Genomic DNA, 60,948 nt, shown 5'->3' on the forward strand with positions numbered 1-60,948 from the left:
ATGTTTTGCACTTGCAAATTTCTGCCATTGTTGCTACCATAGAACACTTAAAACGCTTCATAAACAGACATAATTGACACAAAACTGCTCCGATTAACATACTTTTAACAAATTCATGCTAAAGTCATTAAATTCAAACTGATACAACTTTCAGGTCCCTCCCCCAACCTCTACCAAGCTTCAAACCCCCCCCCCCCCCCCCCCTGGAGATGAGGTTGTGCACGTGAGCAGAGTAGCAGTGGCTCAGTAGCAGCGTGTGCACAAGCTGTGATTGACGGGTAGCGATTCCTCCCCCCTAACGTGATTGCTTAAACAAAATAGGGAACACTCGATTTTTGCAAGCACAATTACAGGCTTCAGAGGGAGCTAGAGAATTCAGGATTTTTCCTAAACAGCCTATTTAATATTCTACTTCCAGAATCAATTCAAGCTAATATGACTTAAAAACTGTTGCCGACAGCAGCTTTAAACTAGAAAATGTAATTCCATGGAAGGAATTACCATTGCATGTAAATGCAAAAAGGTTACTGACATCATTGTATTAGGCCTATAGTTAAAAAGACAACTAGGCTACACAGACGAATAGATAAATAACAATAAGCCAATTACAATTCCACTGAAATTACTTGGAAAGTCACATTTAAAAAGTGATTTATGAAAATGCATCAAAATTGTGGATACAGGCTATTTTGGAAAATAACTCTTCATTTATTAGAATTTGAAAAGACTGAAATGAAGTTGCCAACTTAAAACGAGTTGCAAGAGCTGACACTTTAGTAGTGAAACGACTGGTAGGATAGCTTATAGCCTTCATATCTACACTAATGCAGGTTAAAAGTAGGCATGATGGAATACGGAATACAATCTCATTCTCAAACAACGACAATCAGCGATGATGCAGCAACAGGTAGGATATCTAGCAAATGTAACGTTAGCTTACAGTAGGATATTTTATGTAGGCTAAACATTTTACAGGATGAGCTAGTATGTTCTTCGAAGTGTGTTCAGGTGCGTGATTGTCCTAATAGGAATGTACAATAAGCTTAGGTTTTTAATTTGTGAATGATACCGAAAGCTTTAAATGATTGCCTGGCTGGCAAGTCTAACGACTAGCTTGCTAAACCCTGTTCGCCTTGCAGCCTACCCCGACGTTAAACGTTAGCCTGGAGCAAGTTTGGTTGTCGTTAGCTAAATACAGTGTTTACATTGACGTTAGGTTAGATTGTCTTTAGGTTAGATTGTCTTTAGCTGTTGATAACGTTACCGAGAGCAAACCGGTTAGGCTACTGTAACGATATAAACAAATCAAGTAAGGAGTAGCCTAACAGGAGACAAGACGACAACGTCCTGGATTACAGTGGCAAGGTAGAATGTTTTCACAGCTGTAGACGTAACGTAACATTCACGTTTAGCCTGGTTTAGCGCAGCGGTGATGCCATGGCTTTGGACAGAGAGGGTTAAAGCGGAGCTTTGGATCAGACTCAGAGATCCTTGATTACTGACAGCTGAGCACTGACGTAACAATTAGTCTTTGCCGCCAAAGGGTCTCAATGTAAACTCAATGGGAATTTTAAACTTTTTTATCGTAAATATCTCAAAAAGTATAAAGTTCACAAATGTGAAAAATACATAGAACAAATCTCCGTTACAAGACCTGTGTATGAGTGCTTGAATGACGTCAAACGGTTCAGTGGTTCTAGAGCCTTTGATGTTTGATTTTGGTCGGAAGCAGAATAATAAAGATAAGAAGAACAGGGATAACAGTACATTGCATTTGACATGCAATGTAATTACAATGTTAAATTCGTTATCTTCCATAAATAGGTTGTTTTAACTCTCAATCATTCCTTTAATAAGGATTTTAATATAAAAAAGGTCAATTAAATGATCAAGACAATTATTTCGGACAAAGTGAGTCTACTTTATTTTCTGAGGGAGAGGCATTGAAACCTGTGTGGAGAGTCATTTGTATAGGCTATACACAAAGGCAGACATTAAAACAACTTCTTCTTCTCTGTACACTGTAGCCCAGAATATGGAGCACGGCAGCGACATGTGTCTGGAGAAATACACTTCCCTCCATTCAGACATGGTTCTCTGCATACAGCTGCCAAAGAGAAATGATTAGACTGTAAGCGTAGCAAGCACAGAGGAGCTACAGTGTTTGTTAACTCCCTGTGCCTTTTCTGAGAGCTGATCATGTTCCCACAGCCCATGATGTAAGAAGCCTCATATGTGATATGGGTCATTCCACGTCAAATCAACCAGAGCACACGCACAATGCGTCTCAAAAAAATCTGAAAAAAATACCATGCATACCTGTTACCCAGGAGACACTCTGTAAAATGTTTTTTGCGCTAAGATCAATACTTTTCAAGTAACAGCCAGTTTTACGGGGGGAGGGGGGTGTCAAATTTGTTCTGCCTCTTTTTTTGTCAAAGTTCACAAGCTCATTGCTCAAGAACTAGAATCTGTAGGAGGCTCAAATTTTGCAGGCTGGTGCATAAATAGGAAGAGTATGCTGTAAAATCACCACGAGTAGTCTGGATGATCCTGCATGGTCATAGTCCCTCAAAGTTGATCAAAAGTTTATTGGAGTTTTTGGCTAGGCTCTGTTTTTTACTCAACACAGGCTCTTGGGTTTTTTTTTCTTATAGAGATAAGTAGAAACACTCTCCGAAAAAGCAATGAAGAGAAAATAAATTCCATCAGGGACTGAACAGCAGACCTCACAAGTTTGAGAAATACATTTGGATCTCATATTCAGAGCACCCTTACACCTTGTGGGAATATACAAATATTTTTTTATATTTTTTTCTATAATCTGCATTACCTCTTCTTTTTAAAAACACCAATTTGACTTGTCTTATGCAAATCTTTATTTTTCATTTCCCACCCTGAACAAGGGCAAAATGCACCATTGAGATGTATTGAGAGATATGTTTTGTATACAGTAACCACTAGATGCCACTAAAATCACTGAAGAAAGATTTGCATAAGAGAAGTCAAATTAGTGTTTTTAAAAAGAAGAGGTGATGCAGATTAAAGAAAAAAATATACAACAAATCTTTGTATATTCCCACAAGGTGTTAGGGTGCTCTGAATATGAGATCCAAAATTATTTTTCAAACTTGTGAGGTCTGCTGTTCAGTCCCTGATGGATTTTCTTTTCTCTTCATTGCTTTTTCGGAGAGTGTTTTTACTGATCTCAATAAGGGGGGGAAAATCAAGAGCCTATGTTGAGTAAAAAGATGTCTTCTGTAAGCCTAAACAGAGCCCAGCCAAAATTTTGATCAACTTTGAGGGACTGCTATGACCATGCAGGATCATCCAGACTACTCGTGGTGATTTTACTGCATACTCTTCCTATTTATGCACCAGCCTGCAAAATTTGAGCCTCCTACTGTACAGATTCTAGTTCTTGAGCAATGAGCTTGTGAACTTTGACAATAAAAAGAGGCAGGACAAATTTGACACCCCCCTCCCCCCGTAAAACTGGCTGTTACTTGAAAAGTATTGATCTTAGCGCAAAAACATTTTACAGAGTGTCTCCTGGGTAACATAGGCACGCATGGTATTTTTTTCAGATTTTGAGACGCAAGTGCGTGTGCTCTGGTTGATTTGACGTGGAATGACCCATATACAGGATATCCTGAATTTATCCAACAAATTGAGCCACATTTACACCAGTGGGCGTGAATCAAAGGGGGCTTTCATCCTTTTTTTCAATTTACATGTTCAAAGTACATTTCACACACATCCATGACAACACCTTATGAAATTACAAGTACACTGCACATACCTGGAAAAAAGATTTTAGTTAAGATGCATTCATATGAAAATTAGAAATAGTATAATCATTTTAATTCCTAAATTAATTACAAGTTGTGTTTGATTTAGTCAAACAACAGCACTCACCCATGTGACAAGCACCCCCAACCCAGCCCACTGGACAGCTGCAGATTCCTGGAGCTACACAGCTGCCGCCATTCCTGCACCCTTGTGGACAGATTGCTGAGGGCAGGGGGAAACAGAGAAACATTTCCGGAATGCCAGTTGTCCAAACCACTGTCAATGTCTTTAATTGTAACCACTGCAATTTTGTGTTCAAGATATTGTTCAGGATGTCAACAAACCTTCATGGCATCTGGTTCCAGTCCAGCTTGAGGGGCACTGACATTTTGTAATGCCATTCACTGCAATGCACTCACCACCATTCCAGCAGCCCCCCTCACACAACACTGTGAAGTATACAGTTTAGCAGATGTTAACACTTCATAGATTACTGCTCACTGAGCATTTAATTTACTTTATTACAGGCATGAATACAGACAATTACAGTTTACCCTTGTGACAGTATTTTCCTCCAAAGCCTTGAGGACATCGACATTTTCCTGGACGAATACATTCTCCCCCATTTTTACACTTTGGATGACAACTTGCTACAACAGAATAATCCGTTTGTTAGTTTATCCATTAGAGACAGGAAAGTACGTCTTGATTTTGTATTGCATAATGCTCTTGTTGGAAAATAAAATATCTACATTACCATATTGACAGACACCTCCTTCATATCCTTTGGAGCAGAAGCATGTGTTGTTCCGAATACAGATGCCTGCATGCCTGCATTGTGGGTCACAGGTAGCTTTAGGGTCAAAAATGAAGGGAACAGAAACACCACGTGGAGTGTCAGACTTTCCTGAGCAGACCTTCATCAGCAGTGCCCCACAGATTAGGATTAGGGACAGCCTCATAAGGGTAGCTGTGGAGCATCTGAAAAACACCATCCTCTATAGAGCCAAGAAAGACTATGTCGGAGGTAAACTGTCACGAGACTTTTGCCAAATGCACCACTGCAGCAGTTGCTGTCCTAGTCCTGAATCCCCTCCCCTTGTGTTTCCCTCGAGAAACACCACATGTGCAGATTCAATATCATGTTGGATGTGGAATAAAAACTTCTGCTCAGCAATCATGTTCAAATGACATGAAGGACGAGGTTCCATTTTGAGCACGCACACAGCATTTTTTTTTATTTTGATTTGATTTGATGAGTTTGATTTTGTTTTTACAACAATGCTCGTATTAAGTGCATAGTCAAAATATGTGAAATAAGCTGATCATTGTGCATACTGATCACCAACCCCTTTTATTGATCACTCCTTATCATTTTTTGTAACTCAACCCATATGAGATTCATTTGTTTCTCTCTCTAACACTACTATTATTATTTTAGTATTTTTTGCACAGTTGTAGTCTCACATTTAACTGCAAGTCTTTTTATGTATGCAACAAATAAAAGCACTTGGATAGCATTGCTAGGGAGAGTGAATTCCCCTATCCTTATGGAATTGCTTTAATGCAAGCAAGTTTAAACTGTGGGAAAATCATCACATATTTATGATCATACTCCCCAAAGCATTTATCTATATACATATAAATACAAAGATACATAGATGAATATAAATCCTTTTGCTGAAGCTGTTTGAAGTGCAACCTGTGTATATGTTGCATACTTCACATACATGTCTGTACTTTTTACATTTTCTTATCAAACCTAAAGTTACAGTAAACAGCAGACCAGTTCATTTGAAATGCAGACTGTATACCTCCAGAGGGTTCGGCATAACATACTAAATACTTAAGCAGTCCTTCTTCATGCAGGGCCCCTTTTCCAGATGAGGGGAAATAGCTTTACCAGATGTGCACAGTATATCCTGTTTTTAACATCTGATTCACCTTGACCTAGTTTTCAAATAACTGCTGTAGGACTGTAGACACTGTCTTTGTTCTCTATCATTTGGCATGATTCAGGAGAAAGTGAATGACATCATGTGGCAGTTGTGAATACAAGTTCGCTAAGTGATCAAAAGAGAGGAAGAAGGATACTAATATGATTCCAATGTTGCATTTTTTTTTTCAGTATAGTCTAAAGGTGGTGAATCTGCAGCTCTTGTCTCCTCTTGTGCAGCCGGTAGCTACTCAGCTGATGTTCTCACTTTTCCCTGGATTCAAGAGTTGTCTTTTTTTTTTTAAAAATAGTAAAGCTACCAATGTTTTAATTCAAAAACAATTTTACTGTGGTGATAGATTTAGCCCAAAAAGAAACATTAACAAAAGCAGTTGTTTCTTCAGCCAGGTTTAATACTGTTGCAATCGCCATAGCAATCAGGAAAACATAGCCTGAAAGCACAAATAAAAGGAGAAACACAGGCTGTTCTACCAAATATTTGTTTCTTTTTGAAGCATAATCCTTCAGGTGAAACTGTCAAGGCGAGTGAGGTGTCCCTTGGGCTGGTCAGTAGGCTGGTGAAGTGTCCATTAGGATAGCCAGTCCAAGAAGCAGAAACATTTTCTTTTTGTTCATTTTTCTTCTGAAAATACTGAGCACTCAACGGTCACATTGCCATCATATTAGCTGCATATTACTTGAACATTGATCATGCTGATGAGCCATTCAGTGATGGGGAATTCGGGATGTGTCTGTGGCCCCGTACACACGTAGCCGGGTATCTGCTAAAATGAAGATATTTTTATACGTTTGGACCTGTCATCTACATGAAAACGCATCATAAACTATATCTAAAAAAACTCCGGGCAAAGTGAAGGTTTACGAATACTCTGTTTATGCATTTGCGTGTAGACAGAGATAACCTGAGTTCTGCGTTTTCGAAAGTCAGAATATGGGCCAAAACAACAACAAATCTGGGTAACACTTTATAATAACTACACACAATTCATAATTTATTAAGCATCTGTTAATTATTAGTTAATGGTTTGTTCATAATTAGTAATTTATTGTTCATGCATAATTCATCATCAGTATTTGTTCACAAAGTTATGAATGGTTTGTTCATAGTAAATAAAACAAATGTTTGTAAATACATGGTTTATGCATTATAAATAATGAAACAACCATTTATAAATGAAATCATCTCCCTATTATGAACCAGTTACAAACTATTAGTAAATGCTTTGATCATCATTTGTAAAGTATTACCAGAGAGGGTTAAAGCGGAGCGAGAGGCTCCAACGTTCGACCATTTCCGCGTTCTACTATTGCAAGGGGGTTGGGAGGGAATCCCCCTTTATAGCCCTCGTTGCATTAATGTCAATGGGAGACTTGTGGAATGTTGTCAATAAATTGGTCATTATGGCTTTCTGGATTTGTTGACGGTATTTTGGAATATTTTGTCATAATCTGTAAGTTTTCCCGATCATTTCAAGCCTAATAATGTAATTTTTAGTGTATGGATTTGTTAAGAAAATAACTTAATATCAGACCAAGCTGCTGCTGGTTACTGTCTGGTTGCTAGCTAGCTAGCTAGCCGCCTACCTAAGGTAACATTTTAAACGGAGCAGTGTCATTTCTTGAAATGACAACTACCTAAATAACATTAGTGACATTAGTTAAAGTGGGTAGTTTATGCTCAAGTGAACTTGCAACGGTATATACAGTTTAAGCGGAGTCTTTCAACTGTTAGTGACCTGGCAGCGCATAGCTGTATTGTCATGGTTACTGCCATTCACTTTCATTGTTTTTTAAGCTAGCATCCGCTAGCTAGTTAGCTCGGTTCACAGACTAATTAAATTATTCATTCCTTGTCCTATAGAATGATTAATTGGTATCATACATGATTTTAGATGGTAATACTGTAATCACAATTATGTTTGTATGTTGTTATTGCTTATTAAGAGTGAAAGTTTATTTAGTGACGTCGCACTTTATGCAGACCGGAACTGTTCTGTTTTGCTCCCATAGTAGCCTAATGTATTGCGTTGCAGTATCTTGATAGTAGCTAATGAAGGATCTTTGGTATTACTCCTATGTTAATTCTCATACTGTAATTCATGATTAACTCAGGAGTTACAAGTGGTTAGTTAATTATTTTTGTGAGCTCATCTAAAGTGAGGACTGTATATGCCTTGCTACATATTTACAAATGAGTTAAAGGTTAGGCTACAGTTGCATTTATTAAGACACTTTTATCCAAAGAGACTTTCAATGAAATTAAAGAGCAAGGTCACAATGGTGGCACCCAGGGATTGAACCCCCAATTCTTAGGCTTACAGTATGCTAGCCCAATGCCTTATCCACTACACTACCCCTACCCATGGTTATTATAGCTATAAATTCAGAAATATAAAACAGATGCGCGCGTTTGCTATGAACATTTATAATTGTGTATAGGCATGATTTACAGATGAGGGTTAATTTAGGAATTATGCTTCAAAATTAAGAACACAGCATTTAATAACATGCTTCACAGTGTGTAGTAGAACACTCTTGCATAGTTTTATGTGTTTTTAACTGAGCGGATGTTATGTTCTCCACTTCACAACAAACAATCAATAAACACCAGAGTAAAGTGACAATGTTTTTACTTGGTTAACTTCACTTCAGTATACATCAGTCAATTATTTACTTATATGCTTTAACTCTCTAACTATTGTATCAATGCGCTGCTTAGTGCTACATCAAATGTAGTCATACGCATAACAGGAAAGTAGTCCTCTGAAAACAACTAAAACTAGATCCCATCTGCTTCAAAATTCAAGCAGAGGTGGTGTAGTGGTTAAAGAGCAGGGCTATCATTCTGTCACCTGTTCAATCGGGGGTTCGAATCACAGCTGCTGCGGTTGTGTTTAATTTAATTGACATTATTGTGTATGTCGCTCTGGATAAATAGTCAGCTTAATGAATGAATGTGAATGTAGTATTTACAACTTATTTGCAAATGTGTAGCAAGGCATAAAAAGTCCTCACTTTAGATGAGCTCACAAAAATCATTAACGAACCACTTGTAACTCCTGAGTTAATCATGAATTATAGTATTAGGAAGTGGCTTATAAAACATGTATTCACATCCTTACTAATCATTAGTGCATATGTAACAACTGTTAAATAATGAATAGTGTTTCATTAACAAAAATGTTATTGCATGTTATATTAAGCATTAGAAACAATTTATACATATTTTAGAAATAGGCTTATTCACTATGAACAAACCAATCATAACTTTGTGAACAAATGCTTAAGTGATGATAAATTATGCATGAACAATTAATTACTAATGATGAACAAACCATTTACCAATAGTTAACAAATGCTTAATAGATGATGAATTGTGTGTAGTTATTATAAAGTGTTACCCAAATCTGCTCTGACGTCAAACGCGTGACCTTTGTTCACTGCAGAAGCATGGATCTGAGTGCCTTGAAAACGCAGATGTTCAGTTATGGTTGGAAGGGTTTTTTTCGAAAACGACGTAAAATGTATTTTATAAATGGAGGGGGGGAAATATTCGGTTTTAAAAATACCCGGCTACGCGTGTACATAGCCTTAGATATTGTTGTTGCTACACTTACTCCTAATCATTTGTAGCATCTGTCAAGTGTCCCACTTAATATGAAGAAGTGAATAGCTATTTACACTTTACGACACAACGTGTCATATATCTCATTTATATCGTAGCCTATATCCAGTCAGTGATGACATTTTCTCCATGCACTCCACTTTTATTAAACCTGGGGCCTCATTTATAAAACGTTGTTACGGACAGATTTGATCTAAGACCGTGCGTACGCTCAAATCCATGCCAACGCTCAGATTTATAAAGACCGTCTTTGACGTGGAAAAGTGCTTATCTCCACGTCAGGGGCCTCATTTATAAAAATGCTGTGTAGAAACCATCCTTCGTTTGATCTTAGATAATTTCTGAAATGATCGTACGTGTGATTCAGAGAAAACAAACGTACGCACAAAAAAACGTGCGTACGCCACTCTTGCAGTGGCCATTATAAATTGCAAATGAACGTGAACTTGTGCACAGCCGGGTGATTTTATGTCTCCGCCTTGTAAACACCCTCTCATCAATATAATTAGCATGGGCTTTAATGCAATCAATGGCTGAGTTGTACCTAAAATACATATTGGAAACTGTAAAGGCCTAGCCTATGCCATCTGATGTTAACCTATGTTTATGCGCTGTTAGTTCGAATAACTAATTATAATTTTCCAAGCAGCGCTTTCTGGAAAGAGATACACATCCATGTCCATTGTCCTCTGCTTGCTTTTAATCCTTCTGCTTGCAGTAATAGGCAATGTGTGGCAAATGTAGTAGGTTTACTTTGGTAATAGAAAATAGTAGGCTACCTTATGAAATGTAGTACATCATAACAATTTAGGCCTACGTTATGGTACAGTAGCTAGGCTACGTTTCCAATATGACCCAGGGTTAGATACGGCCCATGTAGCCTACGGCGGACTAAATTATAAGCGAGATATGTCATGTAGGCCGAACATTTATTTTAGGATAGGCTATGTTTTTGCTGTATAGCGAAGTGTAGTATAAGTAGTTCACCAGTCATTCATTATGCGTGTCGGGATTCAAGGTATTATGATGTGAGCGACTGTTTACTTTTGAGAATGTCCAGTGACCTTTAGGGCTACCTTTATTAGGGCCCGAGCACCGAGGTGCGGCCGCTGAAACACTAGCACCGTAATCTACCAGCTAACCCAAGGAGTCTTCTGTAAACCCACAAACAGAAAGGGCAGGAGTCAGGAATATAAATAGGCTTTCTTTATTAGAAGTTTATAAAAGAGGGGTCGAAGGCGAGAGTCAACAAGTCCAGTAGGGGGCTTCAACAAGAGGGGGCTGGATGGCAGCAGGGTGGCAGCTTACACGGTACGTCCAGCAGGTGGCTTTCACAAGGGGGACTGGATGGCAGCAGGGTGGCCGCTTACACGGTACGTCCAGCAGGGGGCCTCAACAGTGGTGGCTGGATGGCGGCGAGGTAGGAGCTTACACGGTACGTCCAGCAGGGGGCCTCAAACAAGGGGGAACTGGATGGCAGCAGGGTGGCAGCTTACACGGTACGTCTAGCAGGTGGCCTCAACAGTGGTGGCTGGATGGCGGCGAGGTAGAAGCTTACACGGTAAGCCCAGCAGGGGGCCTCAACAAGGGGGGACTGGATGGCAGCAGGGTGGCAGCTTACACGGTACGTCCAACAGGGGGCCTCAACAAGGGGGACTGGATGGCGGCCGGGTGGCAGCTTACACGGTACGTCCAACAGGGGGCCTCTACAGGAGGGACTAGATAGCAACAGGGTGCATCAAGATGAATCTTCTAAATTCAAACACTGGGGTTACCAGTATGCGCAGAGTAGTCGGGGTCACCTCGAGGTCCTACTCGGATGGGTATGGTAGCAGCCTACCTAGGACTGTAATTTGTGTGAGAAGACACAACACAGCAATCATTTCATGCGGTTTTGTGCCGTTCAGACTACCCAAAATTCAAGCTAGATACAATCCAGATAAGCAAAAAATTGGATTTCGACTGCCAGTGTGAACAAAGCCTCAGACAACCCTTTATGCTGTTAAATGCCTCGGTACAAGCAGGAGTCCACTGGTCTCCAAATGGCTCTGATTTGCTCAAATACTGGACTTAGGTGGGCGGCCTTTCCGGGGAGGTGCTTAACCTCTAGTCAAATCGGTCAAAGGCGAACAATAGAGGAGTAATTAGCAATAAACCGCCGATAATAGCCACAAAAACCTAAGAACGACTGTAAGGCTTTCAAGTTGGTCGGCGGTTTCCACTGAGCAACAGCCTTGATTTTGTCAGGATCAGTGAATACACCAGCTGCTGACACAATGTGTCCGACATATTTAACCTGGGTCTGGCAAAATTGGCATTTGTCAATGGACACCTTCAACCCAAACCCTAGCCTATCCAGAACCTTGAGCAGCCGCTCTTCATGTTCTTCTAGTGTACGGCTGAACACGATTATGTCGTCCAAATAAACCAAGCACTGTAATAAATTCATATCCCCCACCGCTCTCTCCATTAACCTTTGGAAAGTGGTGTGGGCTCCAATGATGCCCTGAGGCATTCTCTCAAACTGGTAGAACCCTAAAGGGCAAATGAATGCCATCTTTTCCTTATCTTCCTCCCACATAGGGATCTGATAATAGCCACTCCTCAAATCCAACACCGAAAACCACTGACTGCCTGTTAGACAATCCAGGGCATCATCTATGCGGGGGACCGTGTACTGATCTGGAATGGTTCGTGCATTGAGTGTACGATAATCGATGCACATACGAACCTTGCCATTTTTCTTCCTTGCCACCACAATGGGTGATGTATAAGGGCTTCGGGACTCTTTAATTATTCCCTCCGCTTGAATGAATGAATTTAATCGAGTCCGTACCTTTCCGGAAATGTTATTAAAATGTTGTTAAAGCGTTTCCAGCTGCAACAGCGACATTTCCGGAAAGGTACTGACTCGATTAAATTCATTCTGGACTCTCTATCCGACCACATAAAGACGTGGGGATACTTCGGTTTGGCTTTAGGGACCCTCTACTCACTACCACGTAAGTGTAGTGTTGTTTGGAACAGTAGAAGAGGTATAAAAATAGCGTTCCACTTCCAGGCTAACGAGTTTTGGCTAAAAACGGTGACCTCGACCTGTTTCTCAAAATACATCCGAATGACATGATTTTGGTGTCAACTCAACGTATGTACTCCCAATAGTCCGAAAAATTGATCTAAAGTGCATTTCACTCCGGATTATCCCTTTAAGACTTTTGCGGACATGTTTTGGTACAAGCTGTCACCCTATTTTTTTTTAGCTAGAAGACACCCATAGGTAAGATATTATGGTGGTTGTCAAGCTAAAACATCTTTTTTTGTGACTTGCCAACGATAAATGCTGAATATCTCCACAACCGCAAGGACTACATAGATAGAAATGGTATCGAATGAAAGCCAACACTCATGGGATGTCTGCTGAAGTGCGAATGAAAAAAAAAATCTACAGTGTACAATTGTACTAACAATTGTACTAACTGTCCTTCCATGCACACTGACTCATCAGATGGGCAAACACCTGTCACACAGTTTTACAATTAGCAATCAGAGCTTTAGTATTACAGTAGTAGTACAGGCAGAGGCAGAGCCAGAGGAGTGAGAGTAAGAGGAGGAGGACGGGGAGGCCAAGGACTGTAATCTCTGATGAGATCCGAGCCACTAGAACATTGCAGTGCTGCTTATCAATACAGTACAGTATTGTACAGTACAAGCTCAATGAGCACAGTAGTACGGTATTGCCTGTGGGCTGTTCTGTAGGACTGTAAAATAAAGTATGTTTCAAGTATCTGGGGAAAGTATTCCTACTTTGTATTCCTACACAGTTTACAGTATTTTAATTGTTTGGCAGCTGAAAGATTACCAACACAAGGGCCTCTGTCTCCTGAACAGGAAACTGACACGATGAGCATTGTCCTAGAAACAAACGCCATAACATTATGGCAAATACAAAGAAAAATAATAGAAAACAATGAGATATTTCAAAATATTGATAGGGTAAGCATATCAACTTACTGTATCAGCTTATCTACTGTTTACTGTTTGTAGTGCAACACTGGGAAAAAAAAGTAATTATGATGAATGGAGAAGAAGTGTTTTCAATTCATCGCAGTGTTTTACACATCAGAGCACATCAGTGTTCAACTGGCCCTTATAAATGTCTTGATATATGATGGTTTGTGTGTGTCTTTTGAGAAAAGGCCATTTTGAGGAGAAAGTACATTGTTTTGAAGGTAAAGTTTCATTTTGCAGGAGAATTGAAGAGTTTTGCCCGTTGTGTGGTTTTGGATTTGTGTGTAGAGTTCTGAGGATATGAGGCATGTTTTCAGAAAATGTGTGTAGACAATCCAGAAAAACTGTAACAGCGCTCTGCTCTGCCTCCGCCCCACGAGTGCTGGAGATTCACATTTTCACAAAGCCCAGTGAGAAGCCCAGAATTATGAATTAAGATCTCTTAAGATGTCAAAAACGTGCGGACATCACTGGTTCATGTAGCCTACTGTATATCTGCTTAAGCATTATCCACAAAAGAACGCATTATAAAGCACTAAAAATAAGATCACTGTGGGCCTCGAACTGCTCACTAAAATGGCAACCTTGTCCACCTTTATCAATTGCACCACCATTCTTTTTAGCATCAATAATGTTTCCTGTCAATATGATCTTCCCATTAAACAAATGTATTTTGTCATGTGACAGTGTTTTGTCAGGCGATCAAGATCTACATTCATATAGCAATGCATCTGAAAAGAATGTTTCTGCAACAGGCTAAACGAGCAGTGGCCTTTTTAAAATCTAATTTAGCCTACGTGGGCTGTAGCAAGCTCTGAGAAAAAATAAACAATATGTTGTTCACTAAGATAACAAGTCGCCCGATCAATATCAAGTCAACTGATTATACCCAAAAAACGGAATAAAGTGTTAAGGGATCATGCCAGTTTGTTGTATATCAGTTTCAGGTTTGTGACTCAAAAACATACCTTTATGTTTCCAGACTTGCATGTCCATGTTAAATTGTGAGATCACCAGTTATAACATGGGCGTATATCTCACTAAATATATAGAAATCACAAAAACGTACTATCAGTTTGTAGTGTAGTGATATAAATGACATAAATAATAGTCCATTAACTTTATTTGTCCATGACATTCAAGGTTTGAATCCCAGCTATCTCTAGTGTGTTGTTTCGTTTCATTTTTTGCAATTCATACAGCATTGTCGTATTTGTGTGGATAATGGTTAGATGTACATGTATTAGACATAAACTGGTGGTGTTTCCTGCTATATCCATTATTTTCTCTCACTTGCAAACACTTTGTGAAAATGTGAACCTCTGGAACTCCAGGGGCGGGCAGAGCAGAACGCTTTTAAGAAGTAGGCGGGGCCTTGTTGAATATTTACTGATTTTTATGCAAATATCACCAGTTAACATGCACACCATCTTAAATGGCACACCGGCAAACTGCCAGCCTCGGAGTCAGAAAGTCAAAGTTCAAAGTTTATTGTCATGTACAAAAGCATTTATAGGTAATGAAATTCGCTGTGCTCAAGTGTCTAATCAACTACAGAATTACTATAATATAAACCTATATCTACAGTAGTATAGTAAAGTATCTAGATACTGTCTACCAGATTTACCCATGATGATGCTGCTAATTTTAAGACCCAGGTTTATGGTCATAGTTATGGGCTTTGGCAGAAACTTTTGTTCAAGGTGACATAAATAAAAACAGTACAACATTAAAATTTAACTGTAAATTCAAATATTAAAAAAAGACTACATTAAGGAGAATGGCAATAATAAACAATAATGTCAATCCAGCAGTAGGTTAATGAAAATAAACAATGGAAATAAAGAACAGCAATAATGAAACAATATTGTACTGTACATTTCATTCAAATCAATAGCATAATGACCAAACAAATTCTATTATATACAAACCATAACTCATAAGAAAAGTTTACTTAACTAAGTGCATGTTGAACAGATATAGGGAGGGAAAGTGAAAACCAGCGCCCCAAGCGGTTGCGTTCCTATCGAAGAGCAGCTCCAATGTTAAGTCCCATAGACCGACTTTTCAAATAAATACTATGCAGCTATACCAGCGATCTTATCCACCAAAAATATTTTTCAGTCTGCATACTGTAATAATCTAACTGTGAAAATATCAGACCCTATTTCGCCTTATTTAAAAAAAAAAAAGTAAAACGTCATAGGTCTTCTGCGCAGGCTCAGGTGTCGTACATGTGACGTAGGCACGTAGTCTGACCGAGTCTGACCTATGGCGACGCTTTACTCTCTCTGGACGCATGCGCATTAACACTTTAGCATTGATTTCGGAAAACATTTATTACTCAGCCGATAAGACAGTTACGAGATTATGATGTCAATTTCACAATGTAGTAAGTACTCCGACAATAGAAAATGTTCATATAAAGGCTTAAAACGCTTCAGCTGTAACGTAATTTGATGTCAAAAGTGGCGCTTACGCCCCATTGGATTCAATGGAATGGCTAACTAGCACTGGTCTACTTTTTAGCATGGCGGCCGCCATACTGTCTACACTCTCAGAACGTGCGCTGCCCCCTTGGACGTTACCAGAGAATGTCTAATAAGGGGAGAACGACCACTCGCTGAATACTTCCGCATGGTACTGCAACTAGAGGGCGATCGCGAGCAAGTGGAGAATGAATGGAGGTGAATGGAGGTGAATGGAGTTTCTCCTAAAATCTACTTTACTCTGGATATAATTTTTTGTGTAGAATTAAGCAATATAGCACGAGTGGGAGTGGGTTGTTGCTGGATATTCCCACAGGTGTTGTTCGACAGTAGCCTCGAGGCCGGAGGCCGAGTGGCGCAGGCAACAACACCCGTGGGAATATCCAGCAACAACCCACGACCACGAGTGCTATATTGCTTTTACACAACAATTCTACCACTTGTTTTTTGCGCTAATTTCCCATTATAATGTAAACGTTTAAATCGCTAAAACTGTCTTGTTTGTAGAACTACTTCTCTCCGCCACAAATTTCTATTACTTGCAGGACAAACTGCCGTTACTAGTTCTAAATGGATGGTTGCTATGGCCAAAGGCCAGTCGTTAGTTCTAAAAGCACGTTGCTATGGCCAAAAGCCAGTCGTTAGTTCTATCTCTCCCGTTGTCAAGCAATAAATGTTAGCTCGCATTGCGTCTGGTTAGGACTAGGGATGTTAACCGGTGACTGTTTGACCGATGGTTGACCGTATCCACGTTAGCCGACCAAAGTTGTCGCTAGTCGGTTAAACAAAAAAAAAGAGGCATCTTTAAATTAGGCTAAAGACAGTGGACTAAACGCTACTACAGCTAGCCATCTCATTCCAAGAAGATCTTTTTTGCGTGAGGTTAACAAATGATCCCTCTCACTCAATTTTTCATAACGCCTGCTTGTAGGCTAGGCTACCTAATAAACCAATAAAAACATTTGGCACGAGGTCACAGCGGTGGCCGGTGCGTCTTTTGCAATCTGGAAGTGTGCCGTTTTATCCATTGGTTTTATCATGTTGCAGTCTAGGCAACTTTCCGCATAAAATGGGCTTAGATTTGGAAAGACATTACATCTACATTTCAGGAAGGGTCATCAATGGTAACAGATAAGGTAATGATCATCTTTCGTTATTGTTGTTAGCACTTCCTCAAACTAAGCTGCGTCTCTTCGGAGCTGTCATTTTCATAAGTGAGCCGTTTCAGCCATTTCAGCTTCAAGCTTCTAACGCTAGACAAACGCCTTTATTTGCAACGCGATCACCTTGTACCCAAACCATTTTCGGAGCAAAGGAACCATTTGTCCTCCATTTACAAGCTCCTTGGTTTGCAGGACTCATTGGCGCTGTAGGATTTAAAAAAGTGACGTGAGTGAAAGGGCGGCGCCGGGGCTGTGTGTATGAGCGTAGGACAGAGAGATGAGAGTTGGGAAATTGCGTGGCTGTTATTTCAAATAGCATAGGCTAATTTATTTTAAACGAATCGGTTAACCGGTTTCAACCGTCTAATGAGCCTCGGTGGTCGGTCAAGAAAATGTTTAGTTTTCGCCATCCCTAGTTAGGACATGTTTTTAGCTTTGAAACATCACTATTTTACTTAGCCTACATGCCATCCAACTAGCTAATATCCACCTCCGTCATATTCTATGTTCTGAGCGTCTGTATTTCAGCTTGGATGCAACGTTACAGTTCGTTTTACACTTCACAACTTGACATTGTATCGCGGAGTGATTTATTATTAGCTGTGAAAAGTCCGAGTGGATTATCGTGGGATATTTCAACGCATGGAACGTCTCTCGGCCAATCAGAAACAAAGAAACAGCTTCTTAGAACCCAATTGTTGTATAAATTGGAATATTGCATGTGAAAGGGGGGTCAAGGAAAATACACACGGCTGAGTATTAGATTTTTTATGTCCCTTACTTGCTCTAAAAAGCCTTTCATATGTGTCAATGACGTCATTCATTAGCAGGGTGCTAGTGTGTTATGGGCAACAATGACCAAGCCTGTGAGAAACCAAAGGGCCATAAGTAATTGTTCATTCAACTTTCGACCTATAACCCATATTGAGCTTGCAGAAACTAAAATCCAATCTTCGATTTTTAATGATAATCAGGTGAAACAGACCAATTTAGCCGTCTAGCCCCATAGACCCCCATTGTTAGATCACTTGCTCGTGATCGCCCCTAGTGGAACTGCAGCAGGTACTGCAGGTACAATGCAGGTACAATGGAGTTAATAGCAAGTGGACCGGCTCTCCATAAATGGGCTCTGACGTTACTCACCTAGCATGGTTTGTTTATTAGCCTGTTAGATAGTTGGTTAGTTAGTAGACAATCACACTTACTGCCAGCTCTTGTGTGAGTAGGAGCACAACACAAGTTATCCCAACATAAAGGTAATTACCACACGGTTTACATCGCTCTCTGTTGTTAAAAAAATATGTAAAGCCAGTTATAAATTGCCGTTTTGATCAGTTGGAGATGAAGCGCCCAAACTGGTGACTTCAAATGCTACTGTAGCTACTGTAGTTCGTTATCACCATGCTACAAACAAACTCAAAACAATTAAACTGATCCTAAAAAATAAAGTATGACCACTAGAAGTAATAGAGCTGATCTAAATGCATAGCATATTGAAGGCATTTAACTAAGTTCCCATCGTGGGCCGAGATATATTTTTTCTAAAAGAAAATCCCATCCACTCCCGCTAGCCTCTAGGAACGCAACCACTAGATGGTGATGAGATTACTTTTCCTCCCTATGCCTTGAGACCCCGCTTGAAATACCCACAACCATCACAGGAACGGCGAGGAAGACATAGGCCTATGTTTCGACATAACAGACACTCATCAGAAGACTGCAGTGGGCAGCATGTACAGCTTCATCATCGTATTAAAGGGTATGGTAGGCTATTCGCTTTTTTGGCCATTTTTGCAAAATCACTTGAAATCCTATTCCTAACCCACTTACAGCCACTGAGTTGGTTTCAGCACTGAAATGGAAATTAAACACGTCAATCATCTGTGGAACGGGCAGGGTTCGAAAAACTCGTTCGTCAATCTAACGGTCTTACTCCTCTTCCTTCCACGACCATTTCGTGCACTTAGCCTACTCAAAGCTGGTGAGCTGCGAGCCAGTGCTAAAACGAAACCAACTAGGCCTACTGCACGTCCCCTATGTTCCCCTCTTGTTGTATGTGTCACCTAATTTCTATACAAACTAATTCAGCGGATTCCTACGGAAACTCAAGCACCCACACAATAAATAAGCTGTGTAGCAAAAATGACATTTTACCATGACTCGAAGAGTGTTGTAAACCTGAAACCGAAACTTAACCGCTTGGAGCTACAGTGAAGTAGGCAAACCACAGGGCCAGCACTAAACTCGGATAATTCAGGAGGTAAAAGCCCCGGTAAGAGCCAAACCAGATTCTTTTCAAATATACACACCTATGGCTACTGAATGCAAGGTTAATTTATCAAATGTTATTTTGGTGTATTAAAAGAGCATCGTTGTTTTAGAATTTCTGAAAGGGGTGGTAGCCTAGTTGGTGCTTTTACGATAATGTATAAAATCATCTGCCTAATTTGGGGATTTGGGGAACTACCTACAACCTCTGGAGGTGAATAAAGAATGTAAAACTAGTTAAGTAACCTGTTTGGGGAAGTTGATGTGAGCAATTGTGTGGTGTGCTGTAGGTCTACAGACGCCAGGCTGGCATTTCAATTTACAGCTCAAGAGTGCCTAGCCTGGCATTCTGAATTCTCGCTCATGCATGAATGCACATCCATGTTCTTCGAATGGAGGGAGGGACTATCAGTTGTGTATTTTCAAAATCTGCTGGCCGTTTTGCAAATTCCATACCCAACCTTTGAGATAGTAAGGAGCAGAATAAAATGTGGTTTTATATTACCCTGGGTGACACATGCAATCAAGCTGCATGATAGATAGAATAGCTTAAGGCTTATCTGTATAGCCTACAGTGGGGATATTGACTATTTGCAACCTGTGTGACAGACACCACGTACCTACCAAGAAGGAACAGCAGAAGAGTTGTGCCATTTTGTCATGTGATTTTAGCATTTAATCCACACATTCAAATAAATTCTTGGAAATGAATAGCATACAAGGCTTTACAATTGTGTAGAGGGGATAATGTTGGTCTATTTCTGGGATAAAACCACTCTTATCTTTCCTTAAACTTTCTGTGTCAAGACTAAGCTAAAACAGACAGAAAGTGCCCTCTAGTGGCTAATACAAAAACTTTTGAAGACACAGTAACTGAGATCAAGGTACAGTTTTTCTCAAATGCTAAAACACAAATGCCAATCCTTTAAACCAAATGACCAGTGGTCTAAACACATTTACTAAATCTAGCCACAATTTTTCAATACCATAAACACATTTCACATGAAGACACAATTCACAAAACACAATCCTCCGTTCTCATAAATCTAAGCACATTTTTCCCTGCTAAAACACATGTTGCAAAACATATTCTCAAATGAAAACTCCTGTGATGCAAAATGCTTGCCACAGTCAGCAATAACTGAACACAATGAACACACCTGGCGTCATTCATTACACACAACGACTCAAAAATGAAGACACTTGTTACTAATGCGCACAGTGACTGTGGTGTGTGTGTGTGGGGTGTGAATGAAGAAAATAAAAGAACTTCACACCCTGATCACGTTTTCTGTTGTGTACTGTTGTGTGCAATAGATTCTGTTTTTTTGCATTGAGTTGTGTTACAGTAGTGTACTTGGAGAATTTTCTGTACTCTTCATATGAAACTCACAACTCTAAATGAAGAGCTCTTCTCCAAAACGCTATAAATCCATTTTATAGACATTACTGTACTGTAACAAATCATGTTACTGTATTTACAGTAATTGTATGTTTCAGGTAATAAAAATGCAGTTGTTTTGTTTTTATTGAGTAAAGATAAATTACTGTAACTAAACATAACCCAAAACAGTTTCACTGAGAGTACTTGAAAAACAAAATTTAAAAAATATGTTTATGAAAATTCATTAGTAAAATGGTGGATATAGCGTTTTGGAAAAGAACTCTTCAAATGCCTAATCCTCTGCAGAGATCTAGAAGATCCGTTACTCTAAAGTTTTAAAAAATATGCATTGGCAGTTAGGAAACAAAGAACCTTCTCACAAATTGAGCAATGTGTTTTCAATTGTTTTGCTGTAGTGTGTAATGATGTTTATAGTGTTTACATTTCTGAAAGCTTCGAGCTGCTCTTTTGGTGTGAAAGTTTGAGTTTTGAAGTGAGAAGGTGTGGTTGTGCTTATGTAGCTTTAGAAAAGGGTATTGTGTTTAGACATTGGGGAACATGGAGGAAACGTTGGTGAAATGTGTTTTAGCATTTGAGAAAAACTGTAAAATGCAGGAGCAGATAAAACCAGAGGTGCTGATGGCACGGCAATGGGGAGGTTACGTGTTTACAGTATCTCTAAACAATGGCTAAGCTAGCAACAAAGCAATTGCCTCATGTACAGTAGTTTGAACTACACCTTTTGATCTATGGTAGAAGCATAGCTCTGGGGATCTTCGTGTCGAAGACATTGCTAATGTCAGTTAGCCTATTTGTGTGCAATTCTATCATTAGAAATGCATCCAGGTTTAAGGTTGATTTTTTACACTTCGCATCACCATACAAATGTATTTTTAAATGTCTTAAGCAGAAAATGTATTATTTAAAAGTAGATTTGCAGCAACGTACACGCAAGTCAAAGTCACACAGCTACACCTCCACACCTTTTGATCAATCAGTACTTCAGAATATGTAGCCTTGATATGAAAGTGATTAATTATGATATTAAGTTTGTTATGGTGTAGGAACTAATTATGGTCTGCACAATACTTAAAGGTAAACAGTTGTGAGAAAATTGTAGTCAAAATCTCTACTTTAAAGCTCTTGGACAAGTGACCATCATATGTGGTAGACTGTATCATCAGCCCTGACACACTGCACCACAGCCTGATGCCATGCACAGGTGAATAGAGAGTAAATAACAAGAGGCATACACAACTGTTTCACCAGCACATTTAAATGACACATTTAACAGTCAATTCAGCAGTTATTCATTTACAAGGTCAGCCTGTATGAACCAATGAATTAACTTGATTACCCTGAATAAAAATAACTGAGATGATTCACAGATGAAACTAAGGTATAGTCCATCATATTTGCAGGTATGCCACTCCACTTGTTACTATAACATTAACCATGTTTATCCAGACTACTGACGTTTGAAAACTATCATAGTTCAAACTTAAGTTAGTACAATGTTTTGGGTAATGATTCTTTGCACCATGTTAGTAAAAATGTTAGTACAGTACAGTAGTTGTTTGGAAAACGCAACCCTGAGCGATTAGAAGAGATACTCAGTGCTATGCGTTTATTACATTACGCGTGATTTTCAAAATATCATTGAGCATAAGATCCAACACTTGCCATGTATCTGTTAAAATGACCAGAGTACTTTTGTAAAATTCATCCACAGCATCCATGATTTTTTAACATGAAGCCAAACGCAAAAACATCTAGCCTACCTGCAAAGCAAATATTTATTTATTTATTTTTTTCAAGTCAAAGATGAGTCTTGAAAATGTAAGTATTTTACCAAATTTCAAACCACACCATCAAATAAATTTGTTACGAATAGTGTTTATAAAAATGTCACAGATGTAATATACAGCCACGTATCAAAAAGTTGCAATAAGATAACAGGTATGTCATGTTTCGCTGGAAATATTGCAAACACACTTATATTTATTATAGTATATCCCAAGCAAATTAAGCTGTGAAGGATAACATTTAACTCAACCATGCCAGGTTTTTAAATCACAGACAGACTTTTTGAGCCTTTTGTCCAGGAATTCCCAGAGTATAATCCTCACATCCTGAAAAATTAGACGAAGCCAGACTTCAAACTCCACAGGGGCCATCTCACACAACCAAGCTTTCACGACTCACTGCTCCATTCTGCAAAAGAACACACAAGTGTTCACTAGTGTGGTGATGATCACATTATGGACATAGGGCATACTTAGGATGAGGGTATACTATACGGCAGATCCAGTGTTTTGCCTTTTGAGTCTAATCTACCAGTTAGCTCTGCTGGTAGCTAAGCATATGGGGGCTTGGTCTAATAGTGTTACCTACAGATGGTACGGGTTGAGAATGCTCCTTTCTTTCCCGCACATCGGGACTCCCGAAGCATCGGGAAAACTGCAACCGCAAGGGGGCAACATAGACCGCCCTAATAATATGAAGGTTCGGCTCATGGAAAAACCCGAGGACACCGCGCTGGTGACAAGCGGAGAAAAGAGACATGACGCTCGGCATGTTAGATTGCAGTTGCAGAGTTTTCGAATGTTTACAGCCTACCTCACAGCTCTCTCACTCGACGTAGCCTATAACTCAGTCAGTCCAGCAGAGATGCCAGAGCAACGTTTTGGTCAATGGAGGGGGAAAGAAATGCTCCGCATATCCGTCTCATTTAATCATTAAAATGAAAGTGATGACTGGCGAAATTAATCAAACGACGTTTCAATAAACCATTGTTGAAATGAATGAAAATGGTTTTAGAAAATCGCCTATAGGCCTATCAGAAGGAAATAGCCTTCAATTCAACCTGAAATACTCGAAAGGCAACCTTAGATTAATTCATGAATTCATTACGGTTAGCCTACAAGACCGCATTTCCGTGTATAGGCTATTTTAAAACGGAGGCATGTTCATTTTAACCGGCGACACTGGGTAGCCTACATGTACCCAGCACTTGTTATCACAGATTTTGTCCCCACCACTTTTGACGACTGAAAATAAAATGTATTTAACAGAAATCTCTTTAATACATGCCTATGCTTGTCACTTTACTTATAACCGTAGGCTACATGCATGGAGAAGATCGCGCATTTTGTAACATTGTAACAATGGATGGTCAGATATGCGATAGGGCAGTGAGGGTGATTCATTGTAACCATCGACTAGGAGGCCTAGCTCCGCAATATAAGTTTCTAGCAACGTATGTATCATATGCATGTTCATGTTGATTCAGAGATAGGCATAGACTACCATAGGCTGCTGGGCGTCAAGCTATATGACAGCATGTTATCATGTGGCGAATTAATAACTAACGTCAGTTTAACATGTCAGAACTTTTGATCGGCGTTTCAAGTCCATGGCGCGAATAAAGCTCAACGATGATAACAATCGAGCTGTGGCGCAACTGGTTAGAACATGTGCAAGGTACGCCAGCGACCGGGGTTCGAAACCCACTCGAAGAACCCTTCCGGAACTTATCAAGAGAAAAGTTGTCGTTTTTTCAAAAAATGAAAGATGTGCTGTTTTGCGAATTTTTTTATGTTTGCGATGTCTGCTGAAAAGAAAAGTTAATAGCCTATGTGAATTCGTGGTTCAGCGCACACTCACGCACATTTTTACATTGACGAGTCGGGCTCAGGTGTCTGTCGAGAGAGAAGAGGGAGAGGCAGTCGTACTCAGTGCCAAATATAGGTAGGCTATAATGTAGTGAACTGGTTAGACGAGTGTGGGGGAGGGGGCATGATCGCACAAGACAATTGCTCTTCATGAAATGGATCTCACATACGGCTGTCGATTTTTAAATGTAGGCCTACTACACCACTTGCGAAATCGGACGTGGCACATAGCCTAATTATTAGGCTACTGGATTTAATATAGCAAATCCATGGACTTTGTTCATACAATAAGTATAAAATCCGACAATCCAAAACGATAACGAGATCTCCCAGAAACGAAAAACAAGTTTGTTGAGTAGCCTAGTCCTTCCAACAATCTCAGCTTTTGCGTTTGATAGATAAAAGGCATCCTGTCCTGCTGTATTCCAATGAGAAAAAAAAACATCCAAGGTAGGCCTATAGGGTCACGGTAATGCAGAATGCATGAATCTCTCTCTCTCTCTTTCTCTCTCTCTCTCTCTCTCTCTCTCTATATATATAGACCAGGGGCCGGATTCACGAAAACAATCTTAAGATAAATCTTAAGTTGATTCCTAAGAAAATAAATAAGAAGTCTTTAAGATTGTTCTTAAATGCTATTCACCAATATTTTCTTAAGAACTGTCGTATTTCTTAGAAACTTCTTTGTTTTCCCACTTAAGAACTTAGATAAGAATGCCCTGCGCCATTCGTTACACTAAACGCAATCAAACGTGAGTTTTGTTTACAAGTGGCAACCGTTGCTAAGAGGAAAAGTCATGCCTTCAGGCACTCCCGGTTATGTTAACTTTGAAACGGTAGGCTTACTTTCTTGAAATTTGCCGTTTTTACTAGAAAATACTGCCATTTCCAAGGACTTTAGATGTTTAAGAAAGGAAACGTGTTCTACTCTGACGTCGACGTGCGCCGAGTGCTGCTAGGAACCCTTCGGGCTATGCGAGTTTTCAGACAGAGGACTGAGCTACCGAAAACAATAGCAGCAAGCTAAAATTAGCAATAAATGATTGGCTTATATATTGTGAGTACACAAAATAAAGGCTGATATTTCAAACGAGCTGTCTAAAACTGGTAAATTTTGTTCAAATATATGACTATAAGAGGCCCGACTTTACACTGTAAAGTTTTTAAGACAGGTGCAGGGTTGTCTTAAAGTTGCGAGGAAAATTACGAATACATTTAAGATCTTAGTTTTCAAGAATGCCATTTGTTCCCAAGTGTTTTCTTAGGACGCATCTTAAGAAGAAAGTTAAGGAAAAACATAAGAACTTTATTCATGAATATCAAATCTTCTTAAATTTGCTCTTAAGACAAAAGATAAGAAGAAAGCACCACTTAGGAAGTATTTTTGTCTTAAGAAGGCTTCGTGAATCCGGCCCCAGGCTTTTTACCAAATGGCGAACCTCGAAAATTATTTAGGATATAGAGCCGTGTCCTACAGTTATTTTTTAGGCTATTGTTTTATTTGAGTGTTTTTGTCTACCATGGCAAACATAGTTGAAACGTTCGCTCTAAACGTATGTATTGTTTTAAGAGAATATGCCAATGATAATGGTACTTTGTAAAAACAACAAATTCTTAGGATTTGTCCTCTCACCTGCAGCAGGCCCATTCAAAAGCCCATCCACCTCATTTGCATTTGAAAGAGCCAATCACTAAAGTGACACATTTAGTCTGGAAAAAGTAGCAGGCTAGCCTACTTTATGAGTTTTTTTGACCCCTCTAATAAATTTCCTATAGGCCTACTACGATATGGAGGAAGGGCTGCCTAACTGTTCCCCCTAAGAGTTTTTTCATAAGATAAAATGTTTACGCTATTTAAGTTTAGGATTTGGTAGACAAGACAACCTCGGAAAAGTTCTTCAGATAAACATTTTTTTATTGAATTAAAGGAAAGAAAATCACCGGGGTTTCGGGGCTTGCGAAGGCATTCGTTGATCTTATCGATGCAGTCCTTGCGGCCACTTCTCCCCATCGTAGGAAACTTTCTGTTTAGTGTTGACAACACAAAGGCCTTCACGTTGTGTGGCAGTGCTTGCTTGCCCTTCGATCCATCCCAGTTGGTGGTTTTGCACCTGTCCCTGAGTTATAGTCTATATCATGGGTCTTCAACCGGGGGTCAAGGCGTTCTGCGTGAATTCATTAATCCAACGTTCTCCGCGATGTCATACCATCAAAATGAAACGATAACGATAATCTTGTGTGTTTGTGTTTCCTTGTGTAAGACAAGCTATATTTACACAAGATGCAGAGGCTCTCTGTCTGTATCAGGTTGAGCAAATGAAGCTTTGCCTGAATTTAGCTGAATTTATATCACCAGAGAGGGTTAAAGCGGAGCTTCTCACACTTGAATATTAATTCGCCAATGTGAATGTAACGGTAAACACAGCAACGTTGTATCTAACACCTTGTCCTAACCGAACGCGATGCGAGTGAACATTAGCGATAAAATCCATTTAATTCCATTGTTTTCAATTGGAGTGTCCAGACTGAAGCGACGCGAGTTTTTAAGAGAACTTTTGTCGGACGCCCCGTTTCTATTTTCTTTTTGTCGCTCGCATTGCTCTACTATTCTGAATGAGAAATATGGAATCCCGTGACACAACACAATGGCATATTTAACGGATTCAGTGTAGACAGACAATATTGACAGTCGCTCGCTTGGATCTGGTTAGGACACGGTGTAAGACAGCGGCAATATAAACGAAAATGACAGTAGCAGTGGTATAAACGGGATAATCAACTCCGCGCCGTGCGTTTATAGGAAAATAATGCACTGCAATAATGCCTGCGGCGTCGGGACCTTATTAACACTTAAAACGTGCATTATTTTCCTAGAAACGCACGGTGCGTCGTTGATTATCCCTTACATATCCACCTTAGTTGACCCTTGTGACATTCATTCTATTATAGGGCGAGTTTATGCAACACTATGTAAAGAATGATCAGAAACGAGTTGTATAAAGCAGTTACCCCCCTGTTAATAATAACTTATGTTTAGAATGTGTGCGTTCGTGTGTGTGCGTGCGCGTACGTGCATGCATGTAGGCACTAATGACTGACGGTTCAAATGATAGGCATGATTTGAGGTGTGCCAGGTGTGGGGGTCCGTGCTCAGTCTCTCTCACAGCCAAGGGGTCCTTGGGCTGAAAAAGGTTGAAGACCCCTGGTCTATAGGCCTATGAGTAAGCGGTTATGCTCTAACCGCATAATAAAATAAGCACCTGTTCCACAGCAGTGCTTATGGCAAGGCTATTAACACCTGTCACTGAGCTATGGACAAGCAGTTATGCTCGAAAATTATCATAATAACAGACACACCTAATTGTATGGCTCTATGTTTAAACACATAAAATTAGCAAGCATTTCCTCCCGATAGCAGCAACGTTTGCTTTCTTTTTCTGTCGGTTCTTTATCTGTTCAATATGGAAGAAGACTAACTATTACCTATATATTTCTTATAACGAAACGCGAAGAAAAAATACGAGGACTGACAGTCTCATTTCTCCGCGTTTCCCCCAATACCATGGCGACAAAGAGAAATAAATATGATTTGACATTTAAGCTGATTGCTGACAAATTTGCCACACAATTCGGGAGAAGCAGCGGACAGGAGCGCCACCACAAGCAAGCACTTCTAGCCCAAATTAACATGGCAACGTTGCCTATGACTAAAGTGTCTAAGTAGGCTAGTCCTACTAATATTACATTTGATTGGTAACATGTTTGTAGCGCGCCAGTTTACCCATCCCCTACATCAAAACAGCTTAATTAATCAAAGAATCAGCTGTGTCGGCGTTAGGCTGTAGGCGATTTTCTATAACCATTTTCATTCATTTCAACAATGGTTCATTGAAACGTCGTTTGAATAATTTCGCCAGTCATCACCTTCATTGTAATGATTAAATGAGATTAAGGAGTCGACTATTGACGGATATGCGGTCTTCATCATTTTGAAATGCGGGATGAAACTTTCTGCCACCTGGTGGTTGTTTGGGTACATTGCCTTAGCCTCGAAAAAAATCGGCTTGACGGTCTGCGGGAACTCTTCGGGAGTCCCGCGGGAGAAGGTGCATTCTCAACCCGTACCCACTGTAATTGCAGGCAGTGATACTTTCATGCTTGGTGCCACCCCTCGAATTGGGCCATTTTCATTACTCATACCCAGACCCTTTCTAGACAAGTCTTTCTAGACAAGTTTCTATTCTATCTATTGCATCATATTGTACATAATTTAACTGCATTTAAATGTAAAATGTAATATGACCTGTCTGTCTAATCTACATGTCTAATGTATCTTTTAAACAAGACTTCCAATACTTCAGTGTTAACTGACCTTGCGCAGGTTGCTCTTCTTGGAAGATGCTGTACTCTCTTGATCATAGGGTAGGGGAGGAGGGAAATGCTCAGGGTAACCAGATGGAGGAGATGTAGGCAATGGTGGGGGTCCATAATTGCCTTTCTCGCCAATGTTGTCCAAACGGTCACGACTACGTGCACTCGGTGGTGGCCCAAGTTTCTTCTTCTCCAGAGCCTCGCGCAGAATTTGGTCATCATATTCATCCCTTCTGCCACTCCACCCTATGTCCGTCAGATCATCACGACTACGACTACGACGATTCTGGAAACCAGCACCACGACCTCTATTTCTGCCTTGATGATCATCAGGGGAGTTGTTCTGTCGGTGGTAATGGCGGTCATCGTCACGACTGTAGTCACGATTTCGTCCATCATCTGAGCTAAAAGTGGGAGATAAAAAAATGCATAAATTATGCACACAAAATATGTATTTTTAATGTTTAAATGTATTTTTTTTTTTATACGGCTCTTCACAATGCAAGTAGAACGCTCCATTGACTTGAATGGGATTTCCCAAACTCCTACCGGTCATTATTTTTGACTAGATGACCTGTGAAAAAAAATAATGACCGCAGTCATTGGAAACGGAGTTTGTGCTTCAGGCCGACAAGTCCGTTTGCTTATTGCAATGAAATTTCATTGAAGCTAGTCAGCTAGTAAGACGTTGCCATGCAACCAGTGTTGGTCATCTTACTTTAAAAAAGTAATTAGTTACCATTACAAATTACTTCAGCCAAAATGTAATTGAGTTAGTTACCTCAATGTAAAAGTAATTAGTTACTCAGCAAAGTAACTGACGTTAATTTTTATGTTCTATAACGCTATTAACATCTTTAACGTCAATGATATTTATATGAACTGATTGATGGGTGGAAGTCAGAACGTGCGCATGGCATCTGCCCACCCAGCCCAGGGATGGCTAATCGGGAGATGCGGGAGGATTCCCGGTGGGCCGTTAACGTTTTGGGCCGGTCTGAATATTGTGAGCTTAAAAATATTGTTTCTGCCGATTTGCTGCGCGCTCGCGGCACTTTAGCGGGCTGTGCTGTAGCGGCCCCTTACTCGCAGTTTCCCAAGTATTAACAAAGTAGCACTCACAAAACTGTTCGGAAGTCGCAACCAAGTCTATATTTGCAATAATCTACGGGAGTCAATGAACAACCCCTTCTCCAGTTGAACGGCCCTGACGAAATGTAGGCTATGCAGCAGAGACGTGTAGCCTAATAAGTAATTTTACTGTAGGGTAACCCCCGATATAAAAAGCCCTCAAAAATAAAATAGGCTATCTTTAAAATATGTATTGGGTCCTCCTTTGAAGATAACGTTCAGTTTCAGTGAAGTAGCCTTGTGAGAGAAACTATAGAGGAGCATTAAATCCGACAGACAGAGAAAGTGCGCATTAACAGGCTTGTCACTATTATGCCTATAAACTATCGTGGCAAGTTCGGTCGGCTACGCTACAGTATGTGCAGAAATGAAATGGCTTGGATTTGGTGAGTAGCCTATTTTTTTCCCTCCTGAAGTTGGATATGAAGTGGGCCTATGAATGAAATTATTTCCATTTCATTTCTCTGATGTAGGGCTAGGCCTACGGTATAGGTAGCCTACTAGTCTGTCAAGTTCAAGAACAATAAACATTATTATTAGCTCAGGGGAGGGTATTCCCATATGATCCCATCCAGTGAACGCGCTTCATTGAACCAAATTGTAGTAACGCGATGCTTTAAATTCTCAGTAACGATAACAGCGTTGCCACGATGAGAAAAGTAAATAATTAGATTACTGCATTACTGACAAATTAACGCCGTTAGTAACGCTGCTATACTTAAACGCCGTTACTCCGTCCCAACACTGCATGCAACACCTGAAACTGTCAAGTTCTATCTGTGTGGTGAACTATTTATTTTGCTAGCGAAAGCCACGAAACGGTAGCCAAGTCATTGCTAAAGACACATTGTGTTAAGTTTCTATTCTAGTTTTGGCAAGTAGCCGTATAATAAGCGGGATAATGGATAGCACGCTGGTCATTATCGGGAAAAAAAGTACCTTTCAGGGTCAAGTCAAATCAAGTTTATTATAGCGCATTTCATACACAGAGGTCAGCTTCGCGTCAGGGTCCGGTTCGCACTGTCGGTACTTATCTTCCCGATTATGACCAGCATTCTATACATTATCCCTCACTTTCTGTTTGGTGTGAAATCATATCTCCCAAATCTAAATGAGTGTGAAAAAATCCCCCATCGTACGGCCACAGTGGCCTTTATGCCCCTGACTTAGGGTTGCCAACCATTCAGTATAATATGGAATCGTCCCGTATTTGACACATAAAAGTCTTGTTCCGTATTGAACTGATACGGAACGCTCTTTGCTCTTTGAGTGAAATTCCGGTGCTTCACCTGATAATTTGCTGCACAATTGATCATGCAATCGCGGACCGACAGAAAAAGAATGCAAACGTTACTGCAATCAGGAGGAAATGCTAGCTAATTCGATGTGATTAAACATAGAGCCATACAATTAAGTGGTGGTATGAGCTTTCTTTGAATGCATGCGTGTGCAATCTGTGCATGTTTGCGTGATAGAAACTGAAACTACACGATAATGTTAGTGTAAAAGCTCTGCTTCAACCTGTCGGAAGGCTATATAATTATTTGACAACATTTAGCCGCACCGGGCTTGGAACCGGAGGGTTGCCGGTTCGATCCCCGACCAGTCCACCATGGCTGAAGTGCCCTTGAGCAAGGCACCTAACCCCTCACTGCTCCCCGAGCGCCGCTGGTTGGGCAGGCAGCTCACTGCTCTGGGTTGTGTGATTCACCTCACTGTGTGTTCACTGTGTGCTGTGTGTTCACTAATTCGGTTAAATTGGGTTAAATGCAGAGAACTGAATTTCCCTCACGGGATCAAAAAAGTATATATTCTATTCTATTCTATTTTAATAGAGCAACGTGGATTCCCGCAACTTTCATACAAACAGGGCAAACATTGTTTAGCATTGAGCATTGTTTACCGGTAGGCACATTTTAATATAACGTGGTCAGAAAATTGTAGCTTGTCTTTCATTTAAAGATCTCCAGATTTACGCCTATCTGCACAGCCGTTTACCATTGTGTTTTCTTACATTCAGGCATTCAAATGAAATTTCATTATAAACCATATCATTTTATTTCTCCATTTGCCTACCAGAGTGTAGCCGTTTTCAGACAGTGGTGTATTTTCGCAATGTTCACAGACTTTTACTTTCAGCAAATACCCTATGCGTCATGTCATGGTAATTATCGCAGAATGTGCGGAAACCTGTCTGAAAACGGCTTATGATGCTTGCATGAGGGAAACATCCCAAAACAATAGCACCCTCTCATGCAAACATGCAAAAGAATTGTAATTCTATATTGTAATTCTATATAGCCTATCTTACATTAGTAAAGCAGACCGCTGATGTCCATAGTTTTCACAAACTTTTTGTAAACAATTTTGGCACAAACATGCTTTGCTGCTTTGAAGTGAAAGTGCATGTCTAACAATATAGCATAATACTAATTGTGATATGATAATCATAATGATGATCTGATGGGGGGTGGGGTGAGGCAAGTGTAGGTGGGGCCTATGACCCCAAAGTCTGCCATGATTGGGCCTCAACTTAAAGAAGTTTGAGGCTGCGTTAGTGTTTCTCAAAGCCTACAGCAGCTAGCGGGTCTATGTATTTGTGTCGAGATAACCCTGAAATGTAAAACCATCGAATTTTACTCAGTGGCCTTTGTGCCCTATCATGTGGCCTTGGTGCCCCTAAAAAAAAAAAGAAGGTGAAGGCCAAATGGCCTTGCCCCTAAAATGACGAAATTCCCACCCTGGTCGGGACCCCCGCAATGTTGGACCCCCTCCAGAAAGAAAAACGCTGAAAAGTACAGATGTTGTTGATTTCTTAGGCTCAATCATATCCTCCTGAGTTACGACCCCATACCTATAGCCATCAGTGCGCATCGGAGGTCTTTCACATTGTGTTTTAAGAATGTTTCCCGAAACTAAGCCCTTCTCAATAATGCAGCATGGAGCACTTCCTCACCTTGAGTGTCTGAAAGCTGCTGTAGGCTACTTTCGCAGTCCATATATTTAGTCTACCCCCATGCACTTGAAACGCCGATCAAAAGTTCTGACATGTTAAACAACTGACGTTAGTCATTAATTCACCACATGATATGCTGTTGTCGTAGCTTGACGCACAGTAGCCTACGGTAGCCTATGCCTATCTCTGAATCAACATGAACATTCATACCTAAATCTATATAAGTTGCTAGAAATTTATTTTGCAGAGCTAGGCGTACTAGTCGATGGTTACAATGAATCACTCTGCCCTATCGCATATAGCTGACCATCCATTGTTAATGTTACAAAATGCGCGATCTTCTCCGTGCATGTACGGTTATGGTTATGGTTATGGTTATTTAGCAGACGCCTTTGTCCAAAGCGACATACAAATAAATAACAATACAAATTAAATTAACCGTGAACAATTACAAAAAAAGGGAGAATAGCAATATTACCAATGAAACAATAATTTTAAGCACTAACCTAATGAGAAATAAAACAATGAAATGAGAATAGCAATTAAATAAGTTACTCAATGAATTATATAATAACAATAACTATAGCATGGTAAGGCTAAATTTAAGGACAAAAGCAAAATAAATATCAAATTCTATCAATGGACAAATTATAACAAAAATACTATTATACAAACCATAACACATAACAAACGCTCAAAAGACTAAGTGCATATTAAACAAATATGCCTCAAGACCCCTCTTAAAAGGTCCAAAACTGTTGCTGGAACGGAGAGCACTGGGCAACTCATTCCACCAACACGGAACCACTGAAGAATAGGATCTACAATTTGACCTAGCATGTATGGTTGGTCGACATAACAGACTCTCCTCAGAAGATCGCAATGGGCGGTTGGGAATGTACATCCTGATTAAAGAACTGAAGTAGCTGGGAGCAGATCCAGTCAGTGTCCTATAGGCCAGAGTGAGAGATTTAAACTTAACTCTGGCCACTATAGGGAGCCAGTGGAGAGTAACTAGGAGAGGGGTTACATGATTGAAGACCAGTCGTGCTGCAGCATTCTGAATCAACTGTAGTGGTCTTAATAGTTAGGGTTAGGCTAGGTTATAAGTAAAGCGTCAAGCGTAGGCATGTATTAAAGAGATTTCTGTTCAATTCATTTTATTTTCAGTTGTCAAAAGTGGTGGGGACAAAATCTGTGATAACGAAAAGTGCTGGGTACATGTAGCCTACCCAGCGTCCCCGGTTAAAATGAACGCATGCCTCCGTTTTAAAATAGCCTATAAACATTTCTAAGTATTCCTAGCATATAAATGTAGCCTAATGTCCATCTTGTCCATCTCTTTCGTCTTCGCCTTGACAACTATAGCCTATTCACGGAAATGCGGTCTTGTAACCGTAATGAATTAATGAATTAATCTATGGTTGCCTATTAGGGTGACCAGATGACAATGGGTGAAATTTGAAAAGTCATATCCCAGCAACGAAATAAGATATGAGGCAGAAATGTTCATGAGTCATAAAACATGAAGGACTGATTGGACAAAAATGAGCATAGTGAGACCATGGTGTTGAATCCAAATTTTTTATATGAAATTGATATGAAATACCCCATACCTGTTCATTGCTGTATGTTGCTAGGATATGGATGGTTTTACCTTATGTTTTATTCTGTCTTTGTGTCAAATCTTTAAGTTGAACACAACCAACATTTGTAGGCACTTTTCTCAATGCGGTTTATCACTTTTTTGAGTTCGAGACAAACATCAATGCCAACTGGCTGAAGATTCTGGCCTAGCTCTAGCCCACCTGTGTCGCTAACGGCCTTCTTGACTGCACTACGAGAGCTACCTTACCAGTGTCTGGTCAGGGACTTCACTCATGACAGCTGACCCTGTGTGAAACGTACCATTGTCAGAGTCGGTTGCCAAAGAGCTGTCAAAACTGCCTGCCTTGACCAGCGTCTGGATGAGGATGTGTGCAGTAGGACTAGCAGCTAGCATGCTAGCTAACAGGACTGCTGCTTGGACAGTTGATGGCTTTTGCGTTTGCCAGGAGAAGCCGCTCAGATCAAACAACCCGACACAAAATATGTATTGTCTACTCACCCCCTTCGGCCACCTCTGGCTTCAGACTTGTAATTTTGTGGATAGTCATCAGCCCTGGAGTGCGGGTGAATTGCATCTAGATTGTCCATGGAACGGGCACGGCCTCGAGCGCCATGGTTCATTGGGGAATCATTGTGGCGCCTTGGATGGTAGTGCTGGGACACACTGCTTATGGTACTCATTCTGTCATCCACGTCGTCATAATGGGTGTGCAGCTGTGGTGGCCTTGAGTGCCCATGTGAGCGAGGTTCAGATGCATCATGCAGAGAGCTCACCACACTCATTCCATCCACTAAACAAGGGGAAGGGGCAATGAAGACAGAGGATGAAAGTAGGAAACAAGGAATGGCAACATGATAGATGGAGACACACTGAGTAGCAATACCTGCGTAGTTAATAGTAGCAATGCTAAAATAAGGCTTGCAACTTATGGTAACTACAGCATGACAACTATGGCCAAATTGTTCTGCCACCATTGAGTGGCACGCGACTTTCACAGAACTTAAACAAAAACCCAGGAACTCTTCAACCTGTTTATAGATTCTGGGTGTTAATTTTCACTTTAGACAAAAACAAATAAAAAGTTGATGAAGTATTTAGTTGAAACAGTCTGGCAAACAGACACTTTTATTATCCCAAGCAATCACCATCCCTGGTTAGTGCACACACACACACACACAAGTCCCTTTCCCACATGAGCGAGACATCCGGATGTCAAACGGATATCAAACGGGTGGCTGTATGTGGGAACGCAAAACTCGGGTATTTTCTTACCCGGAACTCACCCTACTAGCCCCCTAGTACTACTTCTAGATGTTACCCGGGTGCGCTTAGGTGGGAACGCAGCCGGCACAGTTCTGGGTAGAGATGGGGGGGCGTACCGATGACGTATAGAAATGCGCCCTTGCAGCCTGCTTGCAGCACGAGGCAGAAAGTACAAATTGCCATGGTAACGATAAACATTGCCCTACGAGTATGAACACAGAGAGAACACCGGAGTACAGAAAACAGTGACATTTTGTTGTGTACGTACAATAAAAATTTAAACTGCAATCAACGTTGTTGTGTTTGTTGCAGGACAGGCAGGATTATCCTTGCAAACGTGAATAGCTTGAAGTGTTGTCGATTAGCTTGCAACTAGCTGTTTATTACAGTGGTTAGCAATTAACAGCTAATAGTTAACGTCGCTGTTATTTAGCATTGTTGGAGCTGGGAAGGAGCCTCAGACCTCTGTGTGCTGTTTATATTTTCCAGGTGTGTCATTATTTTCTATTAATTTGTTATGTTGGATGTTTATACCAGAGAGGGTTGAAGTAGAGCTTTGTTTATAGCCTAGTGCTCCTGGCGTTAGCTATTTTTTCCTCTATGCTAGCTCCCGCTGACTAGCGAGCTAACTACTTCTGTTGTTTCATGATGTTTTGGATCTGATGTAAGTTCGCATCATCCAGGCAACACAGCACAACAACGCATTTATTTAGCGTCATCTCCCTCCCCCTGCACAAGCTGACATTGCCCCACCCCTCGCGGCTCCTACTCGGGTCTAGTGTGAACACAATTACCCGTATATCACTCGGACATAAAGCGCATGTGGGAAACGTCCGTGTCGTGCCTCCACCCGGGTAAATATGTCCGGGTAACTTCTAGAAGCTATGTGGGAAAGGGACTACACACACACACACACACACACACACACACCGAGCAACAAACACAAAGTAAGTAGTGACACACTAGTGTAGTGAGCACACACAAGCATAAGACAGAACAGTGGGCAGCCATTGGGAGCAGTTTTAAGTCCCTTTCCCACATGAGCGAGACATCCGGATATCAAACGGATATCAAACGGGTGGCTGTATGTGGGAACGCAAAACTCGGGTATTTTCTTACCCGGAACTCACCCTACTAGCCCCCTAGTACTACTTCTAGATGTTACCCGGGTGCGCTTAGGTGGGAACGCAGCCGGCACAGTTCTGGGTAGAGATGGGGGGCGTACCGATGACGTATAGAAATGCGTCCTTGCAGCCTGCTTGCAGCGCGAGGCAGAAAGTACAAATTGCCATGGTAACGATAAACATTGCCCTACGAGCATGAACACAGACGAGAACACCGGAGTACAGCAAACAGTGACATTTTGTTGTGTACGTACAATAAAAATTTAAACTGCAATCAGGTTGTTGTGTTTGTTTGCGGGACAGGCAGTATTATCCTTGCAAACGTGATAATTGAAGTGTTGTCGATTAGCTTGCAACAAGCTGTTTATTACAGCTAATAGTTAACGTCGCTGTTATTTAGCATTGTTGCTTTTTGTAGGAGTTGGGAAGGAGTCTCAGACCTCTGTGTGCTGTTTATATTTTCCAGGTGTGTCATTATTTTCTATTAATTTGTTATGTTGGATGTTTATACCAGAGAGGGTTGAAGTAGAGCTTTGTTTATAGCCTACTGTGGTCGTAGGTTAGCTATTTTTTCCTCTATGCTAGCTCCCGCTGACTAGCGAGCTAACTACTTCTGTTGTTTCATGATGTTTTGGATCTGATGTAAGTTCGCATCATCCAAGCAACACAGCACAACAACGCATTTATTTAGCGTCATCTCCCTCCCCCTGCAAGTGCTGACATTGCCCCACCCCTCGCGGCTCCTACTCGGGTCTAGTGTGAACACAATTACCCGTATCTCACTCGGACATAAAACTCATGTGGGAAACGTCCGTGTCGTGCCTTTACCCGGGTAAATATCTCCGGGTAACTTCTAGAAGTTATGTGGGAAAGGGACTTTAAGTTAGCGTTAGGCACCTCAGTCCTGAAAGAAGACATCAGACACTGTTCAAACACTTCCTATCAATCAGGAGTCCCTTTCCCACCTAACTTCTAGAAGTTACCCGGACATATTTACCCGGTAGAGGCACGACACGGACGTTTCCCACATGAGCTTTATGTCCGAGTGAGATACGGGTAATTGTGTTCACACTAGACCCGAGTAGGAGCCGCGAGGGGTGGGGCAATGTCAGCACTTGCAGGGGGAGGGAGATGACGCTAAATAAATGCGTTGTTGTGCTGTGTTGCCTGGATGATGCGAACTTGCATCAGATCCAAAACATCATGAAACAACAGAAGTAGTTAGCTCGCTAGTCAGCGGGAGCTAGCATAGAGGAAAAAATAGCTAACGCCAGGACCACAGTATAAACAAAGCTCTACTTCAACCCTCTCTGGTATAAACATCCAACACAACAAATTAATAGAAAATAATGACACACCTGGAAAATATATAAACAGCACACAGAGGTCTGAGGCTGAGGCTCCTTCCCAACTCCTACAAAAAGCAACAATGCTAAATAACAGCGACGTTAACTGTTAGCTGTTAATTGCTAACCACTGTAATAAACAGCTAGTTGCAAGCTAATCGACAACACTTCAAGCTATTCACGTTTGCAAGGATAATCCTGCCTGTCCCGCAACAAACACAACAACGTGATTGCAGTTTAAATTTTTATTGTACGTACACAACAAAATGTCACTGTTTTCTGTACTCCGGTGTTCTCGTCTGTGTTCATACTCGTAGGGCAATGTTTATCGTTACCATGGCAATTTGTACTTTCTGCCTCACGCTGCAAGCCATAGACTGTATATATAGACCTGGACAGTGTGTCGTCCGTTGGAATTGAAGCAACCGCTAGTCCAGAGCCCCCTGGTGGCTGGCTGCAGTACAATTCGTAGCTCCGCCCATCCCCATGTATTTCAATGGGCAAGTAGCCAACTTTCCGTGTCACTTTTCTCACCTAAAACTAATTTTATATTTACAACATGTTATTCGAAAAAATAGTTTTCAATGTGCTTCAATACACACCATTTTTCTTTTCTCTGTGAAATTATTTTTTTTAACGTTATTTTAACAAATCTAAAAAGGGCGTTGATTGACAGTGCGTCAACGCAGCTTCAGCCGCTTGCAGCCGTTCAGTCCGTGGAGTAGGCTCGGCTGTGGTGGTGTTCGTCCGTCAGGCAACTTATCATATTTGTTTTATTTGCTGTTATTACTCTTATACATTGACAGTCATGTCGTGCTGTGCTGTTGGTTGTACTAACGGGCCATCCCAGAGAAGCTCTGTGCAGTTTTTTCGGTAAGTGAATATTAACTTAATATTAGCTTGCTAACTTACAGTAGCACTATGTAGGCTATGAAGGCTTCTAGGGATCGCTTAGCCGTTAACTTTAGCAAGGTAATTTAATTTTACGGTCATCTGTGTCAGACATCCTTAAAAGGATTAGGTAGAAGAATGGTTGTAGTTATTATTATATCAATGTGTCTGATTGTGCCAGGAATAGCGGTCCAGTTAGCTGACGTTAGGTTACCGGGTACATTACGTTAGCAGGTTAATTTATCTTAGCCTGGTAACGTAAACTTATTAGATTAGCTGCTAGTTTATTTAACAATGTTCATAGACGAAGCCGTGTACGTGGTGTATTGCAAACTTTAACATTAATAGTTCTTGGTAATATTTAATGAGATTAAATATGTTAACACTATGTAATGACCCTATGGTTATGAGTTATGACAGCCGTTTTTCCGATGAAGGCGGTCTAACTAAGCTAACTCTATGCTACCGAGATAGTGTAGCTGTGCTACCTCGGCATTCAGCGATTCCGTAGCTACGTTTCTTGAAGGTATCCTAGTAGTAGTCAAATGAATGTCATACAACGACTGACTGAATTAATAAATGTGAACGGATTAACCAGCAGCCTCGCCAGACATCAAAGCATGGCATTACAGCCCCAGTCATCAGCAGACCGGAGGCATTATGAGTTAAATGTTTTTGGCCTTTGTATACAGAATGACAGGCATATGTAATGGTTGTAATAAATACACTATGACCCTTCACAACCGCTTGACATATGAATGTTTTTTTTTTTTTTACAGTTTTCCTTTAGGTGTGCAGCATGCAGACAGACTGAGACGATGGCTGGTGAACATAACACGACAAGACTGGGAGCCCAGCAAGTCATCTCATCTCTGTAGTCTTCATTTTGAAGACCATGAATTCACCATTGATACCTATGTAAGCCAATCACTTTCCTGACCAACACTGTGTGGTGATATAAATTCCAACTCAACCCATTTCATGAATACCCAATTCATTATGTTAAGGGGAATCGTCTGACTTGCACTGCAGTACCAACTGTGTTCTCCCTTCCTGACCACCTGGTGAAGAGACCTGCTAGTAGAAAGGCAAGTGGTTATTTTCTTATCCTTTCTTTGTCAAGTGCTGCAAATGATAAGGAATGTGAAATGGTGGCTGCTAATACATCAGATCAAAATGTGGCTTGTCAGTAGTGAGCAGTTACATTTTTGTCACCCAAGACATTAAAATGAAAGAATGATGTCATGGTTGAGATTGTGGAGAAATATCAAAAGAGGATGAGAAAGTAAGACGTGTAAAGTAAGTTTCATGGCATAACACAAACTTAGAACTTTTTTTGTGTTGTCTGTAATGCTATACAACTGTAATACCTCCTGGAAGTTTTGATTTTATATGTTTTTTCACATGGCGGTGGTGGTGCATGAAGGGGGTATTTTGTCTTCCGCCTCCCTCCTGCACCACCACCACCATCGCCAGAGCTGAAGGTCTACGCCACCATCGCCAGAGCTGAAGGTCTACGCCACCATCGCCAGAGCTGAAGGTCTACGCCACCATCGCCAGAGCTGAAGGTCTACAATACCATCGCCAGAGCTGAAGGTCTACACCACCACCATCACCAGAGCTGAAGGTCTACGCCACCATCGCCAGAGCTGAAGGTCTACAATACCATCGCCAGAGCTGAAGGTCTACACCACCACCATCACCAGAGCTGAAGGTCTACGCCACCATCGCCAGAGCTGAAGGTCTACAACGCTGCTGCCACCAGAGCTGAAATCTCTCTAAGTTAATGACTAACCCCCCCTCACCCCTTGGCAAACACAATAAAACATGGTCATTTGTGGATATTTTGTATCATAATTATTTTTGCTTAATGTAGGCTTACCAACCATTTAAAACTGTTTTCTGGTAATTTGAACGTGTAGATAGATAGATAGATAGATACTTTATTGATCCCCAAGGGGAAATTCAAGGTCCCAGCAGCTTAAGACACCACCAGGAAAATACAAAGCAAATCAACATGACTAAAGGAGCAGTAAAATACTATGGTTTTGTTCATGTTATATCATGTTCTATAACCATGACCCATATATAATGTTTATATACAATATATCAACGTTTGAATAACAATGGTTTTGATAGCAAGTAAACATTAAGTTTAAGTTGTTTAAGTTTTTTTATTGTCAGTTTCCAATGCACACAGAGTCCAGCAACCTTTACAATGAGGGCAAAATGAGAATAGTTTAAGTTTGAGTTCAGGGATATACTGCAAGTTTAAAATGTGATACAATATCATCATGAACATAGCAAGTGTCCTACACTGTTCAGGCAATCTACACCTTTCAATATCACGCTCGACATGTCTGAGGTTGTTCCTGTCAAAGTGGATGAGATGGACGTCCGGGGACTGGAGAAAGGACATGGGAAATGCCACCTACAAGAAAAGGCAAAGTTTTATAGCTGATCCTTTACTGTCAACACATAGTAAGCATACTAAGCATGCGAAACTAACGTTAGCAGCTATTAGTTTGTTCTTCAATGCGGACATTTCATTACTCTGCCAATGGGCACGACAACAGGCAGGCTGCGTTTAAAATTAACTAGCAGCTACGCCAAAACACAGATTCACTCTCCATGTTGAGGTGGCATATTAAAACAGCCTTTTGATAACGGCAAAACAAAATTGGCCGAGCCAAACAGAACATATTGTCAGCATCTGTGTGCTAACGTTAGTCTTAACTTAACCTAGCTATCGCTACTAACGTTAGCTTCTATGCTAACGTAAACGGTAGCAGCTAGCTGCTAATGTCTGATGTGTTTGGCAAGGCTTTTGAGCTGACAACGTTAATATAACATAGCCTACGTTATTTAAATGAAGTTATTAGCTAGTAAACTGGTGGCTACAATACAAAATATAAGCTGTGTATTTCACTAACAGACAAGAGGTTTGTGTTACATACGTTACACTTACCAGAGAAAGTTCACCAACGTAAACCCAGACACACGAACGAACTGACAATGATACGGTCGCTAGCTTCTCAGCCAGGGCGTCGACGCGGTGCGGTGAGGGGCGTCTTTCACTCGTTGTGTGGGCGTGTCTGCTCCGACCTCCTCATCACTGCGCATGCGTCCAATCCTACTGCGCAAGCGTACTTCAGACTGGCTGCAAGATGGCGTCGCCTCGGTTGCTTCAATTCCATAGAACACTGCTGAATGCAGCCACACTGTCCAGTTCTATATATACAGTCTATGCTGCAAGCAGGCTGCAAGGGCGCATTTCTATACGTCATCGGTACGCCCCCCATCTCTACCCAGAACTGTGCCGGCTGCGTTCCCACCTAAGCGCACCCGGGTAACATCTAGAAGTAGTACTAGGGGGCTAGTAGGGTGAGTTCCGTGTAAGAAAATACCCGAGTTTTGCGTTCCCACATACAGCCATCCATTTGATATCCGTTTGACATCCGGATGTCTCGCTCATGTGGGAAAGGGACTAGGGATTGAACTATCCACACTTCAGTCATGAGTCTGATTCCCTAAAGGGGTGTTCTGTACATTCCAGACATGTAGCTATGCTCAAAATATTTACGTTTTATAGTAATGTCCATCTTTTGTGTGTTAAAAAACTCAGTTGTACTCAGTTGAGATGGGAAACTAAGTAAAAGTCCTACCAGCTCTAACTCTGCACCTAAAACAGGCGATTTCACTAATTAGGTCTACCTTGCTGAAGAGCTGAGCTGATTAGAATTAGGATTTTTACTTTCTGAAGCTGGGTTTCCCATCTCTGTATAGAGCTTCATTGAACCCAGAAATGAGGATTTTGGAGAGAGGGAAAGCACCTACAGCGGTTGTATTTGCCTGCTGCATTTCCTTGGTGGCTGGGGTCCAAATTTGCTAGCTCTCTCTCCATGTAATAAAGGACACGTGTGGGATTCCCATCTGGATTGGCCTGGATGCGATAACCACTGCGAGCTGAAATAGATCACACATGGATAGGAAAAGATCAGACATAAAAACTTTTACTTGGGTTGCAAATTTATAGGAATAGTCTAAATCGACCTTCGCTAACATTAATGAACGACAATTGATTATTCATTAAACCCAGTCGCCTGTCCCCTTCACCACATGCATTATGATAACACACACACAGTAGACCTAATACATTCCTCAATAAATAACTATTGGAAAAAAAAAACATTTTACATTCAACTTTAAAATGGGTTATATGTATATGGGTGGTAGCCTGATTACCATCGACTTTCAAAGGCTCTGCGAGACTTTAGTCTGACCAACAGCCTGTGCTAACACGGTTTCTTGCAAGCGCTGGTTGACCCGCCTCCTTTAAGTGCCTCGATTTGCTACTGGTAGATGTCAGAAAGCGGTTTGCCGAGTTTAAACCAATAACAACACTCTTTCCTCTGCCTTGAACACGCCTCTACCCAGAGCCGTTGGAGCTGCTCAAAGTTGATTGGTTCTCGACCAAAGGGGGCAGTTCCGCAGATTTCGGGAACTCAGAAATCCTTCTCAATGAGCAGTTGACCAGACCAGCAGCAAAAGCCTGAAGGCGTTGCATCACTGGGAGGGCGTGCCAGGCTATATGGGTGGTTGACATGACATGGCCTTTTTTTTGGTCCAGAGTGTCAAACTAAAGTAAAGAAATGTCTAATCTGCAAATAAATGTGGTTGTATTGTTCAGAAAAACCTGTTTTATATGAACATATGGACCATTCATGCCAGTCATATTCCTATTTCTCAAAATTTTCAGCCAAACCAGGAAAAGCTCATATGGCGTGACTGTCCTGAGCCCATTTCAAGAAGTTTGATTTTGAATAATAAAAAAAATCAAATGAATATATTTTTCCATTACTTAAATACAATAAATACCAAAGATGTCTACTTGTAAGTCTGTAGTGTTTAAAGTCCAGGCATAATATTTTTGAACAAGACATAAACAAAAACATTTTGTCCCAAAAATCAATATCATATGGTGTGACCCTAAATTATGTTTTAAATGTGCAATTGTGTGGAGACCGTTAGGGATAGGGAGTCCGTCTTCATTCAGGAAGTATAATAACTTCTCAGAAAGACATTGAAAGTTTACCTGGTGAGTTATCTCTCATATTTCTTTCAATAAATCAAGTATTTCCAGCCCTCCTATCTCTGTTCCTGTCTTTTGGTGTGACCCATCAGCGTTTTTTGGTCAAAACCACCTTTAAATCTATGTTACCATGTTAAAGTGAGCATATGATTTTGGTCCTAGCATGTAGCCACAAGACTCATTGTTTTGCTAAGTGCATGAAACCTATATGGAGTGACATATGGTGTGATTTTTATGGTTTTGCCGTCACACCATATGATTTATTTGTCACACTATATGATATAATCTGTATTTTCCTACATAAATAATGTTTTTTTCAAACATATGTTTAACTAATAGTTTAGTGTTTTACATATTTTAACATATTTAACATTTTGTTAACATTTATTATTTAATATGTGGCACCTATTACCCAAGTGCTATACAATCTGGTGGAATTCTGTTTTACAAAATAGTTTTTAACAGTGATCCTTTATGTAATATATTTATCTTAAACTATGATTTATTGTTTGTGAAATGCATATATTCACATTTTTGTGTTAACAGATTGTTATTTGGTGTGATTTATCATATGGTGTGACACCATATCATTTGGTGAGACATCAAGAAACATCAAGAAATTATGAAAATAAAAAGGCTTTCAAAATCATACAAATCTGAATGGAACAGATAGGAAATAGGGTCAGCAAACATTGTATGCATTTTATTTCTTTTGTATCAAGATATGTCCAAATTATTTTGAAGTTTATTGAAAGATTGTGGACAAATGCCTTACTTTGTGTATAAATACTGTATACTGTAAAATGTAATACATTTCCACAAGGAAATGCTAGATATTAATGAAGTAAAGATAGAAGATTATGATACACTGACTCACATAAGAGATATATACCCCATCATAGTTTTATACACAATAACTTTCATGTCACACCATATGACAATTTTAGTCACTAACACAAGCCATTAGTGAATAAATATGAATTCCAATACAAATTCTAAAAGAGCATACATATTTTGGGAATGGGAGAGTCAGTACAACAGAACTAAGTGATTTCCATGCATATCTGACTTTAAAAAAAAAAAAAAAAAATTCAGCCTAAAATGTCAACCACCCATCGCTGCGACAACATAGGCTATTCATTGATCATTTTACGTGGTTTAAGGCTGTGCAACACGTGTTGCTTATAAGTTTGTAAAAAAAAGTAGGCATGGCACTAGTAGGAAAACAAAGAAAAATGAATATCAACAATGTCAACATACCTTGCCATTTTACATTCAACTGTTTGAAATGTAGGCTATTTGATAGTAGCAGCAATTTATTTATGTATATCAAAGGTGCCAATAATTCTGGAGGCTACTGTATGTTACTTACTTTGGCCACTACCATCACGATCCTGCAGCAGAGGTACTTGAGAATCTTGCCCAACTGAAGAGAGAAGAAATAACAATACAGTGAGTTGACTACTAGACCACAGTAATGGTAATGAGAGTGAGCTCATTACAATAACAATTAGATTCATTTTTTTCTTTTTAAATCACAGGGACAAATGAGAGGAAACCTCACAAATAAGTGCAGATCCACTGAAAGTGTCATCACAAGAACATCACAAGAACTGTACAGTAGTACAGTTGTTAAAGGCATAGAGTAGACCATTAGATTGCCAATGCATCATATTGCATAGAAACTAATTCAGGATGGTTTGATAGATAGATAGATAGATAGATACTTTATTGATCCCCAAGGGGAAATTCAAGGTCCCAGCAGCTTAAGACACCACACACAACATACAGTACAATGTAAACAATGTAAACAGGAAGATTAAAAAGCAAATCAACAATCAACAATCAACAATGACTAAAGGAGCAGTAGAATACTATAGATAAGGTATGCATGAATGTACTGAGGATTGGTACTGTGATCCAGTCTGAGGTGTGTGTCAAGTTGGTAGTGCAAATAAGTCCAACAGTGCAACAGTGCAAGATAAAATTCTAGTGACCAGTAATAAATGTACAAAATGTAAGCATAGTAATAATAATAACAGTACTAATATAAATATATGGACAATTAAAATAAACTTAACATAGTAATAATATAAGAGTTAGACATGAGGGTAGACATGTAAGTCATGCCATGTAAGTGTATAAGAGGGTGGAGGTGCAGATATACTATGCATAGAAGTCCAACTCTCCTTTTCCCTTCAGTGAAGCATTGTACAGTTGTATGGCCCTGGGTACAAATGACTTTCTCAGTCTGTCTGTTGTGCATGTCATGGAGCGTAGTCTCCAGCTGATCAAGCTCTTCTGCTGTATGATAATGCTGTAGAGTGGATGACAGTCATTGTCCAGGATGCTGTGTAGCTTGTTCAGGGTCCTTTTGTCTGATACTGAAGTGATGCACTCCAGATCAGCTCCCACAACAGAGCCAGCCTTCCTTACCAGCCTGTCTAGTCGCCCAGCATCCCTCTTCCTAGTGCTTCCTCCCCAGCATGCCACAGCATAGAAGAGGACGCTGGCAACAACAGACTGGTAAAACATCCAGAGGAGCTTGCTGCAGACATTGAAGGAGCGCAGCCTCCTCAGGAAGTACAGCCTGCTCTGCCCTTTCTTGTATATTGCTTCAGTGTTGACTGACCAGTCCAGTTTATCGTCCAGATGTACGCCCAGGTACTTGTATGTGTTCACCACCTCCACATTGACCTCCTCAATGGTGACTGGCAGCAGAGCAGGCTTAGACCTCCTGAAATCTACCACCATCTCCTTGGTCTTGGTCGTGTTGAGTTGTAGGTGGTTGAGTCTGCACCATTGCACAAAGTCCTCCACCAGGCTCCTGTATTCCTCCTCCTGCCCATCCCTGATACATCCCACAATTGCAGTATCGTCTGAAAACTTCTGCATGTGACATGACTCCGTGTTGTAGCAGAAGTCGGACGTGTACAGGGTGAACAGGACTGGAGAGAGCACCGTTCCCTGTGGAGCACCTGTGCTGCTGATTACAGTGTTGGAGAGGCAGTCCTTCAGTCTGACAAACTGTGGCCGCTCTGTCAGGTAGTCTGCAATCCAGGATACTAGATGAGCATCCACACCCATCTGCAGGAGCTTGTCACTCAATCTGGGGGGTTGGATGGTGTTAAAAGCACTAGAGAAGTCAAAGAACATGATTCTCACAGCACTTTTCCCCTTGTCCAGGTGAGAGTGTGTCCTGTGTAGGAGGTAGGAGATTGCATCGTCGACGCCCACTTTCTCCTGGTATGCAAACTGTAACGGATCTAGTGCATGGCGCACCTGTGGCCTAAGTATCCCCAGAACCAGGGTCTCTCCAGGGTCTTCATCAGGTGTGATGTGAGAGCAACTGGCCTGAAGTCATTCAGCTCACGTGGATGTGGTTTCTTGGGGACGGGGATAAGACATGATGTCTTCCACAGTGTTGGGACTTTCCCGAGACATAGACTTTGGTTGAAGATATGCTCCAGTGGCTCTCCCAGTTCAGCAGCACAGGCCTTGAGCAGTCTTGGACACAGTCCGTCAGGTCCGGCTGCTTTCCTGGGATGGAGTTTCTTCAGCTGTCCTCTAACTTGATCTGCCGTTATGATGAGGGGGGAGGGGAGGGGAGGGGGTGAGGAGTTACCAAGGCATTGGTCACTCCGGGGGGTAGGGGAGGAGGGGACGTGCTGCACTGGGGGTGAGGGGGGAGGTGTGAGTTGGGCAGTTAAGCCAGCAAGAGCAGTGTCCGTAGTTGATGGTGCTAGTGATGTTGATGGTGATGGTGATGGTGGACGACCATTGTCCACTGTAGCAGTTGATGGTGCTGGTGATGGTGATGATGGACGACCATTGTCCACTGAAGCAGGGCAATCAAACCTGTTGTAGAACTGGTTTAGCTGGTTTGCCCTGTCCAGATCGCCCTCCACAGAGCTGCTGCTTTTCCTAAGTCCAGTGATGGTCTTCATTCCATCCCAGACCTCCTTCATGTTGTTCTCCTGCAGCTTCTGTTCTACCTTCTTCCTGTAATCCTCCTTGGCCTCTTTCAGCCTGACTTTGAGCTCCCCCTGCACTTGCCTCAGCTCTGCCTGGTTCCCCTCTTTGAACGCCATCCTATTTAGAAGGTCCTTGACATTGCTGGTTATCCAAGGCTTGTTGTTTGGAAAGCAGCGCACAGTTCTTGTGGGAACAACAACATCCATACAGAAGTTCAGGTAGTCAGTCATGCAATGTGTGGCCTCCTCCAAATCACCATTCTGTAGTACATTCCAGTCAGTGGACTCAAAACAGTCTCTCAAAGCCTCATCTGCTCCTGGGGTCCACTTCCTGAAAGTGCGTGTGTCACATGGTAGCCTCTGCACTTTAGGTATGTACATTGGTTGCAGGTGAACAAGGTTGTGATCTGATTTTCCGAGGGGGGGAAGGGGGGTGGCGCTGTATGCATCCCTCACGTTTGCATACATGAGGTCTATTGTCCTGTTTTTCCTAGTCGGGCAATCAACAAACTGGTAGAAATTTGTGAGGGTAGAATCCAGTGTTATGTGGTTAAAGTCTCCAGAGATCGCAAAGAAAGCATCTGTGTGCTGAGTTTGGAGTCTTGCGATTGTAGAGTGAATGATGTCACACGCTACGTCCGGTAGGGCTCGTGGTGGGACGTAAACACAGACAACAATGGTATGCGTGAATTCCCTCGGCAAGTAATACGGTCGAAGGCTCACTGCTATTAACTCCACATCCTTACAACATGCAGTTTCTTTAACTGTAACATGACCGGGGTTGCACCATCTGTCGTTACTGTAAATCACCAGTCCACCGCCCTTCTTCTTGCCAGAAAGTTTATTGTCTCTGTCCAAACGGGCCACGCTAAAGCCAGGTAGCTCAACGTTAGCAGTAGGGATGGAGCTAGTCAACCACGTCTCCGTGAGACATATTAAACTACATTCCCTGTATAGTTTCTGATTTCTTACCAGGGAAGCCAGTTCGTCAGTTTTGTTGGCCAGTGAGTTCACGTTTCCCATCACCATTGACGGAACTGCGGGCTTAAATCTCCACTTCTTCTCCCGTATCTCCCGTCGCCTCGTCTTCACTTTGAGTCCAGCTCTGCAGCCCCGAAAGCACCATAGTTCCTCCGGGATGTTAGCGTTAGACTCACCGGCATGTATGCGTAGTGCAAGCAGCTGTTTCCTTGTGTAAGCAAATTTGCTGCCGCCGAAACGGTGTTGTTGATCCATATCCATAGGATAGAAATAAAAATACTCCTTAAGTGTGTAATCCGAAGTAAGAAAGTATGTTTAAGTAAACAAAAAAACACGTAAAAACACGTAAAAACACGTAAAAACACAAAACGCTACGGAGCTACTAGGTTGCTGCCACTCTCGTCGGCGCCGGAAGTAAGTTTGCTGTATAATGCAAGAAAAAAAGTAAACCCACTTGATATTCAGGGGATACCAAACTGCATGTATCATAAAGACAAACTATTGTAGAACAGCCATGCTCAATCATAAATGTTTTTATTTTCAATAAAGCTGATGAGTCAATTGCGCCACCTGTGAGATGACAGCCCAGAGATGCCCACTAGTTGCAACTCCCATGAGCCTAGCCTAATCACACATTGGCAAAGCTCAAGAACAGTTCACAATTAAATACATACCCTACAGTACCTTTTCTGGTAACCTGATGAAATCCATTACAATGAACATCATTTGATATGTTTAAACACATGTTTTGTGCATTAATCCTGGCTGGCGTTCACATCAGCATCCATTATCCACCAATCACCCTCTTTAAGGCAAGGCTATGCTACATCCAAAGCGCTAGTGAACCACGCACCAAATCATTGCAAAACGTCATCCATCCAGCCTGGCTAACACCAGACCAAAGCCAGACCTCATCTCAATCTACAACATTGAGATTTGGGGTCTGGGAACCACACATTCATTTCCTTCATTTGAGGCGTGGTTTATGAATGCCCAGAGCCATTTATTGGACACTACAAATGTCTATCAAAAGCGTCTGTAGGTAGCTTATAGCCAATCGTATCAATTATACCAGATGACTAGCCTGGAAAATCCAGACCCTGGTAATCTTTCAGATTAAGGTTCTGGCCACGAATAATGTAATGGCCCAACTCAAGGGGCGGCACCAAGCATGCATTTGAAAATCGCACGTAATTGGATAACACTACGACCAATGTTTACCCTGACGGATTCTGGACTTCGACACAATTGGACTACGACCTGTCATCATCCGTTTAGTTTGCTTTTGTCAGACACACCAATGTGATTGGTTTCTCCCTGATGCCTGGGGTAAAAGTAACGTGCGGCATTGCTCATTGCCAGAGTATTGCAGACACAACTCAAATTGTGCCCTCACAAGAACTCTGGATTTCCAGGGTACCAGGTGACATACAGTAGAGCATTTTAATACTTCTAAATAACATTTGATAAATTAACCGTACATTTTTCAGTTCCCAGACCCCAAATCTCAATGTTTTAGATTGAGATGAGGTCTGGCTTTGGTAGGGATAGGTGTGCTTTTGTGTGTCACACAGACGTCGTCATCGTCTAGCTGCCTTCCTTCGCTTTGTTTGATCAACATCCTCAGTGTTACGTCAAAACCAATAAGCCTTATTCATTAAGTGTTTTTGGACCATATGCTATTATTTCCTAGGGATACTGAATATCAATAAAATAGTATGATTTATGTTATTATTATAATGATTGACTACTGACCATCTTTAAACTCAGATTGGTGAGAGGGCTCTTTAACATAGGCTGCAATCGATGTGATTTGGAACATGGGTAAGAATATAAAATCTTCTACTTTGCTTTTGTAAAATGGAATTTGTTTTCCAAGCATTCACATGAAGCACATGATATGCCGAGCCGAAACATAATCCATTCAGAGAGCTAGATGGCAACCATAATTCTTTTAATTGCAAACAGAAATGTGGGGTAACATGTCAGTACATCCATTTCGAAAGCAATGAAGCGTTCCTATAGCAACTTAATATGGCGCATATTATTAATATTGGCACTGATGAGAATAATGTGTGGATATGGACAAAGAGCTGCACACAAAATGGAAATAGGATGAAATTTCATGTATATCCCATGTGAATTTTCTCATGCAAAAGGTTTATCACAGCACCTAGCCGCTAGTATCACTGGACAGCTCTGGTTCAGCTCTTTAATGCCATCTATGCGATTTATGTGCGATAACTACTGCAATTGAATTTGAATGCATATTACCATGATTTTTATGGGGCTCTTGATCTTCATCTTAGGGTGGTTTCAACCCTCTAGGCCTAACGACGTCCCTGGCATCAATGATTGTAGATAGGTGAAATATATGAAAATGTCAAGGTTTATAGACAACCTCAAAATCGTCAGTCAGGCCACTTGGAAGTGTTAATGCTAACTTACTAACTGAAATGTTCAGGGCTCAGCTCAGAATAGGTCATTCTTCTAGGCTTTGTAATTTACATTCTGTTTGCAGTAGTCATTTTATTTTAGTGACATACGGCTGGGCTGATTGAGTTTTCCTCTACGTCTACCAACAATGTTGACAATGAAGATCCTGCCACTACCTCAAATTCAAATGGCTAGCAAAACTCAACACTGAACTTCATAGGATTCTTATCGGAATCCAAACATTGATAGGCCTATAGTTCTCTGTTGCAGTGCTCTATTTATTCTTTTAATAGTAACCTTAAAAACACACCATATTTTACTCAAGATATTCCACGACCAACCTTTGAAATTAATTGATTGTGATTTAATACATACTTGAGCTGGCACGATCATAGTCACTGACGAAGTTGGTTGGTGGTGCTATGCCCATACCCTGAGGCATGGGTAGCATTGGGATTGCTGGCGTGTTTCCTCCAAATCCATGGACAGGCTGGGCATACATGCTGGGTGCATACAGGGTTGGTGCGTATTGACTAGGCACACCAGATTTGACTGCTTTTCCTGCCTCATACACTAAACAGAGAGGTTGAGAAAACAGACTTAGTTTGAGACATCATTTTCAGTTCCTGAAAACATCACTCCCAAAAAGATCATTACTAATAGGGTGAACACTGCCACAGAGGTGACTATATGATACAACCAAAATACTAGCCCACAATATTATTGTGATTCTTACGATTTCAATACTCAATATATTGTCTAGGGATTAAACTATCAATATAGTCGACTATTAATAGTTGCCAACTATTCTGATAATCGATTACTCTGTTTGTCATTTTTAAAGGAAAATACATCAACATTTTCTGAACGTAGCTTCTTAAAGATTCTCTGCTTTACATACTCCTCTATGACAGTGAACTAAATATCTTGGACAAAACAAGGCATTTGGAGATTAGGGAAACAATGATTTGTTCACTATTTTCTGACATTTTATGACCAGAGAACTAATTGTTAGTTGCAGCCTTTACACCTCTAATGACAAGAGATACAATATTTTGTGTAAAATGTTTTGGACAGTTCAAGGGTACTCACATGCCCGGGGACAGCAACAGCGCTCCGGACAACAGGGGCAGCTCACATAGCAGCAACATGTGTGAGGGCAACACTGGCACCAGCAGATACCAATAAGGAGCAACAACAAGAAGAAGCCTATTACCACCAGGGCAACCAGCAGCTTATCTGTGAGAATACAGAATGAAAAAGTTAATCTTTTTACATCAACACATTAATAAATATGAATGAACTTGAACTGTTGTCTATAGGTCTATTTTGTTAGCGATTGCCACATTGAGTTAGCATAGTTTGAATAATGAAATGAAACCTCTCTGAACTCCAAATATCAATTCAGCTAATTACTTTAATGACATGTGATAGAATGACATAATCTTAATGTTTCGGACACCCTACCATGACATATTATTAATGATGGGTATTTGCAGCCAATATTGAGTAAGTATTTTGGCTAAAGCCTTCTCCTACTATCCTGAATCTCAATGTCCTCCCTCAGGTTTAAGTTCTGAACCCTCAAAAACGAAACTGATATCCTTCGATAAGTGTTGAGAGGCTGTACAGCTTCAAAATGTTAATCGTTAAATTGACAACACCAAAAATGTGGGTAACACTTTATTTTAAGGTGTCGCTGTTACAGTGTACCTACCTAATTAGGTACAGAGGTACAACATGTGTAACAACATGTACTAGCATGTACTAAAATTGTACTTGCTTAATGTATTTGTAGGTACCTACATATGCATATGCAATAGTTGCATTGTAATGCTGAGTGCTTTTACAAAACGTTGCCAATTTGCCTACATTTTTCATCAGCGGTAAGGGGCTGACCCGAGACCTGCTGGATGGGGTAAATCTAGTCATGATGGATTTAATATGAAAGTAATTAACTAGTACACTTAACAGGTTTATTCCACTGTATCAAAGAGTAACAAAGGTGTAGCAGTGCAGCTGCTACATGTAGAGTAAGGACAATGAGGCCTTGACTAGAGCTAAGAATGGTTTGTATATTAAATCTATCCTGACCAGATTTACCCCATCCAGCTGGTCTCAGGTCAGCTCTTTGCCTCTGATGAAAAATGTAGGCAAATGGCAAAGTTTTGTAAAAGCACTCACTATAACAATGTAATAACTATATAGGTACCCACAAATACATAATGCAAGTATAATGCTAGTACATGCTCATACGTTGTTACACAGGTTGTACCTCTGTACATAATTAGGTAGGTACACTGTAACAGTGACACATTAAAATAAAGTGTTACCAAAATGGGTAGCCTCCCTTTCGGTAACCCTGTTTAACACGTCACAACACTTAGCCTGGGTGTTCCCATCCTGCCTTGCGCGGTGATTTCTTTTACGCTGCTAAGGCAGTCTGGAAACTAACACCCACATTTTCGCCTGATGTTGGCGACAAATCACAGAACAGGGGAGAAAGCAAGACCATGATGAGCTATGCACAGACGCATATCACAGACAGCCATGGCGCCCAATGAACGGATCTGGGCATTTTTTCCAAATACGAGAAAATGAATGTCTGGTTGCCAGACCAGGTCTCATTTGAGAAGTGGTAGGCGCTAGCCAGGCTACACAACACTATGAATTGTTGGTAATTCCCTTGGGTGAAGTCTGCAGAGATGTAAACATATTCAAAAAGGGAACAGAAAGGGTGCGAGTGAGCCCTCACAATTTCACTGTGGGACAGTGTGTGTGTGTGTGTATGTGTGTGTGGGGGGGGGGATTAAGATAAGATAAGAAAATACTCTAATGTCTGTTGACACAGAAATGTGTCTTGCATTACAGCTCAGGAATCAGCAGACAAAAAACATGACAAAATAACATAAAAGATGCGTAACATGTAAAGTGGGGTTCAGATTCTTTGGTGTGAATTGGGCTTAAGACATGTAGCCTACAAACAAATAAGACTACGAGTGAGGGGTCTCACATTCCAATAAGTTATAGGCAAGGATCTTATATTAAAGAGCGGGTGTGTGGCTGTATGAGTTGAAGGAGAGGTGTCTCCCTGTTTGTATTTATTTCTCCTAAAGATGCATCCCAAAGCATCTTCTGGATGGCAGGAGCTGGAACTCAAATGCAACACATGGGAGGCATCCAGTGCAATCTTGTCTGCCAGCCTGAGGTGTGTTTAGTCCAACTGTCAAAGAAGTGATCCTTCATTGTGTGACCCACCAACTTCGAGCAAATGCTCCAAAGTAACTTGGGGGTGAATCCTCCCATTTACGCGTTTTTGAGCATAAGCCCTTTTTTACATGCTTCGGTTAAGCACTGTTCAGTTATGCATATGCTCCCATTCCTGCTTCTGTCACACCCACAGCACACAAGTATGAAATCAAGACGGCCTTATGAAAAAGGCGTGTACGGTACTCATTTTAGGACATCCTCAGACTCAGAAAAACATCTGTCATCCTCAGACAAAACTGCCTCAGTGTCAGAAAAACCTCCGTCATCCTCAGACAAAACTGCTTCAAACCAAAATATCCGTCATCTTCAGACAAAACTGCCTCAGCGTCAGAAAAACCTCTGTCATCCTCGGATAAAGCTGCTTTGAAAGAAAATATCTGTCATCTTCAGACAAAGCTGCCACAGCGTCAGAAAAATCTCTGTCATCCTCAGACAAAACTACCTGAACTGGTGAAGGTGAAACTTAAGCGAGTCAGAAAAACAAAGAATGCATTGAGCTAGCTAAGTGCTATCAAAGTTGCGCTGTGCGCCAGAGCCAGTGAGTGCACGCATTGAAACGTGAGAGGTATGTATCAACTCGTCTTAGTTAAGGGAATAACGTAGTTTAATATGAAAAAAACGGTGAAGCGTTCCTTTAAGGATCTTTCATCTTTCAGGCAGTTTTGTCTGAAGATGACAGAGGTTTTTCTGGCTCTGGGGCAGTTTTATCTCAGGATGACTGTTATTTTGGTTTGAAGCAGTTTTATGTGAGGCAGTTTTGTCTGAAGATGACAGAGGTTTTTCTGACGCTGAGGGAGTTTTGTCTGAGGATGACAGAGGTTTTTCTGTGTCTGACACCCGAGTCTGAGGATGTCTTAAAATGAACAATGTACGCGTGATTTATTTAGATGATATGAAAACATGGAAAATGAACTCTCTCATTTGCTGTGTTTACATGATGTTTTTTTAATTCCGAATTAATTATTCGGAATTAAATTGTTTAAATTAAAATATTCTCCTTCGAGTTTACATGAAAATAATAATTCCAAATTGGCGTTTACATGGAACATACATTAATTCGGCTTTATTTTATTCCGCTCAATGTCTGGGGGTTGTAGTATATAGTGCCGCGCACTGATACACTGGAGGTGAATGTGACATGCGCAATGTTATGTTAAGTGTAGTTTTGTGAAGTGACTCACTGATAAAGTTCAGTTATACCTGTGTGTAAAATAAATAGACGCTTCTAACACCTCCTGTGCCTTATTAAGAAGCTACGGCGACAACAACAAGTTATTACAGGGGTCGGAAAGGGTTCCGATTGGACAGGTGGCGTAGCCCAATTAAGGTCTACCGAAAGAAAACAAACTCTAGCTGGCTACCGGCTTTAACCGGTACCGGAATCAAGTTTTATTCAGAATTACGTTTGTTTTATTCGGAATTAAAGCTCTCATATAAACGCAGCAATTGACTCTCTGAATGTTATTTAAGTCCAGAAAGAACATCTGCCAGCCAACAAACCTGCTTTCCACTTCGCTAAACCAACAGGTACTAATAGGTGTGGTGCCTGCAACCATTGCCACACAATTTTGAGGGCAAATAAGTTCATGGATGTACATACACAGAGAAGTTTCCAAGTTTGCAGCTTTTCTAACTGTAACACCACTTTTGTGGTTCATAAGTTAGAATGTGAATGTGGCTATTTTTCTGTAGGCCGCACCAAACACGAACTTCGACAAAGACTGGCTGAGCACAAGAATGCCATTAGGACCCAGAACCCCAACTATCCAATGGCCCAGCATTACAAGTCTACCGGCCACACTAACCAGGTCAAGGCCATGGTCATTGAAGTAATCCCAAAAAACATCAGGGGTGGAGACAGACTGAAGTGTCTCTTCCAAAGGAAAACATTCTGGATACACACACTTAAAGCCAGTACACACCCTGGCCTCAATGAGGAAATTGACTTTTCACCATTCCGGTGATCATTATCAACAATATGCATAGTTTTTTTACCAACAATGTGACCTTGTAATACAAGTACAATATAATAATGTACAATCTTGCAATGTAAAATCATGCATGCTTACAGTTTTGGTGATTTGGACAAGCTCTATGTGAGATGCTTTTTGTGTGTGTGTGGGGGACTCTTGTGTACTGAAAAACATAGCGTTATTCGTTTGTTTGTATTACAATTCATAAACAAACAACTATTGAAATAACAACTCATTTTTAGATTTGGATTCTCAATTGAATATCAAATGAACAAATGGTACACAGACCTTACCCACTTATCTACACACACACAACAACAACAACAAAAGGAACTGGTCCACAGTTATGTGTACCTTCCATGACCAGTAAGTCAATGCCAGGCAGGAGGTCTGTAGTATTTGCCTTTCTCTCTGTGAAGGAAAGATAAAGTACCATTTACTGAACATTGTTCTGTTCAGTAATTGAGTCTTCAACCTACAATTTGCCCTGCCCTCTAATCTCGGCTTTTACAGGAGTCTCTGTTCAGTTGTACGAACACCCTCAACGCACCACCAAAGTCCTTCACAGAGGACAAAAACAAACAACGTACAATATATCTCCCTTGAGTGTGATAACACTATGTATAAAACAATAGGTTTCAATATCTTGAGACAACAATGGGAAACAAAACAACAAATTCATTCATCGTGGAATAATGAAACATTCAACACCAGCAGTCTGATCTGCATGAAAATGGTCTTAACCCATAAGAGCCGACAGATTTTCTGAATTAAAAGTTACAGGAAATGGAGGAGCCTTTATAGAGCGAACAGTACTGGATTGGTTTGTGACGGCCATGTCTCCATGGGCTCTTATGGGTTAAGTGTGCTTATAGCCATTTTACCATTCTTCCAGATCGAGAGAGAGAGGGAGAGAGAAAGATAAAAATAGGGAAAAAAATAGAAATAGTCCTACTGACCAAGCACGATGAGCTCTGTATAACACTCTCCATTTCCTGTGAGATCCTGGTCAGAGGCCACAGAACACAGATACACACCACTGTCTCCCCATGCAGTCTGAGCAATATTTAGATCTGCATCTATGAAAAAGTAGAACACAGTGAAAATTAGCAACAGCATAAACATGGCCGGTCCTTATGTATGAAAATGTGTTTGTTTTCCTTCTCCTTCAACTTTTGAGCCTTAATGGAAACTACTTCGCAAATGGATGAGCGGACCAGGCTAATACCCAAAGTTAGAATATGAAAGCATACTAAGCATTATTTGAATTATCAGAAAATTCACTCACTATTTATGATGCTGATCCTTCGGCCCTGATAATCTGATCCAAGTGTGACAGAGATGCGTTTGGATGCTACTATGCGCACTGTCCGCTGGCTGTCAGGACACTCAATCACTGGATCATAATTTGGATTGGCTTGAGATAGAGCACTATCAGAACTACTTGGGTTCAGTGCCATCTCAATTGGGTCCCTGCAGTAAGATTTGTACTTCCATGTGATCAGAGGGGGGTTCTGGTCTGATGTCTGATACTGGCACTGAAGGGTAACAGGCTGGAACAAGATGACCACATATCTCTTCACTGGGCACTGGACATTAATAGCCATGGTACAGCTTGTGAAGAACACTGAAATAAATAAATAAATAAAAACAGTCAATGATGTTTGGTTGTGCTTTTTTACTGGAAAGAAAACATGTTAGCACCTAAATATCAATACACCATAGTTGCCATAATCAAGATGCAGCTTGCAGGTCATAAACATAGCTGTGCAGTATTGCCACAAAGGATATCATCAATACAACATTTCAGTTCTTGAAACTGACTGTTTTAAACTGTAAATGTATAATTATAACATTAATTATATTATAATTATATTATATTATATTATATTATAATACAATAATTATATGGCACATCGGAGGAAGCTGTTGCTCAATGGTGTCCCAGATCACATACAAGCTCAATTCAACTCAATATGTGGGCTCATTCAACTTCAAGCAATCATGGAACTGACATGAAAAGCAAATATAAGCTACCATGAATCCATTATTAATTGTAGGAAAAAGGCTACATGAACAAAAGTGAAATTTGTTACTGTAACTAGGTGTTAAGAAAAGCTTCGTAGGCCATTTGCCAGGTGCCATCTACAACCCCCATCTTCTCTGGAAGTCATGTGGGAAGCATTCATACTCTTCAACATGAAACTATATCTACATAATACAACATTCACCTTAAATTATTTTATTTTGTCTTCAAACCTTGTTTTCCCCCTTTTTAACAGAGACTAGGTTAAACACAGGTGCAATAACCAATTAGGGGAACTGTGCCCTCCCAGTTACAACTTCTTTAACTCTCCTAGCATCTGCTGCCTTGGAGGAGGTTTAGAGCAGATGTTTATAAGGATTTCTTTAATGCTGCCCTTCTGTTACTGATACTTGACAAGTTTTGAGGTTTCTATGTTCAAATTAATTTCTGATTTCCAGTACTCTGCATTGTTGTTTCTCGACTCCTTAAACAATGCATTGCTGCATTTCTATTAGATATGTTCTGAATTTACATTTTCTGTCATTCTAACAAAATAAACTAAGATGAAACCAATCTGTCACTGATTAAATATCTAGGCTTAAGGCAGTTTGTAGGCTAGTTTGTGTGTTTTATTATTGCTATTACATGTAGCCAAGGCGTTACTGACCCTGTTGTTATAACCTCCAAGTTTTGATGTGTGCGTTTCCTACCACACATAACCTAGCATGATTTCCATTTTTATTGGACTACCATATTTCTCAAGTACTTTGGCTAAACTGTTTCCTCTATCGAATGGCAAAAAAATGACCTTCCAGGCACCAAGCTGGTATCAGAGTGATTATTTCTGTCATTCTCAGTATTCTAGTGGTAGTGCAATATGTTTCTTTAACCTCAGCTAACGTTACTTCATGGCTCAATGAGGAAGTGTAACAGGGAAGCTGCACCGGGTGCGTAACTGAAGCGTTCCGCTCGCGACGCGAAAAAGCAATAGCACAATTTCCCACCCAAACGTAGTCTACTCGCTGCTGTCACGTCTGGAGTAGCAACTTCAATTGATTATAATGTTGCAGCAGACGCTGTGCGAACGTAACGCGCAATTATCTCATTTACGCGCCGAGTGTAGGGCCGCAGAGTACGCTGCAACAAATAGTCACACCCATGGGAAGACAGGTTTCGGGGAGGCAAAACTTTGGCAATGGGCTGTCGAGACATGTTAAAAGGAATGTTACCATTTCCTAAAGGCCTATTCAAGTTGCAAATGTAAGGTGCAACTGGTGCGATTATAATACAAAACAGAGTCAATTTAGGTGATGTGTTCTCATCACTGAAAACTTAATTCACGCACAGATAGTTGGCCTATTTACCTAGGTGAAAACGTTTATATTATTTTTAGGCCTGGCATAACTTTTCATTAGCAGGTATAACGCAGGTATAAGATGTGTCATCTTACCTGTGAAAATAAGCAGCGCCAGCAGCCTCATTTTGTGGTACATTATAGGTAGGCTTAGCCTAACCTCTACCAGGATCAAGACAAAATAAAAGTTAAATTACGAATAATCCAGGTATTAGAAGAGAAAATATGTTATAGTAGCCTATTCACTGTTGTGTTGAAACAAGTCATTCCTCCATTTTGATTTCTCGAAAAGAGTTTCACCAAAACCGTGAGTCAACAGGTGAGAGACCTGGAGCTCAGAATGTGTATGGTTAACCAACGGGAGGCACGTTAAACATGAAAATGTATTATCTCACAGTTGACCTCTGTTGTTCATGTAAACTGGACCTCTTACAAAAACAACGCGGACTTGAAAAAATATATAGGAATGCTTTTTGGATTACGTTTGAAACCAATAAAGAAATAACAAATGAGCAGAACACCACGCCCAGCTTCAGGTCCCTTACCCCCCTCCCCCGGTAGTAAGAATTTCACATGGTATGCTCCACTCTAACATCACGGTAATGGTTAACTCAGCCTCAGCGGAGGCCCACAGCTGTGGCCACGGCCTATCAGTAATTGAGCCAGACCATTAAAATGGAGCCAGTTTTGGATACGTCGTAAGTCCAAGGTAGCCAATAGGCCTACAACTACCCTAGAATGACAAAATATGTGATAGCAATGTGTTGTGTTATCAACCTTATGCCTCTATG

At 40.7% G+C, this 60,948-nt stretch overlaps 3 protein-coding genes across 5 annotated transcripts; 1 reads left to right on the forward strand and 2 right to left on the reverse strand.

The window, feature by feature from the left end:
* Positions 1-1,994: 1,994 nt before the first annotated feature.
* seraf (Schwann cell-specific EGF-like repeat autocrine factor) lies at positions 1,995-4,828 on the reverse strand. Its single transcript, XM_062537867.1, has 5 exons — positions 4,550-4,828; positions 4,347-4,442; positions 4,137-4,241; positions 3,919-4,014; positions 1,995-2,107 (listed from the first exon to the last, which is right to left on the reverse strand). The coding sequence occupies exons 1-5, from the start codon at positions 4,785-4,787 to the stop codon at positions 1,995-1,997; spliced, it is 648 nt and encodes a 215-aa protein (XP_062393851.1). The 5' UTR covers positions 4,788-4,828.
* Positions 4,829-14,856: 10,028 nt separating this feature from the next.
* On the reverse strand, positions 14,857-60,507 carry lsr (lipolysis stimulated lipoprotein receptor). Of its 2 annotated transcripts, XM_062539675.1 has the most exons (11): positions 60,254-60,507; positions 58,066-58,404; positions 57,737-57,856; positions 57,132-57,188; positions 52,627-52,773; positions 51,910-52,107; positions 45,516-45,569; positions 42,889-43,017; positions 34,926-35,217; positions 28,733-29,135; positions 14,857-22,900 (listed from the first exon to the last, which is right to left on the reverse strand). In XM_062539675.1, exons 1-11 carry the CDS (start codon positions 60,294-60,296, stop codon positions 22,865-22,867), a joined length of 1,818 nt encoding a protein of 605 aa, XP_062395659.1. In that variant the 5' UTR covers positions 60,297-60,507; the 3' UTR covers positions 14,857-22,864. The 2 variants fall into 2 exon arrangements, with proteins under 2 accessions (XP_062395659.1, XP_062395661.1); XM_062539677.1 differs by lacking the exon at positions 57,132-57,188 and having other exon boundaries at positions 60,254-60,504.
* On the forward strand, positions 38,534-40,893 carry LOC134083356 (THAP domain-containing protein 2-like). 2 transcript variants are annotated; one of them, XM_062539674.1, is made up of 5 exons: positions 38,534-39,033; positions 39,831-39,969; positions 40,059-40,139; positions 40,478-40,535; positions 40,592-40,893. In XM_062539674.1, the coding sequence occupies exons 1-5, from the start codon at positions 38,969-38,971 to the stop codon at positions 40,615-40,617; spliced, it is 369 nt and encodes a 122-aa protein (XP_062395658.1). In that variant the 5' UTR covers positions 38,534-38,968; the 3' UTR covers positions 40,618-40,893. The 2 variants fall into 2 exon arrangements, with proteins under 2 accessions (XP_062395658.1, XP_062395657.1); XM_062539673.1 differs by having other exon boundaries at positions 40,478-40,893.
* Positions 60,508-60,948: the final 441 nt, after the last annotated feature.

This window comes from Sardina pilchardus, chromosome 6 (genome assembly GCF_963854185.1).
Source record: "Sardina pilchardus chromosome 6, fSarPil1.1, whole genome shotgun sequence".
NCBI classification, from domain to species: domain Eukaryota; kingdom Metazoa; phylum Chordata; class Actinopteri; order Clupeiformes; family Clupeidae; genus Sardina; species Sardina pilchardus.

Excerpts from the sequence above, each read along its gene's own strand:
- seraf (XM_062537867.1), bottom strand. The coding sequence starts at position 4,787 with ATGGTGTTTTTCAGATGCTCCACAGCTACCCTTATGAGGCTGTCCCTA. Across the intron at positions 4,443-4,549 it reads AGGAGGTGTCTGTCAATATG|CAAGTTGTCATCCAAAGTGT; the intron begins GTAATGTAGATA and ends ATTCTGTTGTAG. Across the intron at positions 2,108-3,918 it reads TGGGGGTGCTTGTCACATGG|CTGTATGCAGAGAACCATGT; the intron begins GTGAGTGCTGTT and ends TCTCTTTGGCAG.
- LOC134083356 (XM_062539673.1), top strand. The coding sequence starts at position 38,969 with ATGTCGTGCTGTGCTGTTGGTTGTACTAACGGGCCATCCCAGAGAAGC. Across the intron at positions 39,970-40,058 it reads AATTCACCATTGATACCTAT|GGGAATCGTCTGACTTGCAC; the intron begins GTAAGCCAATCA and ends CATTATGTTAAG. Across the intron at positions 40,140-40,477 it reads AGAGACCTGCTAGTAGAAAG|GGGGTATTTTGTCTTCCGCC; the intron begins GCAAGTGGTTAT and ends TGGTGCATGAAG.
- lsr (XM_062539675.1), bottom strand. The coding sequence starts at position 60,296 with ATGTACCACAAAATGAGGCTGCTGGCGCTGCTTATTTTCACAG. Across the intron at positions 52,774-57,131 it reads TGACTTACTGGTCATGGAAG|ATAAGCTGCTGGTTGCCCTG; the intron begins GTACACATAACT and ends GTATTCTCACAG. Across the intron at positions 29,136-34,925 it reads GCCAGAGGTGGCCGAAGGGG|CTCAGATGATGGACGAAATC; the intron begins GTGAGTAGACAA and ends TCCCACTTTTAG.